Raw genomic sequence first — 72,089 nt, forward strand, 5'->3', positions numbered from 1 at the left:
TGCTTATCCTGCTCCTCTTGGTGGAGTTTTTGAGGATAAGGTATCTTGGCTTTATATTCCTCAACCTTAGTTGCTGTTGGTTTATTTCCTACAGAAGTGGTTGAAGAAGCCTTTTTAGATGGGTTGTCATCAGCACTTGTATGTGTCTGATCCCTCACTGGCAATTGAGTGCTAGAGTTAGAAGCTGGAGTGACGTTAGACGCCAGCTCCTCATCTGTTTCTGGCGTCTAAACGCCAGAACTGTGCTTCTTTTGGGTGTTCAACGCCAGATCCTTGCTTGTTTCTGGCGTTGAACGCCAGTCCTGAGCATGGTCTGGGCGTTCAGCGCCAGCCTTCCACCCAATTTCTGGCGTTTTAGCGCCAGAATTATTTTTCCCTGGGCTCTTACTATCCTTAGGTGGATTTTGGGTGGTTTGCTCATTTCTTGGCTTCTTGCTGCCTTGAGGTGGGGTATTTAATGTCTTCCCACTTCTTAATTGAAGTTCTTGGCATTCTTCTGTTATTTATTTTGACAGCTGCTGCTTTGTTTGCTTCAATTATTCTTCCATATTTATATTAGCCATCCTTGTCTCTTGTAGTCTATCCTTGAATTCGGCTAACTGCTTTTTTAGAAAGTCCAATTGCTGATTGAATTCAGCAGCTTATTTTACAAGACTGAGTTCAGCAGTTACTGTTTTAACCTCTTCTTTCATGGAAGGGTCACTGCTTAGGTACAGATGCTGATTTCTGGCAACTGTATCAATGAGCTCTTGAGCTTCTTCAATTGTCTTTCTCATGTGGATAGATCCACCAGCTGAGTAATCTATAGACATCTGAGCTCTTTCTGCAAGCCCATAGTAGAAGATGTCTAACTGAACCCACTCTGAAAACATTTCAGAGGGGCATTTTCATAGCATCTCTCTGTATCTCTCCCAGGCATCATAAAGAGATTCATTATCTCCTTGTTTAAAGCCTTGGATGTCCAGCCTTAGCTGTGTCATCCGTTTTGGAGGAAAGTATTGATTCAGGAATTTTTCTGTCAGCTGTTTCCATGTCCTTATGCTGGCCTTAGGTTGGTTATTTAACCACCTCTTAGCTTGGTCTTTTACAGCAAATGGAAACAGTAATAATCTGTAGACATCCTGATCTACTTCCTTATCATGTACTGTGTTAGCAATCTGTAAAAACTGTGCTAGAAACTCTGTAGGTTCTTCCTGTGGAAGACCGGAATACTGGCAACTCTGCTGCACCATGATAATGAGCTGAGGATTCAACTCAAAGCTACTGACTCCAATGGAGGGTATGCAGATACTGCTCCCATATGAAGCAGTAGAGGGGTTAGCATATGACCCCAGAGTCCTCCTGGACTATTCATTTCTGCTTAGGTCCATGATGGAGAAAGGGAGATGATGTAAAATAGAAGAAAAATATTTTTATTTATTTAATTATTTATTTATTTTGAAAACAAAATAAATTAAAATAAATAAAAATGGGTGAAGATTTTCGAAAAAAATGAGGAGAGAGAGAGTGGTTAGGAAATTTTGAAAAGGATATGATGATTTTTGAAAAAGGTTTTAAATTTTGAAATAAAAATCTGAATTTTAAAGGTAAATTTCGAAAATTTGCTTTAAAATAGAGAGAGAATATATTTTTGAATTTAAAGAGGAGAGAGAAAAACAACAAGATAGCACAAGATTTAAAATTTTTTTAGATCTAATGCTCTTTGTTTTCGAAAATTTTGGAGGGAAAACACCAAGGAACACCAAACTTAAAAATTTTAAGATCAAGACACAAGGAAAACTCAAGAACACTTTGAAGACTCACAAGAGCACAAGAACATGAAGAAAGAACACCAAACTTAAAATTTTTAGAAAATCAAACTAAAATTTTCGAAAAACAAAGAAAAATCAACAAGAAAACACCAAACTTAAAGTTTGGCACAAGATTTATTCAAAGAAAAATTATTTTTGAAAAAGATTTTAAAAATAGGATAGCCAATTACTAAGAACATAAGCACCACGCTCTAGCTAATTGAGCTATAAATTTAAAGTGTTTTAACAAGGTATAAATAATAAAAGACTCTAAACCAAAAAGAAAAATTTTTCCTAATCTAAGCAATAAAATAAACCGTCAGTTGTCCAAACTCAAACAATCCCCGGCAACGGCGCCAAAAACTTGGTGCACGAAATTGAAAATCACAGTTCTTCACAAATTCGCACAACTAACCAGCAAGTGCACTGGGTCGTCCAAGTAATACCTTACGTGAGTAAGGGTCGATCCCACGGAGATTGTTGGCTTGAAGCAATCTATGGTTATCTTGTAACTCTTAGTCAGGAAAACAATAAAATAATTCACTTATCAAATTTGATTGTAAGGAATAAAAGGGCAGAACACAAATTATACTTGTATGCAATGATGGAGAATATGTTGGAGTTTTGGAGATGCTTTGTCTTCTGAAATTCTGCTTTCCTCTATTTCTGATTCACGCACGCATGTCCTCCTATGGCAAGCTATGTGTTGGTGGATCACCGTTGTCAATGGCTACCATCTATCCTTCCAGTGAAAAGGGTCCAGGTGCGCTGTCACCGCACAGCTAATCATCTGCAGGTTCTCAATCGTACCAGAATAGGATTTACTATCCTTTTGCGTCTGTCACTACGCCCAGCACTCGCGAGTTTGAAGCTCGTCACAGTCATTCAATCCCTGAATCCTACTCGGAATACCACAGACAAGGTTTAGACTTTCCGGATTCTCTTGAATGCTACCATCAATCTAGCTTATACCACAAAGATTCCGATTAAGAGATCTAAGAGATATTCATTCATTCTACAGTGGAATGTAAGTGGTTGTCAGGCACGCGTTCGTGGAGGAATGATGATGATTGTCACATTCATCACATTCATATTGAAGTGCGAATGGATATTTTAGATAGGAACACACATGTTTGAATGGAAAATAGAAATACTTGCATTAGTTCATCGAGACACAGCATAGCTCCTCACCCCCAACAATGGAGTTTAGAGACTTATTCCGTCAAAAGGTACAAAGTTTAGATCTAAAATGTCATGAGATACAAAATAAATCTCTAAAATTTGTTTAAATACTAAACTAGTAACCTAGGTTTACAGAAAATGAGTAAACTATGATAGATGGTGCAGAAATCCACTTTTGGGGCCCACTTAGTGTGTGCTGGGGCTGAGACTTAAGCTTCTCACGTGCATGGGCTGTTTTGGGCATTCAACGCCAGGTTGTAACCTGTTTCTGGCGTTGAACTCCAACTTGTAACTTGTTTCTGGCGCTCGACGCCAGACTGCAACATGGAACTGGCGTTGAACGCCAGTTTATGTCGTCTATCCTTGAGCAAAGTATGGACTATTATATATTGCTGGAAAGCCCTGGATGTCTACTTTCCAACGAAATTGGAAGCGCGCCATTTGGACTTCTGTAGCTCCAGAAATTCCATTCCGAGTGCAGAGAGGTCAGAATCCAACAGCATCAGCAGTCCTTTTTCAGCCGAATCAGATTTTTGCTCAGCTCCCTCAATTTTAGCCAGAAAATACCTGGAATTATAGAAAAACACACAAGCTCATAGTGAAGTCCAGAAATATGAATTTTTCCTAGAAACTAATGAAAATAAACTAAAAACTAACCAAAACATACTAAAAACTATATGAAATTAACCCCAAAAAGCGTATAAAATATCCGCTCATCAGTAACCCCATAGGTTCAATACTAAGCGGGTAGTAAATTAGTCATACTAAATTTACTAATCAATGTTAGCGTCTAGCAACACTCCTCAACGACCCGATAGTATGAAGTAATCTATTTTTACTAAGAATCTCAGAAGAACAAAGTATAATGCCTTCCATCTTTCCAACTCTTGGTTAACCCTTAAAGTATGGTTTAATTGTCAAACTCTAACTTGTTATCATAATTATAATGAACTATGAATGACCTAAGAAACTCATTTCTTCATTCATTCAATCCCCTTGGTCAAGGTTTTATTCATCTCATTCATTATAATCATATAGCTCAAACTCTTTACCGAGAGTTGACGGATTCCTTATTGACTAATCATTAATTCTACAAATATTTAAATCATACCCAATATCCATTCAACTAGCACCCTAGGGTATTAGGTGTCCGGAATTAAATTATAATAAATACATTGTTAATTACTATGATAGTCGCATGTTAAAAGAAACTCTATTACCATGTTCATCTTGAGAATATCCTATTGACAAATATGCGGTAATTATAACCATTAGAATTTCTCAAAGTGAGTCAGTTCAATGGTCATATCTCTATATGCATCATCTATATATATAATTTAATAAAAGAGATCTATTAATCTTCATCCAATGAAGACCAATATATATATTGATCTTTCCAAATTATAATGTCTTTTTTAATAATCCTATGACCAAGAACAATTTAAACTAAATTATAAAAGATTCATCTCTCAATATTATGATCACTATCACAATGATAAGTCTCTAAATTTAATCAAGGACCTTATGTTGAGTTATGTATATAAATAATTTTATTTTGATGATGACAAATATTATTTTATTGGGTTAAACACCCAATTAGTTTTGATGGTCTTATTTAGTGCTGCAGGCCAAAATATAAACATAGCAGCAGCTCAACATGGAACAAAGAAACAGAATCTGCTACTATGGGTAATATTTACAAACGAAACCTAAATAAAAAATGACAAAGAAATCACATGGATTGAGAGGTAAGTAAAGAGAATCCAAGCCCTAAGTACATCACTGAAGCTGAAACCTTCCAAAGCACTCCACAAGTGTGCTTCGGTCAGAATCAAAAAGAGAGAGAGGGGGGCTTCTTCTTCTCCATTCATTCACTAGAGAAGAAAGAAAGAGAAAGGTTAAGCAAAAATCAAAGGTCCAATCACCTAAATCAAACCCATTTAAGCTAAGTCAGAAGTTAAAGGTGATTTATTTCCATTTGCATGCAATTTACTTTCTTCACTCCTTCTCCAACTCTCTGCAACTCTAATTTGGGATAAATGGAAAAAGTGATTTCTGATAATCATTACTGTGAATCAAAGGCCAAAATTGTTTCTTGGGGACAAGCTCTAGCTCAAGGGTTCAGATCGAGGTTTACCACTGAACAACTTTTTTATTGCTACCCTAAGATTTTTGGTCAAGCAAAAAGGCTCAGATTCAAAATTTCTAACTTAGGGATTAATTGGAAATTGTTAAATGATAAGTTGGTGAAGCACACAGCTCGATGAGCTGACTTAGAAGAAAGCAACTCAGCAACATTGAAAGAGGTACAAAAGAAATTTTTTCTTCTTTCTGAAGACAATGAGAGAGAACCAGATTTTGAGTTTGTTCTGAAAAGTTTCTCTGTGAAGAGTTCGTCACCTTTGGACAGTGTTTTCTAGTAAAAGAAGCATTTCGCCAAGATGAAGAACTTAATCAGAGTCAACTGAATCCGGTTCAACTTATAGCAATAGAGGTTGTTGAAGCATTAATCTTCTTCATGTTTCACATTTTGTATTTCATTTTTAATGTATATCTTTCTGTAATTTCTTGAGTGGAAAAAGGCAGAAATAGAGGAATCAAGAAAAAGCCTATGAGTGATAAAAGGCTGAGTGAAACACTTGAGAGAAAAGCCTAGAGTGATTTCAGATTTCTTTAGGTTGTTTCACGTGTCTTGTATCTTGTACCTGTGAGGTACCCCTTTCTAAGTTGGGTTAGCACTTAGAGTGAAGAGTTAAGTATTAGTATAACCAAGTCAAGTTAGTTGAGAACTTGAGAGAAAAGGATTGGGTGAATCCTATGAATTGGTGTATGTAATACTTTAACTGTAGTGGAAATTCCACCATTGTTGTGGTAAAGACTGGATGCAGGTTGCATTGCATAAGACAACTGAACCAGGATACATGCTTGTGTCATTCTTCTTCTCTTTTTCTAAGTTCAATTTTTTGTTATTTATGAGACAAAACGAAATTGTCTCGTAAAGTTTCTGCTGCACAGTTCAAACAGATTCTAAGTAAAAGTTTGTAATTAAAGGCTAAGGTCATTAAAGTAAAAGACGGCCATAGATTCAACCCCCCTTCTTTAAGCCTTCTACAACCTTCAACTCGTAATCAGAGACAAGGTCTCAAGAATCAAGCTTCACTGCTTGGAGCAAAGGTCCAATGGCAAACAACTTGGGCACAACCATAGTTGTCTACACTCTAACAGAAGGCCAGTCAATTAACAGGCCTTCCTTCTTCAACGGGGAGAACTATGCCAACTGGAAAGAGAGGATGCGGATCTTCATCCAATCCATTGATTACAACATATGGAAGATTGTTGTAAGCGGCCCCAAGATTCTAACAAAGACAAGTGCAGATGGAGTGGTGACTCCAAAAGAAGAAACTGAATGGAACGATGATGACAAGAAGAAAGTGGAGCTGAATGCTAAAGCCGTCAACCTACTTCACTGTGCTATCAGCTTTGAAGAGTACCGAAAGGTGTCTAGATGCAAGACAACCAAAGAAATCTGGAAAAAATTCTAGGTTACACACGAAGGCACTAAACAGGTCAAAGAAACAAGGATTGATATGCTGAGAAAAGAATACAAGATGTTTAACATGAAGGATAGAGAAAGTATTGATGAAGTGTTTGAGAGATTCTCAATCATAATCAACAACCTCGATGCTATGGGTACAACCTACTCAGAACAAATCCTAGTGAGAAAAATCCTTAGAAGTCTCACAAAGGAATGGGAAACAAAGGCCATTGTCCTAGCCGAAAGCAATAATCTAAGTCCCATAACATATGATGAGCTGAGAGAAAAACTCCTTGTCTATGAAACCATACACACAAACCAAGACTCAAAGAGAAAGGGAATAGCCCTTAAGTCAAGATTTGAATCAAAAGAAAGTGAGTCTAGTGACAGTTTTTTAGATGATGAACTTGTGTTTTTTGCTAGGAGACTTAGAAGACTAATGAGGAACAAAGGCAAGTACAAGGGCTCAAGCTCAAAGGAGTACAAGAAGGACATGAGCAAAGTAATTTGTCACAACTGCAAAGAGGCTGGGCATCTCAGGTACAACTGTCCGAAACTCAAAAAGGAGGATAAAGGAAAGAAAGAAAAGAAGAGAGTGCTCATGGCATCTTGGGAGGACCTTGAGAACGATTCGGATGAGGAAGAAGACTCTGAATGCGAAGCTCAAATCTGTTTTATGGCTGGTGAGGATCAACTTGATTATGTAAATTACTATGACCTGTCTATAGATGATTTACATGTTATCATAGATGATCTCACTCTGAATTCTGAAAATCTACCGAACAAATACAATAAATACAAATCTAAAAAAGAAATGTCGAAAGCTGAAAATGATTTCTTGAGAGAAAAGGTGAAGGAAACTGAATGTGCTTTGGATATTATTGAAGAAAATAGATTTCTGAAATATGAACTTGAGAAACTAAAAGGGAAGCACATTATGGATCTTTTTCAAGAGCTTATTGCTGAAAATGAGAGATTAAATGAAATGATTAGAAGATTGAATAGTGATTTAGCAAAATTTACTCAAATTTTTAGCAACTTGGACAAATTACTTGCAAATCAAAGACCATTGTTTGAAAAATTTGGTTTAGGATATGTAACAAAAGACAATGCAGTTTTTTATAGTTCTTCTACAAAATTCATGGCTTCTTCTTCAAAAACAAAATCTATCATCAACAAAACAAGTTTAGGACATGTTCCAACCTGTGAAGAGAAATTTGAAAATTCTTATTTTGATGAAACTGAATCATACTCAAGAACTGAACCTATATCGAACAAGTCGGGTCTGGGCTATGTTTCAAATAATAAGGCTGTTTTCAAAAATCCATCTTTTCACAATAGAACCTCATCTTCAAAAAGCCCATATGCTTTCAAAAATTCTAGTTTGAATGCTTTTGGAAAATGGAACCATAACAACAAAAATCACTTTGTCAAAAGAAATTATCATTTTCCAAAAATCAAAAAACCTCAACCTTTTAATCATTTTCAGCGTAAAAATCCAAATCAATTTCAGCAATATGTATCAGGAAATCATTGCGTTAATTGTAAGAAAATTGGTCACTCTTACTTACAATGTTTCATTGAAAAAAGAAAAGTAGAAAACCAAACTTACAATGTTGTTTGTGACTTTAATGCACTTGGGCAACTAAGGTGGATTAACTTCAAAGGATCCAAATTTATTTGGATACCTAAGGTTGATTGAAATCTTATGCAGATATGCCTAGCATCCAAGAAATAGAAATATATGTGGTACTTGGATAGTAGATGTTCTAGGCACATGACTGGAAGGTCAACCTTCTTTATCAAACTGAACAAGTATGATGGAGGTTTTGTGACCTTTGGAGATGATGGAAAAGGTAAAATTTTTGCTGTTAGAAAAGTAGGTAACAGTCACTCTACTTTCATTGATAATGTCTTTTTAGTTAATGGCTTGAGGCATAATCTTTTGAGTATAAGTCAATTGTGTGATTTGGACTATTTGGTGATATTCAAAAGATTGGAATGCTGTGTTGTGAGTGAAAAGACTAATGATGTATTGTTTATTGCTAAGCATTGTGATAATGTGTATGGACTTACACTTGATGAATTAAAGGTTCAAAATGTAGCTTGTTTTCATTCTAAAGAATCTGAAAAGTGGCTATGGCACAAGAGATTGGGCTATGCTAGCATGTTTCAAATAAACAAGCTTGTTAAGAAAGGATTAGTAAGAGGTCTTCCTTTAATAAAATTTGATAAAGATATCACTTGTGATGCTTGTCGAATGGAAAAACAAACAAAGAATTTATTTAAACCAAAGGAAGACATCTCTACTAAAAGACCACTTGAATTGCTACATATTTATTTATTTGGTCCAACAAGAACTCAAAGCTTAGGTGGTAAAAATTATGGTTTGGTAATTGTGGATGACTACACTAGATTTGGTTGGGTTTTATTTCTTGCACACAAAAATGAAGCCTTTTCGGCTTTTGAGATTTTTAGCAAGAAAATTTAAAATGAAAAGGATTTAAAGATTGCATCAATAAGAAGTGATCATGGAACTGAATTTAAAAAAAAATTATTTGAATCCTTTTGTGAGAAATTTGGAATATCACACAATTTTTCTTGTCCAAGAACATCTCAACAAAATGGTGTTATTGAAAGAAGAAGCAGAAGCATTCAAGAAATGACAAGAACTATGCTTTGTGAAAGTAATGTTCCAAAATTTCTTTGGGCTGAAGCGGTTAACACTGCTTGCCACATTTTGAATAGAACTATCATAAGGAAATTCTTGAACAAAACTCCTTATAAACTTTGGAAAGGTCACCCACCAAATTTAAATTACTTGCATATCTTTCGGATGCAAATGTTTTGTTCTAAATAACAAAGATAATCTAGGAAAATTTGATCTAAAAGCATATGAGTGTTTATTTGTAGGATACTCCACAACTAGTAAGCCATATAGAGTTTATCATCAAAATGCTAGAATTATTGAGGAGTCCATACATGTTACAGTTTGTGATTCTAATTTGGTTCAAAGTATTTTGGAAGATTGTGATAGAGTAAATTATGTTCAAAAGGATGATGAAAAAGCCCAAAATCATGAGAGTGAAAATTCTGAACAAAATGAATCAGAAACTACAACTGCAGAAAATCCTGCATGAGACAATTCTATTTTGTCTCATGAATCTGCTGAGAATCCTAAAACCACTAGTTCATTGAATCCCTCAGTGACCGAATCTACTTCTAAGTCCACAAGACCTCGTGAATGGAGATTCTTAAAGAATTATCCACAGGATTTTGTCATTGGAAATGTCTCATAAGGTGTAAAAACTCGTTCCTCCACTAGAAAAGCAAATGAAGAAACAAACATTGCTTTTCTCTCTCAACTGGAGCCTCAAAACATCAAGGAAGCTCTTGATGACCCCTCTTGGGTAAAGGCAATGGAGGAAGAGCTTCATGAATTTGAAAAGAACCAAGTTTGGACATTAGTTCCAAAGCCAAGTGATAAGAAAGTGACAGGCACCAAGTGGATATTCCAGAACAAGTTGGGTGAAGATGGAAGCATTGCTAGAAATAAAGCAATATTAGTGGCACAAGGATATGATCAAGAAGAAGGAATAGATTTTGATGAATCATTTGTCCCTGTTGCCCAAATGGAAGCCATAAGATTTCTTCTAGCCTATGCTACGCATTGTGGTTTAAATTGTATCAAATATATGTGAAATGTTCTTTTCTAAATGGTGTAATAGATAGAGAAGTGTATGTGGTACAGCCACCTGGTTTTGAAAATAAGGAATTTCCTAACCATGTTTTCAAACTTTCTAAAGCTCTCTATGGATTAAGACAAGCTCCTAGGGCTTGGTATGAGAGACATGGCTCTTTTCTTTTGAAAAATAATTTTCAAAGAGGAACCACAAATACTACTCTATTTATTAAGAATTCTAATGATTCTTTCATTTTAGTCCAAATTTATGTTGATGACATTATATTTGGATCAGCCAATGAGACCTTTTGTGCTGAATTTGGAAAACTCATCACAAGCGAATTTGACATGAGTATGATGGGTGAACTTAATTTTTTCCTTGGGCTTCAAATTAAGCAAACTGAAAATGGTACTTTTATTCATCAAGAGAAGTATGCCAAGGAACTAGTTAAGAAATTTGGTATGGAAAATGCCAAATCCATGGGAACTCCTATGCACCCTAATTCAAAATTAGAAAAGGATGGAACTGAGAAAGATGTAGATGAGACTAGGTATAGATGAATGATTGGATCTCTTATGTACCTAACTTTCTCTAGACTTGATATTGTGCAAAGTGTTGGAATGTGTTTAAGATTCTAATCAAAACCAAAAGAATCACATATTTCGGTAGTTAAAAGGATTATTAGATATGTTCATGGCACATCCAATTTTGGTTTATGGTATCCTAAGATTGATGTGTTTTCTGCGGTTGGTTATTGTGATGCAAACTTTGCTGGAGACAGAATGGATAGAAGGAGTACTTCAGGCATATGCTGTTTTCTTGGGAAGTCTTTTAATGTTGGTCAAGTAAGAAGTAGTCTACAGTGGCTTTGTTGACTGCAGAGGCTGAGTATATTGCTGCTTCTTCATGTTGTTCTCAGCTTATTTGGTTGAAAACACAACTTGCTGATTATAAATTAAATGCTAAAAATATTCCCTTGTTATGTGACAATATGAGTGCCATTAATATTTCCAAAAACTCTATTGTGCACTCTATAACTAAACATATTGAGGTGAGATTTCACTCAATAAGAGAACATGTTCAAAAAGGGAATATTAGCATTTAATTTGTTAAATCAGAAGATCAATTAGTAGATATTTTTACCAAACCTCTAGTTGAAGACAGATTTTGCAAGCTTAGAACTAATCTAGGGATTTTAAGTCATGATTCATTATTTGTACATTGCTGATGTGTTTGTTGAAGTTTTTGTCTCTCAAGATGTGATGAGACAATTCTGGACAAATGAAGAACCATCATTCTAAAAATTCAAATTTCTAGACTCTAATGCACGTGCTAAATCATCTCGACCAACCCTTAAATTCAGAATCTAAGTGGTTCAATATGTTTCCTTAAACTCAACCACCTCTAGGCCCAAATGAGTGTTACATTGTCCACATGTTAATTTTATTTTATCTTTTAGGAAAAAGGTTTCATTTTTTAAATTAATTTATTTTTTCTTTTAACTTGTAAATCATTTTTTAAATCATATTTTTGTGATGTCAAGTCTTTTCAAAGTCTAGTCATAGGTGATGCAGTTGCATGGTTTCAAGAAACCTTCTTCCTTGTGGCAGTTACCAAACCTCTCTCCTCATAAAGACTTCCACTAAACCCTCATTTCTTCCCCACTATCATTAGTGCTCATCTTCATTTGAAACCAGGGTTCAACCAAATGAGGAAGAAAACTATTCTTTAAAAGCCTCCTCGTGAAAAGGTTCTCAAGCTCCCAGCAAAAATGAAACCCTCTACACACTCTCAAGACCACACCTTTACACCTTTTCCTTCTCCAGCTACATCTCCTCCTCGCACAGATCCCATGGCTCGAACAAAGAACCCTTCGAGGTCTCCTCCTTCCTTCAAGCCAACCGCTCCACCCAGCGCTCCTTCCAAGCCCATCACCTCAAAAGGGAAGCGCCCTGCTGCTGAAGAACCAGCGTCTAAACCTACCAGACCTAAATCTAGGTCTTCTCCCTCTCGTTCTCAAAGAGGTAAAACTCAAATCCTTCTCAAATCTGTTAAAGAGCCTTCCATTGACCCTTTTGCACACAAATCACAATCCATGACCTCCCACTCAAACTACAATCCTCACCGTTTTCGATCTGCCATGAATAATGATTTTTATGAAGGTGTCATTACTCACCGTACCTTATGTCCCACCTTTTTGGTTGATTTACCAAATCTGAAAAAGAAAAATTTTGCATTTGCTGAAAATCTTGAATTTCTTGGCTGGAACCATATTTTTAAAATCAAAAAGCCAGTTTACCTTGTCTTAGTCAAGGAATTTTATGCAAATATGACTTATCATGTGGGCAGTGTTCATTCTTATGTAAAAGGCCGTGACATAGTTCTGAACAATGAAACCATCAGTGATTCCTTGAAATACACTGATGTTGGTGCTTGTGCATACACCTCGGGTAAGTGGGAAGAAGAGGTAGGTATCTCTTTTAATGATGCTCTGGCCTATGTATGTGAACATATTTCTTTTATTGATCGCATCACTCCAACTCACAAAGCCCTGGAATACACTCGTGCTCAGTTTCACCACATAGTGAACCATATCATCCTTTTTCAGAGTGTCTCATATCAAAGGGTGTCTTACACTGATACTCTAGTTTTGTATGATATTCTCACAAAAACAAAAATCTCTTTTGCATATTTAATGGTAAGGTATATGTTTGATAGTGTTAGAAGTTAGAAGGATAAAGCTCTTCCTTATGCCATGTTCTTAACATATATCTTTGAACATTTTGGTGTTGACCTGTCAAATAAGTCATATGAAAATAGACACTCATATCTAAAAGGAGGTGATTCAGTGAAACAGTAGAAAAAGTGAGCAACTCGAACTGAAAAGGTGGTTCTTGATGATGATGATGATGACTATAAACCTGAAGAATCCCCTCCTCCATCTGCCTTGGGTACTTGATGAGCGGATAATTTATACGCTTTTTGGCATTATTTTTACATAGTTTTTAGTATGATTTAGTTAGTTTTTAGTATATTTTTATTAGTTTTTAAATAAAAATCACATTTATGGACTTTACTATGAGTTTGTGTATTTTTCTGTGATTTCAGGTATTTTCTGGCTGAAATTGAGGGACTTGAGCAAAAATCTGATTTAGAGGGTGAAGAAGGACTGCAGATGCTGTTGGATTCTGACCTCCCTGCACTCAAAGTAGATTTTCTGGAGCTAAAGGAACCCAATTGGCGTGCTTTCAATTGCGTTGGAAAGTAGACATCTAGGGCTTTCCAGCAATATATAATAGTCTATATTTTGCCCGAGTTTTAATGACACAAACTGGCGTTCAAACGCCAACTCCCTGCCCTATTCTGGAGTTAAACGCCAGAAACAGGTTGCAAATCAGAGTTAAACGCCAGAAATAGGCTACAACCTGGCGTTTACCTCCAAAAAAGTCTCTACACATGAAAGCTCAATGCTCAGCCCAAGCACACACCAAGTGGGCCCGGAAGTGGATTTCTGCATCATTTACTTAATTCTGTAACCCTAGTAACCAGTTTAGTATAAATAGAACTTTTTACTATTGTACTAGGGGTCTTTTTCCCTATTTTTGAATTTATATGCCATTTGGGGAGGCTGGCCATTTGGCCATGCCTAGACCTTGTTCTTATGTATTTTCAACAGTAGAGTCTCTACACACCATAGATTAAGGTGTAGAGCTCTGCTGTTCCTCATGAATTAATGCAAAGTACTATTGTTTTTCTATTCAACTCAAGCCTATTTCTTCTCTAAGATATTCATTCGCACACAAGAACATGATGAATGTGATGATTATGTGATGCTCATCACCATTCTCACTTATGAACGCGTGTCTGACAAACACTTCCGTTCTACATGAAAGCAAGCTTGAATGCATATCTCTTAGCCTCCTGATTTACGATCAGAGTCTTCGTGGTATAGGCTAGAATTATTGGTGGCCATTCTTGAGATCCGAAAAGTCTAAACCTTGTCTGTGGTATTCTGAGTAGGATCTGGGAAGGGATGGCTGTGACGAGCTTCAAACTCGCGAGTGCTGGGCGTAGTGACAGATGCAAAAGGATCACTGGATCCTATTCCAGCATGATCGAGAATCGACAGATGATTAACCGTGCGGTGACAGCGCATTTGGACCATTTTCACTGAAAGGACGGGATGTAGCCATTGACAACGGTGATGCCCAACATACAGCTTGCCATGGAAAGGAGTATGAATGATTGGATGAAGACAGTAGGAAAGCAAAAGTTCAGAAAGAACAAAAGCATCCCCATACGCTTATCTGAAATTCTCACCAATGAATTGCGTAAATTTGCAAGATGACAATAGCTTGCTCCAAGCCGACAATCTTCGTGGGATCGACCCTTACTCACGTAAGGTTTATTACTTGGATGACCCAGTGCACTTGCTGGTTAGTTATGCGAAGTTGTGAAAAAGAACTAAGATTATGAACGTGCGTATTAAGTTTTTGGCGCCGTTACCAAGGAATGAACAATCACGATTTCGTGCACCAGTACTTCAGCCTCCACTGGACACAAAATTGTTCTGTATGAAGTTGTTAAGGATGTGGTACAAGAGTTTGTCTCTCAGTCAAACCATCTGATTGCTATGAGTAAAGAGCAAAGGAAACTAACCACCAAGCATGAAAACTTCCTCAAAAAATCCAGAGATAGAGTGGTAGTATTCTTGAAATTCATTGATAATCTCCAAGAAGATGACAATGCTGCCACTGATCCTGAAGAAGATGCTGGTTCTGAAGAGGATGGTTTGGATGCCTAAAATTATCTCATAGTGTTGCCGCCCTGTGTTTACTTTTGTCTCATAAAAAAAAGGTTGTCTTTTACTTTTGGACTTTCTTTTAATTATGTCTCGGATGACTGTAAACCGTTTAACAATTGTTGCTTTTAATCTCATATATTTAGATGTTTGAACTTTGCATTGATGGTTTTTTGCAGGTTTTAAGTTGCAGATTTGAATTTGATTAGATTTTCTCCCTTGATGACAAAAGGGGGAGTAGTAGGAGTAGTAGTAGTAGTAATAGTAATAGATTACATGTGTAGTGTTGTGCGTTGTGTGTTATGTATAAGGTGTATCTGTTGTATGTATCTCTATTTTACATGTGTGTTGCTCTATTTTGTTCAGATTCTGCCGTGTTTTGTTCTGCCATGTTTTGTTTGGTATTGGGCTGGATCTTATTTGCTGGTTGTATATAATCCCTTAGTTAAGTTGAATTGGGTGTAGTACATCATTGTGTTCTCTATAAGAATATGTAAACAGGAAAGAATAGAAGAGCACAAATCTAGGGAGAGCAACTCTTGAAAAGAAAAGGGGGAGCAACACAAAAGCAAGTGACATCACCTAAAGGGAGTTCCTTAACCTTATTCAAAATTAATCCCTTTGATCAATGTTCAAATTATGTTTGTCATCAAAGGGGAGATTGTTGAGTTATGTATATAACTAATTTTATTTTGATGATGACAAATATTATTTTATCAGGTTAAACACCCAATTAGTTTTGATGGTCTTATTCAGTGTTGCAGGCCAAAATAAAAATATAGCAGCAGCCTAACTTGGAACAAAGAAACAGAATCTACTATTGTGGGTAATATTTACAAACGAAGCTCAAATGAGAAATGACAAAGAAATCACATGGGTTAAGAGGTAAGTGAAGAGAATCCAAGCCCAAGGTACATCACTCAAGTTAAAGCCTTCCAAAGCACTCCACAAGTGTGCTTTGGTTAGAATCAGAAAGAGGGAGAGAGAGAGAGATATAGCTTCTTCTTCTCCATTCATTCATTAGAAAAGAAAGAAAGAGAAAGGTTAAGCAAAAAGCAAAAGTTCAATCACCCAAATCAAACCCATTTAAGCTAAGTGAAAAAGGCAGAAAGAGAGGAATCAAGAAAAAGCCTATGAGTGATAAAAGGCTGAGTAAAACACTTGAGAGAAAAGCCTAGAGTGATTTCAGATTTCTTTAGGTTGTTTCCTGTGTCTTGTATCTTGTACTTGTGAGGTGTCCCATTCTAAGTTGGATTAGCACTTAGAGTGAAGAGTTAGGTATTAGCATAACCAAGTCAAGTTAGTTGAGAACTTGAGAGAAAAGGATTTGGAGAATCCTATGAATTGGTATACATAATACTTTAACTATAGTGGAAATTCCACCACTGTTGTGGTGGGACTGGATGTAGGTTGCATTACACAAGGCAACTGAACCAGGATACATGCTTGTGTCATTCTTCTTCTCTTACTCTAAGTTCTGTTTTCTGTTATTTATAAGACAAAACGAAATTATCTTATAAAGTTTCTACTGCACAGTTCAAACAGATTCTAAGTAAAAGTTTGTAATTAAAGGCTAAGGTCGTCATTAAAGTAAAAAAAAGCCATATATAGATTCAACTCCCCTTTTTTAAACCTTCTACAACCTTTATCTTATTATATTAACATTTTAAGATAATAACAATAACAAATTATTTGACACATGATTGATTGGATTGTGGTCATACTATTTATTCTCAACAATCTCCCACTTACACGAGAGCCAATCATGATAAATTAGATCTTGGGTATACTATTATCTCAATAATTTTATCCGAATCGATATGCATAAATGTGTATTTCTTCTAAATCCTTAATTCCGTTTATTTCATATTTTAATTTTGTCTATGTTAAGATATGTTCAATTATGTTCTGTTCATACCTTAGTTTCTTCTCAAATTGACTATGATGTTCTGTGTGGATCTCAAAACAATCTCATCGTCTGAAGTATCTTAGATAGCGCTTCAAAGATAAATATATCATCATATTGTTTAAATAACTGTTTAAAATAATCATATCAGTTCTCAAACTTAAGATGTTATTTTCAAAATAAAATGTTATACAATCCCTTGCATTTGATGCTAACAAGTTGAAAGACTTTATATGCATCTATGGTTCTCTTGTTTTAGGAAAAAATTAGCTAGCACAATTCAATCCCCTTCTCATTCTAACTCTTTTACACCTTTAAAGATATCTCGATCATGATTTAAACATTTACCCAATAATCCATGATATTCACTCATTCAAACTTAAATAGTAGACAAGCTTTCAACTATTTAACTCATACGAACACCAACATTGGTGCAATGCTTCTCACAGCCAATTCAATTTTATACAATAAGACTAAGCACTTTGATTTAAAATTGCACTAACACTACAAGAGAAGCGCTCCTTAGCAGCGCCCAAATTCCACCGTCTCCCCAAACCGCTGCAGGTTGATGGAGGAGCTGCAGTTTTTGTAGTGGATTCTCTGTCCGTCAAAGACCGGACTCCATAGCTGCGGTTTTGTGCCTCAAACGCAGCAAATCTCATTAAGATCAAAGTGACAAAACAACCAAGAATTGGAGGAAGCCAGATCCAATTTCCCTCGTTTACGCGCGAACCCAAAAGGGGGCAAAGGCGCCAATCACCAGGTCCAAGACTTACTCCTGCGTTATACATTCCTTCCATCAGCTGCAGCCGCCACATCGTTCTGGGTCACAGATCTGTTGAAGCTGCTACATATCTCCTGCGTGCGAAAGGAGGGTGGATACGCATGTCCGTTGTTCGTTCCTCCGCCGTGCACATCCCGGTTTCGTCGTGAGGCTTCCCGACCGCCCTGGTGTCGTCATCCTCAACCTTCCTCAGTACCCTGTTGTGCCCCGCTCGACCACACCCTCTCCTCCCTTTCAGGTTCGCTCTCTTCCCCTTTTCTTGCTCTTCCAATTTCATGTGTTGGCCTGGTACCTTTGTTTGAATTGAATAATTTTGCTTGTTGATTGGATCTGTCTGTACCAAATTTGTTTATCCATCAGTTCCAAATTTGGTCCCTAATCTGGTTCGAACCCTAGTCCCAATTCACTCCCTGAGCTATTCCCAATTTAATTGTTCCCAATTCTTTGCTGAAAATATATGGATGATAACGGCTGCAATTTGAGGATGGATGTTAGGCTAGCTGTATAGTTTGATTTTCTACTCAAAACCACCCAAAGCCATGTGATTAGTTCCAATTATCCAAGAGCACTTACAGGTTTTCCTTCTGTTGTATGTCAATGGAGTAGGAAACCAACACAAAAATTTTTACTAGAAAATATACTAGCAAAAATAAAACAGAACAGAATAGCTATAAAACAGAGTTTGGTGTTCTCTTTTTTTTTCTCTGCTGATTGTATTTTCCGTCACATGAAACTGTTAGATACAACCATGATTGGGTTGAAAGAATTCTTAAAATGCATCAGATTTGCAATGAGCTATTTCTAAATGTTATCTAATATATAAGATCATGTGTGCTCTTTGTTAACATTTGTAGCAAAATTTCACCATGGCTAAGTTTATCTATGTAAGTGTGTTTTTAATTTAAGTAGTGTGACTCTGAATTGTGTCCACATAACTATAATTCTGAATTTGTTAACCATAACAGTGCAGGAATACTATAAATAAGTTTGGGGAATTGAGTCAAATCATATAAATAAGTTTGTTATTCTTCTTCTTCTTTATAGAGATTTATAGAGTTTGGAATTGAGTCAAGTGCTTTGATAGAGTTTTTTTCTATTTTTTTTGTTTCATTTTTTTAATTGTTTCCGGCGTGGGTTTATTTGTCCATTGACTATTTTTCATTTTCATTTTTCTCAATTCTCTGTAATATATAAGCCGATTCACTGTCTCTCAATTCCGTATCAAACTGTTGCTCAATTCACTCTCGGTTCATATGTAATGTAATTACTGAAATGAATGACATTGATATGTTATAAGTGCATTTGATTTTTTATACATTTGTTGTTTCAAATTTCACTTACATGATGCAACTTTGCTGAGAGAGTAAACTTGCAATTTGTAACTTGATATATATGCACCATAAGTGTAAAACCAAATTTCACAAATTTCTAATTATGTATTGCCACAAACAGAAATATCTTATTAGATGAAAAGAGTAGTAGTTCATGATAATTAATCTCATGTCAAACATAGTTAATGGTAAATATAACAAGTGTTGGCAGGAAGTGGAGATTGGAGAGTGAGAGAGAAAGAGAAAAGATTTAGATTTTATATTGCATCAAAGGAACACATAAATGTGGATTTTAGGCCATGGATTTTGCAAAGGGACCAAAATCATGTAATTGCCCCACATTTGGACTCCATTTGTCTTTAACTCAACCGTTAAACATACAAGTAAAGATTATTTGAGAGTATATAGCAGGCATATGCCAGTTGCTGTTCCATTAATGGCAGAGTAAATGAATTGCATACCCTCAAGGCCTCAACCAAGTTATTCTTGTGGGTGGGCCCTTTGCTTCCTCAACAAATAGTTCTATTTTTCTGCTTTTGAAGGACTTTGACTCCTAAATCCAACATAATAAAGATACTCCTTTTATAATCAACATTAGTAAGAGATCATGACAAAATCTCCACATCAATTATAATGACTTAATAGATTAGGACAAAATCTCCACATCAATTAGAATGAACAAATCTTTATAGCCTCTTAATTTTAAATTTGCAAGATTTTAATGATTTCTCACTATTTTACAACGGCTACATCTACACACTTGTTAAGTTTATATCTATGTACTTATACATCATTTTTGAAGGTGGAAATGTAAGTATGAGTATCAGGTGACGGTGTAAGACTGAAATTTGGATGAGAAAAGGATCCAACTGTCAGATAAAGCCTTTATTATCTTCTGACGAATGCACTTTGTTGCTTTTGAACTTACTGAACCTTAGAGAATGATACTACTTGAGACGACATTCATCTATAACTGCACTGCTTTTATCTTTCTACTTTCTATTGTTCATTTCCCTCACCTTTCTCGCGTGAAACCAACGTTATTCTTGAAATCATACACTTATTTTGAGATAGAGAGAAAGCTAGAAGAGTCGAAGGCTTAACACTTGTGTGATTTTTAACCTATTCTGAACCTGTGCATATTTAAATTCTTTATGTTACTATGTTCACAGTCAATTATGTCATTTTCTGGATTATCTGAATTTTCTCACAAATATTTCAGGTTTAGTTAATCATTAGTTCCAAATGTTTGTTACCATCTTCTTTTTCTCTTTTTCTAACTTAATTTTTAAACGCTTGTGAGATAATTTATGGTTCTATTTTCTTCGATGACATAGGATAAAATTAAAATCCTTGGAACAGGTTCTCCGACGAGCGGATATCTCGAGAATTTGATATAAATTATCTAGGGTGCGTCCTTGTACCTTCAACTGTCACAGGTACTTCATTTGTTATGAAGCAATGAGTCTTTCACAAAATCTTTTCGAGAATTTACCAAGTATTTTTTGTAATCTAAAGGCCTATAAATTAATGGCAGACCACTTCTTGGATCTATTTGTTATTTGACTTAAGTTGTTCTACCAACTTGGAACAGTAAAATGTAGGAGTGCTATGATGAAATCATGAAGCTAATTTGAACTTCCATTGGCATGCTTTCAAATTCCCCCTATATTTTCTCACAATTTTCTTATCTTTTGGTAAAATTTCGGCACTCAAATTATTGTTATTTGGTAGGAGCAGGTGTTTATATAAATCTTGTCTACACAGTTAAAAAAGTAATTATTTTTTACTACTAGCACATAAAAATAATTATTATTTTTATTGTACTTTTACTCATTGTAATTGGATGGGAAGAAAGCTCGGTGTGTCATTTTAGATAGAAGTGCATGATTCTTGTGTGAGCCCTTAAATCTTTTTATCAAGTACTAGGAAATAAGAATTTAATGTTCGTTTTAGAAATTTAGATATGACTGTTACGGATGCCACATAGATAATGCAGTAAATTATTCCATAGCCGATACTAGTTTTCAGATTGTTCGTTCATATTCACCTTAGCAAATTGCAAGCAGCACATTTATTTAATCATCCAGATAATAATAAAGGTGAATCGACTGTCATGATAATATACAATAACAATAATATTGTGGTTGTACGTATATAATAGTTAGTTTTCCATATTAGTGTTGCAAATTATTAGGTGTTATTTAATTGAAAAGTACACATCTAGTAAGTTATAATAATTAAATATATTTATAAGCTTGATGTGCATGTTACAACTAGTTAACTTAAGCCCTTTATCTAATAGTCATTTTTTATTTCTCTAACGGTAAAATTATTAAAATTCCTTTTCTTTTATAATGGATTGTATAGTTCTTCAATGCTTTTGTCTTAAGTATAATTTTAACTCTAACTATAACGCCTCTCTTTTTTTCTTTTTTTTTTTTGTAAGGTTTTATTTTCCATTTCAATATTTTGGCTTTGGGACTAGCATTTCTTTATTCCAGTAATTTTTTTTTAAGTGCAAAATTTTCCAATGAGTAAGCAACTTTCAATAAATTATCTTGTGTGATGTGTATTGTTTTGAAGGATAGTATCTGTATTTTTTGTTTTTTATTTTAAGAGTTATTGTCAGTATCTACTTTATACTCTGACTTTATTATTTGAATTTTCGGTGTTCTATTATATCATTGAAGTAGACATTGATAAGATTTGGATTTCAAAGCCACGAATTGGTCCAGAGTATAGGGACGATTTGAACAGATTCTTAGATTTCGCATTTGCCAATGCATCATCCGATAGGATGATACATTGTCAATGTTTGAAATGTGGTTTTCGCCTTCTCCCAACTAGGGAGGATGCGTATGATCATTTGATAATAAAACCTTTCCCCTCTACTTATACATTTTGGGTACATCACGGGGAGAGACGCATGGCAGAGAGCTCTATGGAAGGACAAGTAGTAGAACCCGATAGAAACCTCAATGACCTGATGCTTGACATAGTTCAGGAGGCGTTCAACTTCCCAGGAATGCACGGCGACGAAGACGATTCAATGAATGAACATGCTGGCGGGGATCGGGAGGAGTTGCCATACTTATCAAATGAAAGCACCGCAGAGGTCCGCAACTTGCATGACCTGCTCGAAGATGGAGCGCAGGAGCTATACCCGGGATGTTCAAGGTTCTCTAAGTTGTCTTTCTTGGTGAGGCTCTATCATATAAAATCCCTGTGCGGAGTGAGCGACAACTTCGGAATGATACTGGAGTTGCTGGCGGATGCCTTTGAGAATGCAAGGATTCCGAGCACTATACACAATGCCAAGAGGATCATAAGGAAGCTTGGTATCACATACAAAAAGATAGATGCATGTCCAAATGACTACATGTTATTCCAGGGCAGCGACGAAGAGTTGTCTAAATGCAAGCGATGTGGGACATCAAGATGGAAGCAAAAGACTAATAAGAACTCCAGAGTGAGGATCAACAGGGTTGTTAAGAAGAACAGAAAACTGCAAGCGGCGAAGACTCTTCACTACTTTCCCCTTATTCCACGATTGCAGCGGCTCTACATGTCTAGTAAGACAGCCACTGACATGTTGTGGCATAAGAGTGGGCATAGCTCTGACGGTATTTACCAGCATCCATGGGACGGCGATGCATGGAAGGCATTTGATAGAACCTATTCTGACTTCTCCAGTGATCCACGCAGTGTTCGCCTAGCCTTGGCTAGCGATGGCTTTAACCCTTATGGAAACACGAGCTTGAAGTACTCAATTTGGCTAGTGGTTCTTATTCCGTATAACCTGCCCCCTTGGATTTGCATGAAACCCACCTCTTTTGTCCTCTCCGTGATTATTCCTGGGCCTAAAATGCCTGGAAATGATATAGATGTCTACTTACAATCCTTGATCGATGAGTTGAAGCTGTTGTGGGTTGGTGTTGAAATGTACGATGCTTACACGAAAAAAACTTTCATGATGTATGCTGCGTTAATGTGGACAATCAGTGATTTTCCTGGTTTAGGCAACTTGTTCGGGTGGAACACGTACGGGGAGAGCTTGTCCTGCATGCAATTTAGATGCTGAGACTAACTGGCTCACACACAGTCAGAAATGGTGTTACATGGGCCATCGTCGCTTTCTGAATCCTGCCCACAGATATAGAAAGGACCGGGATAGATTTGATGGAAAGATAGAGGCTAGAGGTCCACCTATCAAACTCTCTGGTGGAGACATTGTGAGACAACTACAGGACGTGCATGTCCACCTTGGCAAGGTACAATCGGTTACTAGGAAAAGGACACGTGGACAGCAAACCGCCATACATGACGAGTCCCCTTGGAAGAAGAGGAGTATATTCTTTGATCTACCATACTGGAAAAACAATGGATTGCGTCACAATCTTGATGTGATGCACATAGAGAAGAATGTGTGCGACAACATAGTTTTCACCATAATGAACGAGAAAGGTAAATCTAAAGACCACCTTAAGGCAAGAAAAGACCTCCAATTGATGGGAATCAAGCATGATCTGTGGCCACGGAAAGATGGAAAGTACCCATCCGCCATCTTTACTATGACCAATCCACAGAAGGATGTCTTTTTAAGGACTATCAAGAATGTGGTCTTTCCAGATGGCTACTCTAGCAACATTTCCCGCTGTGTTGACCTACGACAGCGCAAGATGTCGGGCTTGAAAAGTCACGACTGTCACATTCTGATGGAGCATCTCCTGCCAATTGCGTTAAGGAATGCGTTGCCTGCCCCAGTGTCCTCTGTCTTGGCAGATTTATCGTCCTTTTTTCGCAGAATATGCAGTAAATCCATTGACCCTCAAAAACTTCCTCTGCTTCAAGATCATGTGGTCAATACTCTTTGTCGCATGGAGATGATTTTCCCCCCATCTTTCTTCACCGTCATGGTGCACTTGACGGTACATCTGGTCGAGGAAGTGCGACTTGGTGGCCCAGTTCAATATCGGTGGATGTACCCAATCGAAAGATACCTATGTCGTCTCAAGCAGTTCATGCGTAATAGGTCACAACCGGAGGGCTCTATCGCAGAGGGATACTTATCGGAGGAGATTCTCGTGTTCTACTCAAGATACCTCGATAACGTCGAGAGTAGGATCAATCGACCAATGCGTGTTGACGATCGACCATGTGAACCTAACCAGTGTGAAAGTGCATCCATGTTCCCGGGGGTAGGAAAGGTTGTTGGGGCTGCTTCATTTTACGCTCTCACACCAACTGAGAAATTTCAAGCTCACCGTCACGTCTTGGTCAATTCTCCGGCTATGGAAAAGTTCATAGAGTAAGTAAAGTTCATATGATGGTATACGAACATGACATACTCTAGATGGAGATTCTGACATGAAACTCTTGTTATCTCTCCAGTGATTTTAAGGCCATCAAAAAAAGGCAGTTGCGAAGCAGGACAAGGTCCCAGTCTCACATAGACAGCGTTGTGCACAGAGAATTTTCCGAGTGGTTCAAGCGTGAGGTAAAGCCTATTATGATCAATCCTGTTATCGATGGTATCCTATTTGTTCTATCCCAAACTGATGAAACGTGTGATTGTTACCTACCAGGTTCCCTTGGGAAGCATCAGGCATTCGAGCGAACTGCAGTGGCTTGCATGTAGCCCCAATGTTCAAGCTAGCCGCTTTACAGCTTACAATGTAAATGGATTTAGGTTTAGGACCCTGTCAAGAGAAGAAGGGCTGAAAACTCAGAATAGCGGGGTTCACGCCACTTCCGACACTAGAAGTTATGCAAGCAAGCGCGACAATAATATTGCGGTTGGTGGTGTCTCGTATTATGGGAAACTAGTGGACATCATTGAGCTGAATTACAGTGGTCAATTCACAGTCGTTTTGTTTAGATATATATGGGCAAATACCACACCTGGTAGAGGCATAAAACAAGATGTTTTGGGCCACACACTCGTCAATTTCTCTAATCCGATACATGTTGGTGATCGAGAGGATGACGAACCGTACATTCTTGCGTCAAAGGCTCGCCTTGTATACTATGTGGAAGATGAGGTTGATAAGGAATGGAGTGTAGTAGTCCTTGTAAAGCCAAGAGATTTATTTGATATGGGTGATATACATGAACACTGTGAGGTGGAACTTTCCCCCCAACCGAGTTTATCTGAGTGCGCTGAGTGTGAGGTGGAAGGATTGTCACTAATAAGGGAGGGCGATTTAGAAGAACCCACCAATGATGCCTTTGATACTCACGAAGAGGCTGTTGAGTCTTAGATGTGTTTGGCAATGAAGAAGACTAGAAATTGATTTGACTGTGTTATTATGATTATGTGAATTATATATGACTCTAGAATCTGCATGTTTATAATATTTTTGGTGCGGAACATTTGCTTATTATTATTATTATTATTATTAGTAGCTTTATTCTGGTGTGGTACATATACTCTGATTTAGCAGTTTCTTTGCTAGGTGTGCTATTCCAAAATTAGGTTTATTTTATATTTATACACTAGTACTAGTATATATCTTGCAATTTTCTGAATATGGTGCACTTGTACACTAGTCTACTAGAATTTGCTGCTGCACATGGAGGGAATGTCACAATTGCTGGTGGTTAATAATAGTTTTATTTTCTGATTGCCCGACTAATTGCTAGGAGTTATTAAGGATTTCAGAAATTTAGTGTGGTATCCTTTAATATAGAGCAGCCGGAGTTAACTGTTGATTGGCAGGAGTATGCGTGGTTATTTTGCTCACTTGTTTCATGATGGGGCTTATCAGGGAAATTGGTGGAGAGAGACTTCTTTCTTTGCGGCACTAGCATCTGGTTTTCCAAGGCAATGGTTCAGGCATCTCCGTTTTCCTCGCTGGAGCACGCAACATCATTTGCAAGGGACTTATGGTTCAACAAGTCGCCTATTCAGTCATGGCTGGATGTCTTCTCTGCACACCTGCACATAGATCAGGCTGCTAAGTTTGCGCCTGGGCCCATTATGTTGGTACGCTCTGATAAGTCGGACAATTGCTTGGTCCTCTTACCTTTTCAAATGGCAACACTAATTTGAGTGATGTTATTATCCTATAAATAAAGGACACTTTATAAGCTTGATACATCGTTTGAGTCTCTTAACACTGCAGGAGTTGGAGCAGTTCAAAAGAAAGTACCACAGGAAATTCGGCTTTGTGTTCATAACTAGTACAGACAAGAAGTTGTCGCACCAAATACTAGAGGAGGTGAAGGTAAGATAAACTATTTTCTACACATGCCTCAATTATATTAGCGTTTAAACTTATTGCGGAAGTCAAAAAGCCCAGCATCATACCTTTAAAAACAATTTAATATGGACTGATTCTTTGTAGTTGGCCAGCTGGTCCTAAGTAGTGATATATAGCTATGTTATTTGCTTTTGGTATATAACATACAAAAGCATCAGAATCCATCATGCATCTTTTTATTAGGAAAAAATTATGATACAAAAATATATCATGTTACGACCATTGTCCTAGTTTGCATGCAACGGATTTATATCAATACTCTTTTCGATACTAACTTCTGAGTGTTTTTTTCGGCAAGGCAACACAGATATTTTGGGTATGAGTAATAATTTAGATTCTTAATTTTACTTTTTATAGTTGTTAAATTAAAATCTCTTTAATTCTACAAATTTCTGTAAATGTCAATACTCAATATAACTTTAATACATATACACTCCTCTATATTTATATGATAATAGTATATTATTCATAGAAATTAATGGCATAAGTATTTATTTAATATATTTATTAGCAAGCACAAGTTAAGATAAGCATGAAGCCATATTGGCGTGGGATGGAAGCAAGAAATGGTGGGTTGACGAAACTTGAGTCAAGTTTCAAGAATGGAAAATCACCATCACTTTGGGATAATGACTTGTATTTCTTCTTAGTTATGTGTGAACATAGTGAGAAATGCTGGTCCAACCACAAGATTACATTTTTAAATTTTAAAAATATCATTATTTATTACCAGAGTTAATTAATTTATTTGGCAATCACATCAACATCAACATCTCTTGATTTAAATGTGCCCCACCACTCTAATTAAAGCTTCCTACTATAATTCATACGAAGGTTACATGAAAATACCGACATATATATATATATATATTGTAAAATTATTAGTAGCAATTAATTAATTAAGATGAGTAGTGATAAGAATAAAAAACAGCAGATTCACCTGGAAAAGGTGATTCTAGCAACCAATACTTAGAACAGTTGTTACCCATTTTCAACTTAATCATATTTATGTGTGTACTGTTAGACATTGCGCAGACACGTTACGAGAATCCTCTTTCTGTTGAAATTGATATTACATCTCGGGAGGAATTCATTCTTATAGAGAGAAAGCTTGCACGACTTTGGGACCGTAAGCTAGACAATAAACTGACATTGTTGCGTAGCCATGGTTGTTTTCTTATTTACTATTGGTAACATAATTATATTAATTGGCTCAATCTAACTTTTAGGTTTAATTCAAGAGAATGTTCAAGAGACTCTAGAAGAATCAGGGGAGGTAGTTCAAGACTCGATGGAGGAGGACGACGTTGTGAACGACGATAGTTCGGAAGAGGTTGTATCTACTGTTAATAATACTTCGAAGCTTACTTTTGACCTCAATATATTACCATAAGAGAATGGTGTATTTTGAGTCATGATGTATGGACTTGTTAGTTTGATCTTGTTAGATACACCTGATTTTTTTCAGTCTCTGAGTTGATCTGGTTCTTGAAAAATTAGTGTGTAAATGGTATACTCTGACTTAGATGATTTGTCTTTTTAATTGGTGTGAGCTTGGTGAGGTAGCAAGGAACATGTTCTAGTTTAAAATTACGTATAAATATATATCCTATTTAATTTTTGGTGACTTCAAATTATTTTGAGACAACATTCAATTGACAGCCAAGATTATTCCTTCGTTTATTTTTTATAAGACAGTGTAGCCGAATGCATGTTGATGACTACCCAGCAATGGAAATAAAAGTCTCTCTCAATATAAATTAAATGATTAATTAATGAAGGAGTCCACTTCAATGCACACAAGGTCATATATTTTCGTGTTTGGTAAAACTTAGACATTAAAGTAAAACGATAATAGTATTTTTTTTAACAAAATTAAAATAAAGCACAAAAATAAAGATAAAAATTAAAAAAATAAATAATTCTAAAAAAGGATACTGTCACATTTTAGGTATGAGAACAATGTTCTTATTTTATTATGTATATATTAATACCAAATAATAAAATGTTAATTTTTATGTACTCATTTTTTGTTACTTATTTTACTTATTTGTAGTTGTTTAATATTAGACTTTATACTTATTGAGTCATGTTTTTTTCTAGCAATCAAATGGTTATGAAGTCATTATTATGAAGTCATTTTTAGGTACTCATTGAATAAATTTATATTTATTTTGACCTATATTCATCAGAAAATTATTATTATTCCTATAGTCAAAAAATAGACTTCACTTGTTCTGTAATAAGTAAATTTTTAAATAATTTAAATTATAAAATAGGTCTCATCTTTTAATACATCCTAAAAATAAAAAATTAAAATTATTATTCATAATTTTGATTAATAGAATTAACATAAGTTATAATAATAAACCTTGAATAGAAAAAATTACCGTTTTTAAACTATTTTGCAAATAGAGCCATTTTTATAATCTCACAATTGAGAGTGAGCAATTTTGTTAAATTTCTTTGAGTACGTGACTAAGTATGTACTTTTAGATTATAAAAATTTGGGTAACATAGGAAAAAAAGAATGGGTGATACTTGAGATATTATTATATATTGTTATAGATACATAATTAAAATTTAAATACTATAATAAGTAAATTCAAAGACTATAATAAAAGTTAGTGTATTTTTTTGGTAGTACTCTTAACGTACACAATTTTAAAAGCATTTTTTTTACATAGATGTTAGTTTTTGTTTTACCTGAATTAAAAATATTCAATTTTAAATTCTATTATGAAGTAAAGCCAAATTTTTTAATTAAAAAATAAAAAAACAATTCATTTTAACGATTGTTTTTATTATTATTATTATTATTATTATTATTATTATTATTATTATTATTATAGCCCCCAATTAAATATATGATTTTTTGAATAAGTCTATTAATATTGTTATTTACTTAAATATATCATGGTTTTTTATTGTATATACATGACTTTTTTACACTGTTGAGTGAAGCCCGTTTATTATTACCACCCTCAGGAGAGAAAGGAACTCAGTCTTTCTATGTTCAAAATACATAACCCCGCCACTAACATAATCCTAATTTCTTTCACCACTAAGCCTCCCACGAGACGCACTTCCGCTCGTTACTATTGGACCGATTCTCTTCCTCTAAACAATCTTCGAATTTCATCAAGTTGGAGTAGCCATCGACGTCGCAAAGCCAGAATCCATCAGCGTCTTCCTGCCATGTCCACCGTCAAGCAGTTGCATCGTGAGAACCAACAGCGTCGATAATCTTTCTCCCGCTGCCGGTAAGCACAAATATTTGATCTAGTGTGGTTGCTAATTTGTCCATTGAGAATCGCATGTTTATTAACCCTTATTTATGGAATTTAAATTGTGTCGCCATGATCAAGTTCCTCCCTTTCTTTCTCATGATTTAGTTTTGAAAACAATAATTAAGAAAATCTTCTTCAAATGCAGTATTGTTGCCATACTGCACTTGTTTAACATATCTGGTATTCCAATAATTTAAGAATTAACTTTGCTTTGTCATATTTAGTGGTATTTTTTGTGATTTGCAATTTACTAACTATTTGAGATTAACAAGAAGGTTATCTTATTATAATATCTACAACTGTTGTGTGCTGATGAAAATTGTATTAACTGTAATTTATAATTTAGCAGTATATTTATGTAATAATTTCTGCTGGGAATTGTTATTTATCACAATCCTATTTCTCTCCTATTTCTTTAGTCAGTTCATAGCATTAACTGTGATGGTTGTAACTGAGCTAGGAGATTTGTCTATGGCTTTTCATTATCCAGAATTTTGAATTTACAAATTTTTATCCTCTTTATTTTAGTTGATTTTGTGTTGACTTTAACTATGAGAAAGGCAAAAAAAAAAGTGAACACCATTCTCCTTTTTGTCAAAACATTTACAAAGTCAATTCATATATAAATTTTCACTTTAATGTATGTAAAAAAAAAAGATAATTATAAACTGATAAGATATGTGAATATAGGTCAAGAAGAGGAGTTTATTTATACATTCGTATCTCAGGTTATGAAATAATGCACAAGAATAAGAAATTAATAGTGAGTATTTTAAATAATTGAAAGACTAAGCACGATATGTTTTTAGTTTATTTCAGAATAAGATTTCTTGGTCAATTGTAGAAGTCAGCGTTCATGACTTACATAGAGTACTTAAAATTGTTTTTACTTGATTTTATTTCGGGTAATGGGTTTATAGTGCTTATGCAACCAAGTAGTAATTCATGCATTTGAATGTATAATCGAATGTGAAAAGAAATATATAGTTGCGTATGATAATTTTATTATGTGCTGTTCTATATGTTTTATATATGTTTTGGTATATAAAATTCCATATTTGAACCGCATGCATTATTATTAATTTATATTGCACTTGTTTGGTCTATGAGAAAATTATACGCATGACAGAGATAACGAAAAGGCACGTTGCTTCCAATTAACTCATTTTAAGCCAATTGCTATTTCTTTTACGAGCTATATATATATATATATATTGATATACGTGTCTAAATATTTGGTTATAGTTAATGCTATTTGAATTTTTGTTTATTGTTTACATTTTGATAATAGTATTAAGTTATCTTTTTGGTGGTACCAAGTTTATTAAGATGCCTAGGATAGGTCGTTTCACGAAGAAATCAAAGGTAGACTCGTTATGTCAGCAAATGCAAACAGGATCTGCTGCGGCTTCATCCGTGTTCCAAGTGGATGGCTTAATTCCCCCCTCTAGTGGTACTGGTGCCGCCCCGACCTCATCTTTACGCTCCTTTCGACCACCCTGTACCGAACCACCGCCTGCTCCACAGCCTCCCACGAATGGTGCTCAACACTCGGAATCGCCTGATGAAGATTTAGACCCAGAGACAGATGAGGTAGATTCTTTTGAGCAACACGTTGACAACCTATTTGCTGCATCAGAGGCTCTAAAGCGCAAGAGACGCAAGACCACCGAATTTTGGGATGTTAAAACAATTGGTATATATAAATTTATCCCATGTATTTTTTTTATGAGTAATTTCTTTATGATTTCATTGCATATTGGCCACAGTGGTTACTCACACAGACTAACTATGATAAACAGAGTCTGATGGGACAATCAAGCAACTTCATTTAAGTGTGAGAGAGGCTATGAAGCCACCTAACGGTAGAAAGATCGTACTGAGGTTCAACGATAGACTGCAACCAGTTGGAAATGAAGCTTGTATACTAAGCGGCGTTGTCGGAATGCTAGGATCTGACTACACCAAATTCCCAATCTGCGAGAAGGATTGGAGAAAGGTTCGCTCTATGGACAAGATATATAATGAATGTGTAGAGGTAAATCGTTATATTTTTGTACAGTCCCAGAATCTTAATTCGACACCTACCAACAATTTAATTCTACTCTTGTAGGAATTATTCCATTTTGAAGAAGATAGTGGAGGAATTATCAAGCGTACAATATTAAAAATGCTAGCACTACAAGAAAAAGGCGCATTTGTAACAAAAAATATTGTTACAAAACGTCAAAATTTTGAAACAAAAGTTTTTTGTAACAAAAAAAGGGTCCATTGCAGTAAGTCCCGTTACAAAAAGTTTTTGTAACGAAAAATGGAACTGTTACAATTCAAAAGCATTTTTTGTAACAATTTTTTTTTATACAAAAAACCATAAGCCGTTACAAAAATGGTAACAATTTTTTATCTTGAAGGTATTTTTCATGACAATCAATTTTTTTCTATCAAAAAATTTTGTTACAAAATGTAACATGATTTTGTAACATATTTTTCTTTAGTTACGAAAGCAAATTAATTATTTTGTAACTACTTTTTTTATTACAAATTACATGCATAATTTACTAAATTATTTTTTAAATTAACTAATATATTAACAATGATAATAAGCAAGTTTACATGTATATAATATGCAAAAACATACATAAGTCAAACAAGATCTTTTTAGCTAAAATTGTCTTGAAACAAAATAACATTAGCTAGTGAGTACATTGATTAGTTCAACCAAAACATAAAAGTTCTAACATACAAAGTTCAACCAAAACATAAAAGTTCTAACATAGATTAGTGTCTCTATGCATCAAAACATTGTTGAGCCCTCAAAGTAGCATATGGTCACCATTTCAGCACTCCTGTAAATAAGAAAAACCGAAACAAAGAAGTTAGAAACAAGATATAACACTAATTATAATTTTTCCACTAAGTTTTATCCAAACTAATTATAATTTTTTCACTAAGTTTTATCCAAAATGTTTAGAAAAATTTCGGCAGAACCTCCCCTAAAATTTGGATATTTCCACCGTCCACGGTTCCAACAAACACAACCAATTCGCAACTTATGTCTCAGCCATACCTAACCAAATTTATCAAACCAAATAATAGGACATTTGTCATTTTTCAACCATGACACAAGTAAAATGTGATAGATAGATCCATATACAAATTAAAGTATACTAATATAAAATGGGAATCATCTACAAAAATGTATTAAAGCCATAAGCAACTTTAGGAGTACCTTTAGGGTCTAGTTTGTTTCATTGTCAAAGCGCGCCGTGAGAGAGTTCACAACAGCTTGTTGAGCTTCCAATTGAGCTTTCATTTGAGCTAATTCTTCCTCTTGCCGTGTTCGTTGCTCTTCAAGTTTTCCTTTGAGCATATCTATTTCCTTTGTTAGCTCCTCATGGTCTTGCATTGCCTCTTGAAGTTGTGCTTGAATCCTTAATTTAGAGTTTGTAGCCTTTATGCCATAACTTGCACCACTTTTGTCACCTCTCACAAGTAGAAAAGCTTCATTTGGAGTGAGAGGATTTTCCAAATCATAGGATTCATCGAGCATAGAGCTAATATCATCCTACACAATCCAATTTGTGATTTGAAAATGGAGATAAAATTTAACTTCCATGCAGTTGAAAGAGGAAAAGGTTAGTAATGTTACATCAATTTGTTTAGCTTTTTCATTGACCCATTCTCCATTACTCTTTTGATGAGTAATTTGCCACAATTCTTGAATGTCAGGCTCGACACCGGTTCTAGGATGGCGCTGCAAATTTTTTGGAAGTTTAAAATATAGCATGTAGTTAAGTGCAAACGTGACATAGCAGAAAATATAAGACCAAATTAAACAGTTTAAGACTATTTACCCGATCACGTCTAACAACTTGAAATGTCCTTCGACCAACAATATGTGGTACAACGTGATGCTTTCTATTATCTTTGTTTCTTAAACTTTTTTTTCCTATAGAAGACCAAACTCACAAAAGACAAAAGGAGGTAAGGTATAATTATTTGCATTGACCTAAAATAGCAAAATAACATAAGAACACCTCAATGGTTGTCACAATGAAAAATTCAAACCTGAAAAGAAGGACTTCCAAAGTAGGATACCAAATTCTCCCATGTCTCCGGTAGAACATTGTTTGGTGGATTTTGAAGGCGCTCCTCATCAGTTTGATACAACTCATAGAGCTCACGCAATCTTGAGCGCCAACTTTGATAACATATGTTAGCCTTAGCTAAAATTATATTGCGCATTACCTGCGTATCTGCTATATCAAACTTTTCCTACATATGATTTGTCAAAATTAGTTAGCAGAAATAAACCCTATAATATACATAATAGCAGAAAATATAAATATGTATTACCAAAACAATGTCACATATTTTTTGCTTGACATCATCTCCAACTTGGCTCCATTTCTCTACATCCAAAGGAGTATTTTGTCTTGTAATAATACCCACTCCAGATGCAAACAGATCAGCATGGATGCCATTAGGAGCTAAGTTCTCCATAGAGATTGGCAATTCCAATTTCCCATTTGTCTTTGTTTTGATAACCCTATTTGCTGCAATCCCACGCGAAGGTCCCCTTTTACCAATACGCCTATCAACAGGGGCAGTGGGTGGTGCAGAAGTAGGGTTTGCCTGGGCTGGGACAGGGGCTGCTGGGGCTGGGGCAGGGGCTGCTGGGGCTGGGGCAGGGGCTGCAGGGGCTGCCGGGGCTGGGACAGGGGCTGCAGGGGCTGTAGGGGCTGGGGTTGGGGCAGGGGCATGGGCTGCCGGGGCTGGGGCAAGTGCTCGTGGTTTATAACCAGATGCAGCAGGCCTTGTCAATCTCCGTGATGCCATTATGTTACGCAATCTACAATAAAGTTAACAGAGATAAAATTAAAAAAATGAAATAATAAAATATCTACATCATTTAATATACAATTACACAAAGGAAAGTACATCAATAAAAGTTGGACATGATTCAAAATATATTATACTTTTCAAAAAAGTTAAACAAGTGGAACATAGAGTGAATAACTTAGCAAATGCAAATATGATGTGAGAGCGTAAAGTCTAACTACTTTAAAGTCAATCACCATCCTATACAAAAAGTGGATAAGGTCAATCATCCTCCTATACAAAAAATAGATAATTTAGCAATTGCAAAGATCTTGTAATCCCCAAAATAAAAATACTAAGAAGTCAATCACTATCATTTGAATCTTCTTCTTCTTCTTCTTCTTCTTCTTCTTCTTCTTCTTCTTCTTCTTCTTCTTCTTCTTCTTCTTCTTCTTCTTCTCCTTCTTTTTCTTCCATAGACTTAGGGACGTCCACACTTGATCCCTCTATGTCACCTCTACCCAATTTCATCAAAAAATTGATATCACCCGAATATGGTACTTGATTAAAGCTTCCCATTTTAGCTTGTTGGTATGCCTCTTCTTGCATGATATCTTGCTCGGGCACATCATATGTATTGCGAGGCTTTACTCGGACCACAGTACACCAATTAGGCCTTTTAATTGCCTTTACATAGTATACTTGCTCAGCTTGACATGCTAAAATGAAAGGCTCATCCTTATATCTAACATATGTGACATCCACATTTATGAATCCATACTCATCTTTACAATATCCCCTACTTTGATTTCGGCCTATTGGAGGAACATCAAACCACTCACACTTAAATAAGATCACTTTATGTTTTCCGACATAATCTAACTCAATAATATCAGTCAACACGCCATAATAATCCACACCCCCAGTCAATTCATTCTCCCTTCACAACTACTCCACTATTTTGAGTCTTCAAAGATGCTTCATGGGTTTTGCTTCAAAATGTAAAACCGTTGACAGCACATGTGTTGTAGAAATGTGCACGACGATCAGGACCTCTTGCTAGAGAAAGCAGTTGATTATTCACCCGTGCACTCCCTACTTTGTGTGGATCTGAAATCTACATTAACGAATTGCAATTAAAACTAAATACTACCAAGAGACTCTTCAATTCTACAATTATCAAAGTTTACTCATTTACCTTCCTTTCAAACCATTTCACAAATTGATCCTTATGCCTTTTCTGCAGATTTCTTGAATTTTCTCTTGTTAAAACTGCCATATGTTCATCAACCCATGGTTGAACTTCTTCACAATTCTTCAGCACATAGAATTGAGCTTCTCTATGCTCTAAGATACTAAGTTCCTTGTATGCCCCTTTACAACTAAACTGGCAAAGTACTTTGAACACAGCTATGCCTCGCATAGGTTCATTCTCGTCAGGGTCAGAATTCTTAGAATTTTCATCCAAATATCTCCCCACAAGGGTCATTGCTTCTTCAGAGATATAACCCTCAGATATTGACCCCTCAGGACGTGCTTTGTTTCCCACATAACTCTTTAATGTGCGCAAATATCTAAAATTGAATTTTTAAGGAATGTTAGAAACCTACATATACAATACTATAAGGCAAATTCTAAGTTGTTGTTAATTCTAAAGGGCTAACCTCTCAACAGAGTACATCCAGCGATATTGAACAGGTCCGGCTAACTTAGCTTCATGCGCAAGATGAACGGTTAGGTGAACCATCACATCAAAAAAAGCCGGAGGAAAAACGGTCTCTAATTTACAAAGTGTGATTGCAATCTGGGTTTCAAGTTTGTCTAGAACGTCCACCTTCAATTCTTTAGAACAAAGCTCTCCAAAGTAAATACTTAGATGTATCAATGGTTCACAAACTTCTTTGGGTAAAAGCTCACGAATTGCAAGTGGTAGCAGCCGTTCTATTAGGACATGGCAATCATGGCTCTTCAAGCCATAAATTTTGCAATCTTCAACGTGCACACACCTTCCAATATTTGATGAATACGAATCAGGAAACTTGAGTTCTTTCAAGAACTGACAAAGAAGTTGCCTTTCATTCTCCTTCCTAGTCTTTGACAAAGTATATTTGCTATCGGCATCACAAACTTGTTGCCCACTCTACGAGGATGGAGGTCTCTCTTGATACCCATAAGTTGAAGATCAAGTCGTGCATTAAGATTGTCCTTTATCTTTCCATCTATATTTAATAGTGTACCCAGTATATTATCGAACACGTTCTTCTCTATATGCATTACATCTAAATTATGACGTAACAATAATGTCTTCCAATAAGGCAACTCAAAAAAAATGCTTTTCTTTTTCCAATTTCCAGCCACCTTGTCATGCTCAGACTTCTTTCTCTTTTTAGTATTGTTCCCAAACTCCGTTTGTTCAAAAGTCCTGAATTCTTCTACGACATCATAACCAGAAAGTGGCTTAGGTGCTTCGCCAAGTTCTCTGGTATTGTCGAAAGAACTCTTATTTCTTCGCCACGGATGATCATGCAGCAAATAGCGGCGATGACCCATATAGCAATGCTTGTGTCCATGTTTCAGCCTCTTAGAACTAGTCTCTGTGGCAACACGCACATGCTAGTGCACCTTTAGTGCTCCAACCGGATAACATAGCATAGGATGGATAATCATTTATTGTCCATAAAACTGCAGCAGACAACTTAAAGTTCCGTCTCTGAACCACATCAAATGTTTCAACACCCCCTTCCCACAATTCTTTCAACTCTTCAATTAACGGTTCTAAGTATACATCAATAGAATTGCCAGGGGATTTAGGGCCTGGAATAAGTAGAGATAACATCCAATTTGAATGTTTCAAAGCCATCCAAGGAGGATAGTTATATGGAATGAGAACAACTGGCCAAGTACTATAGGAAATGTTCATATTGCCGAACGGATTGAATCCATCACTAGCAACTCCAAGCCTGATATTTCTAGCATCACGTGCAAACCATTCGTGCTCCTCATCGAATGTCTTCCACGCCATCGAATCTGCTGGGTGTTTTAGGACTCCATCGTCAAGTCGTTTCTCTTTGTGCCACCTTATTTCTCGCGCTGTTTCTTCACACATGAAGATCCTTTGAAGCCTAGGTTTTAACGAAAAGTATCTTAGTATCTTCTGGGGTACCTTCTTCCGAAGGTTATCCTTTTCATTCCCCTTCCCCTTCATCCATCTAGATTGCTTACACTTTGGACATTCATCAAGATCAGCATATTCTTGTCCCCGAAACAAAATGCAATCATTCACACAAGCATCTATCTTCTCGTAATCTAATCCCAAATCTTGAATCACTTTTTGAGCATCATAAAATGAAGTTGGACAAGAATTTTCCTTTTGAAAATATGCTTTTTAGAAAGAGCAACAAAGCATCAACTGAATTGTTGCTCCATCCATAGCGACATTTCATTTGAAACAACTTGATAATGAAAGATAACCTTGATATCCCACTGTCCGGATACAGGCTTTGCTCATAATCCCTCATTAGCCTCTGGAACCTCTTTGCCCCCTGATGAGGTTCTTCTTCTATATTTTCATCTATGTTGGTAGCAAAATCTCTCGGCGTCTCCCCTAGTGTTTCTCCTCTAAAGATGTTATACAACATCTCATAAGTGGCAGAATCATTCTCCCTTTCACAATCAATTTCATTTAGATCAGACACATCTATAGTGGATGTATCTTGAAGTATCTCACCATGATGCACCCATGTTTTATAAGAGGTCACTATCCCCCATTGGCGCACATGATGATGAACTTCATTTCTAAATTTGAACATAAAATTGTTGCATTTGGGACAAGGACAACGTATTTGATTTTTCACACCGGGTTGAGAGAAGGCAATATCCAAAAATAATTCATCGAGGCACTTTCTAAACTCAGGAGTACGCCTATCAAAATTAACTCAATATTTCTGGTAATTGACCATTGGACTAATTTCTGCAGGAGACGAGAATGGATAGAAGGATGTAAAGAGTGAAAAGAAAGAGAGCAGCATGACATAACATAGCATCACCGGGACTATCACTTTCAAAATCACCAAAAAAAGTGCAAAAAATAGAACCAAAATAATAAAACCCAGAAATAAAAAATCGAACAAAAATATCAACTCTTCCAATAACCTAAAAATTAGATAATCAACCATGTTACACACCAATACTTTCAACCACAACAACATCAGCATAATCAACCAACAATATTTTCAACCACAATATCAGCAGAATCAAGGTTCAATATTTCAGCTAAGATTATCAGATAACAGCATATTTAACAATACTCAAATAAACTGAAGTTACCTTTAGCAGAAACGTAATCGGACCAGACCAAACCAGCAGGAGAAGAAGGACACCCGAATCAGACCAGCAGAGGCAAAGGACAATGCCAGATGAGCAGAACAGCATAAACTATCCTAATTCAATGCAATGTAAAATACACAACATTATTAACAAAATTTAATCCATATCTCTATGTTACTAAGGATCAAATAGTTACCTACTTTACTCAATTCACAAACACAAAAGTAAAAAAAAAAAACAGAATCGAACAGAGTTAAAAGAAAGCAAAAGCTAATAACACTAATATAGTCCAACAGATATAAAACTAATATCTTCAGTCACAACATCAGCAGAATCAAGGTTCAATACTACATTAAACTGGACTTACCTTCAGCAGAGGAGACGATCGGAGCAGACCGGCAGCAGACCAACAAAGCACGGCAGAACCAGATGAAATTAAAGACTGCAACACAACACCAGAAGGAGACCCTTTTATTAAATCTTCATCATTTCACTATCAAACTAGAAGACAAACAAATTAGTGCTAATAAAAGCTTCTTCTGCTTTATTATGTAACTCAGGTTTTCCAACTATAGTAGACAAGCCTCAACAAAGGAAAAAGAACAAACAGAACAACATATTAAATCATCTACTTTTACATATAGATACAGTTAGGAATTAGCATCAATTTTTCTCTTCTAAACCTACAATAAAACAGCAACAATGAAGTCCACAAAATTAGTGTACAATAACTACATATAAGAAAAAAAATCACCTCTACAGTGAAGAATGTCAGCAGCAGAACCACACTCAGCGACGAGTTGGGGCCGTTCCACCGTCGAAGATGCAGGCCACAGGCGAGGACAGCTGACAGCACGATCAGAGCTTTGGCACGAGCAGAGCTTCGGCACGGACAGAGCACAGCCAGCAGAGGAGTCACCCAACAAGACGACCACAGAAACGGAGGTAGCAGATACAGAAGAGGCACGACGCAGAGGTAGAGAAGGCAGAACGCAGGGGAGCCTAGACGGCCAGGACGACACGGACGGAGGTGAGCAGCGGCGCAGACGAAGCAGATTTGAGGAGCGACGGGAGGACCACGACGCCGCCTGAGACGTCTCCCAGGGGCTAGGCCGGCGACTCTTCCTCCGACAGTAGCTCCATTTTCCCTCGTAGATAGGGTTTGGACGGCGCGATGGGTTGAGAGTGGCTGGGTGTGATGAGGCTTCGAGTGAGGTGGGGGAATGGAGGAACTTAGGGTTTTTTTACTTTTTACATTCACTATAGATATTACCTCTTGGGTTTTTACACTGCATTTTGTTTTTTAATTTTTTTTGGAATATTTTTAATTACTGTTATTTATAGTTATAAATTAATAAAAAAAATTTTACATTTCACAAATTATTTTTAAGTTATCTTAAAATTCTGATTATTAAAAATTATATACTAATTTTATAAAGGCATATAAATTAATATTTACATCATTTAAAAATTAATGAATATGTAAAAAATAATATAAAAAATATATTTTAAAAGAATTATATAAACAATTTTTTTAATTTCTGAAACAAAATACAATTATTTTAAAAAAATATATAGACAATTTTTTAATTCTTAAAATTTTTAACATTTTGAAAAAAAATTATAAATTATACATATATTTTGTGACACAAAAAAAACTTGTTACAAACAATGTTGAATTTGGTGACAAATTAATTTTTTGTTACAAAATAATTTGAGTTTTTCAGACAAAAAAATATTTTGTTACAAAATATTTGAATTTTTTGAAACAAAAAACTATTTTGTTACAAAATACTACGAATTTTTGCAACTATTTCACTTTTTGTTACAAAATATTATAATATTTTGTAACAACACAATACGGTGTTACGAAAACTACCATAATTTGTAACAAAATAAAATGGATTGTTACAAAATATCTGGATGTTTTGTAACAATTTGTAATATTGTTACAAAACATATTTTTTTTGTAACAATTTTAAATTTGTACAAAATTTTTGTTACAAATGTTTCATTTTCTTTTAGTGTAGGAAGGGCTTGGAAGGACACAAGGAACCATTTGTGTCATTATTTTTACAAAGAAGATCTGACCCTTGAACAAAATATTAAAGGTCGTCCACCGGAAATTACTGCGGATCATTGGAGATGGTTCCTTGATTATCGCAACAGTGAAGAAACAAAGGTAATTTATTTTTATTTCATATTTTAAAAATTCTATTTATGTCAAATTGAGTTAGTTAGAAATAGTGTCTAGTAGCTCTTATGTTTGATGGCATAACAGGAGAAGTGTAGGAAAAATGCTGAGAATCGATCAAAGCAGTTATACACTCATACTGGTGAATCGAAAAGCTTGGCAAGGCTCGAAGAAGAAGAGGTAATTTAGGATTCACTTACTCTTTAAACCTTCTCTATGTAGACCTATTCACTATTTAAGTTATATTGTTGCAGTCGGAACGACAGGGGCGTCCAGTTAGTAGGGGGAGTTGTTTGTAGTCTTAACGCACAAACGATCTAATGGATCCTATCTCCATGATGCAGCTCGGACTATTGGTGTAAGTAATGTGTTGAGAATTGCTATGTTGTTTCTCATGGGTTTGGTTTGTTAAAGTTGTGTTCAAAGTTTGTTTAGTTAGCAATTAGCTAATAAATGCTTCTGTTCACTTATCTAACTGTGTAAGAAAGAATTGTGGAGATTGAGCAACATGATGAATCATCTAGACTGTTGTCTCAGAATGATTCACTTGCTCAAGCTCTTGGAAAGGAGCACCCAGGTAGAGTGCGTGGCATGGGAATCAGACCGACTACTAGCCAAGTGTTCGGTACGAATTCATCTCAATCGAGCATTGGAACGCAAAGGGAGGAGACCCAAAGGGTGTTGCTTGAACTGCAAGCAGAGCTGGTAGCTGAGAAATTAAAAAGGAAGGCAATAGAGGATGAAGTAGCAGCTGAGAAGACGAGAAGGCAGGCAATGGAGAGTGCTCTGATGTGTCTAGTTCGAGGGTAAGGTGGGGAGCTGCCACCAAACGTGGCTGCATGGATGAATTCATTGGAGGGACAGAGTAGAGAGTAGATCTAAGGATTTGACATTTATTCTTTAAGTTAAATATACACTTTTTTATTGTTGATTATGCAACTCTTAGTAAGGAATACACTTTATTGGTATTTGGATTAATATTAATTTTATCAGTTTTAATTTTTATTCGTTCACCCATCAATTTATTCATTCAGTTACAAAATAATTCAGTTTTCTAATATCAGAAAAAATTCAAAAAATAAAAAATTAATTCTGTAATTAAAGGAGCGTTGATTGCTGGTGCAAAATACAGTCATTTTGCGGCCATTTAGACGGAACAATAGTGGCGGTTATCAAATGGCCGAAGATAAATTTAAATTTTTGGGAAAATCGGATAGAGGCGGTTTGGAACCGCCGCAGAATACATTTATAAAAACATAACGGTCAATAGAACAGCAGCGGTTCAAAACCGCCAGAAAATGCATTCGAATTTTCTGTTGGCCAAACCGTCGCTAAATCAATCGACGCCAATCAAGTGATTTTTCAGTGATTGTGCCAGCGGTTCAACAAAACCGCTGCAAAACCAAATGTCCACGCCCTATACAACAACGGTTTTTGAACCGCTGGTAATTCGTTTCACGGCGGTTTAAGCCGCTAGTCCTCCTGAAAACCGCTGCTAAGAGGCGGATCTCTTGTAGTGTACTCAATCCAAAAAAAAAAAGAATGAATAAAAGACAACGACTAAATTACACACATTTTAACTAAATCCTTTTTTACACCAAATTATGACAAATTTAAAGCCAGACTTAGGATCCTTCCTAAGACTTTGTTTGATGGGAGAGAAGTGGAAAAAATAAAATGAAAAAAAGAAAAATTATAAAACTCGCTTTATAAATTATACATAAAAATTTGTAATTTCTCTTCTCTCTTTTTTATCTTTTTTATTTCTCTCCAATCAAACAAAGCTTAAATGAACTATAGGTTTGAGAGAGTATTAAGAAGAATAATAATTTAGGTTACATACATAACTTAGGTAATGAATAACTAAGTCTAATACCAATTCTGTTTTAATCAATAATTGTATTAACCGCTGTTCTATCAGGTAAGTTGTTTTTTTATGCTTCATTAATCTTGATAATAGGCTTAAATGTTTATTACTTTTAAATATGTACATTTGAACAATTATAGTGATCATAATAAAAGTAATATTCATAATTCATTTTCCTCTTGAATTTTGCAGAATCTGTTCTCCATTTCTTTTTTCTACTTTTTTCCTTGATCTTTGGTATCTTACAGGTTATTACCTCCCTTGCATTATCATTTTATTAAATTTAGGATGAGTTAAGTCATGGGTTTATTTTAAATTTAAGAAAATAAAATACTAAATAGATCCATAGCAATATATAAAAGGATAATGTGAAAAATGAAATTGGACTAAAAGTAAAAATTGTTTTTTTTTAATAAAAAACAGTAAAAAGAAATAAACATATTATATACAATGCATAATGCTCTAAAAATTAGCTACAATCTTTACTTTTTACCCAATTTCATTCTTCCCCAAAAAACTTCCCAATATAAAAAGGAGACAGCAATCTTTATTCCTTGACCATGTCGGTCAACATATTTGTGACAAAGATCTCATTGAAAAAGGTTAGTGTGATGCGATAAAAGTATTGTTATTATACTAATCAGCACTGCATTGTCGTGATTGGTCTTTCCTTATTATGCTTTAAAACTTGTTAGTTGTTTATATCTTCTTTTCCATCAACACTTTATATCTAGATGTCTTACATTATTATCTTAACAACGTTTATATATATCAATAAGCTAAGTAATATAAAACTTTAAATAATTTCGTATAAAATTATTTTACACAATAATATCGTCCTATATATCGTCAAATGGGGAAAAAATTTAATACACAGTACAACATAATTTAATTTTTAAATAGAATCAAGGATCATAACCTTATACTTGCTGGCCCCTTCAAGTATGTGCCAAAAATAATTTAATTTGGAGAAATTTCTCTTTTGCACTGATTTCTTGATCAAGTAGTTAGTGTAGAAAGTGAATTTTTCATTTTGAGTAATATTAAGGAATTAACTTTTTTTTTAGCTAATATCACCCAACTTTTTTAAAATTAATTTGTTGATCTTAAATTTTAAAATCTAAATTATAAATATTTAATCATAAATTATAAATTACAAATATAAACTCTAAATTTAGTTAACATTGACTAAAATTAGTTATTTATGTTTTTATTTTTTTTAAAGGAAATAATTAGAATAAAAAAGAAAAAGAGATCCACTACAACGCATGAAATTGGACACAAACATTTCGTGATTGGAAGACACATATAATAATGTTTTCGAAGCATTGTCTTCACATAGCTTCATTCCACTGTAACATTGCACGTAAAAGATAACAAGTGTGTCTGTGTGCTAGCCAGTAGTGCTCTCCTTGCTAGCATTATTAATTTTCCAACCTAATTCAACTTCACCTGAGAACCCGACAAATTGCGGAAGCGAAACAAAGGTATATCAAAACCATGCACACACATTTAAGGTGGCTTTTTAAGAACCTCATTGACCCCATCATCATCATCATTATTAAAACCATGTTGGCGAGTGCTACATGCTACATATGTTTATTCCCTAGTGGAATCTAGCATACCCTACTCCTCAAATGTCTATAACCCCAAAGTGAGAAAAAGATCATTTAAAAAGGGAAAGTAAAAACAAAGAAACACTCTCACACTAAAATGTATTTAATGTCTATATCTATCTATATATATACTATGCTTATCACTGTGAATATATAAATTTTATAGATATGCTTCACATATTAATAAAGTAGTAGTTATTAGTTTCTCGTGCTATCTTTTAATCTGACTGCTAAAGAATTAATCCGTTCTGGATCAGAGTTCTGTTTAATAGTTTGTTAATGGCCAATAAATTACTACATACATAAAATAGAATTTGAATTATCAACACTTATTTAAACTGATTAATGAACTAATTACTAGATTAATCTAAAGTCAATTTTAGTTAACATGATAGTAAGCTGGCAAATAAATTTGGTATGAAACCCACTAAAAATATATTTTTGTTGAGTTTAAATTTGAGATATTTCTTCTAATTAAGTTTTGGATATGTTTTTATTTTTAAAAATTTTAAATGTTTTCTTTTATTGGTGATAATGTTGATTATGCAATATTAGCTCCCAAGATTTTCTTTTAATAACAGAAACAATCATTTTTACATTTATTATTTGAATGCTCATTATATTTTAAAATAAATTATTTAATTAAATGGCAACATACATAAATTCTTTTACAGTTTTAATAAATGAAAATATAACAAAACAAATTATATGGAAGCGATCCTCATCATATAATTATTGCCTTCTCAGACTCATGCTTTGTTAGATCCCAACATTTGTTATTTGGAAGGACTCGTTACCACTTGCTCTCTCTTTAACTCAATTTGTAGTAAAAGGGTTCTTCGACCTTTATCTTTTTCTTTTCTTTTTCCTTTTCCTCCTTGGTAACATAAATTTCTTAAACTCGGGAAATAAATTAAATTTTCCAATATCATCCTTATGAAATTAAAGAAACTAATTTATATGGAAATAGACCGTTCCAAGTTGGTCACTGAAATATGTTGTTGGACCTAGCTATATGTGTATGTAACATAGATGATGAATTTAGGAGACAAAAACGTCGTGATGATTGGTTGGTGATCACTGATTAGATCCCCATTTCTCTTCAATTATGCTCCACTTTTCCTCAAACACTCCCTATTCCCCTGCCACTTCGGAACTATTCATCAACTTGTGCTGCTGGCGTCACCAAGGGCATTTTTGCCATTTTCACACGCTACTCTGCTTGAATGCTAAAGATGAAACAAGAAATAAATGTTCACAATAATTTTTGAAAAATTATGCGTAAAATAACTTAGTTTCTTCAAGATGCAAACTAGAATTAATGAAGTTGATTTTTATTTAATTTTCTCTTTACGTTAATTACTAATGTATCATCTTATTAAATAGGTCATATAACACGTTAGAATATGATATGTGACAAATTTTAATTATATTAAAAATTATTTAATTACAATTATAAAAAGCTAACAAAAAAATTAATTTGATTGACCTGTGTACCTTTTAAGGGAAAAAAAATTAAGATATCGAATATTTATGATATCAAATTGACTTATGTAATGTGTTTCATAGATTATATGTATTTTTCTGTTTTTGTTTTTGCATCAATTAAATGTTAGGTAATAAAGTAAAAAGAATTTTTTTTAAGAAAAAAAAATTAAAATTCCATTTGGACCTCTATGCATTTTACGAAAGAACGATCCGACTTTTTACAATTAGAAAACAATAAACCGACTCTTAACGTTAATTTTCGTCACTCAACTAGGCTTCTCTGTCAACTTTGTTAATGGTAAAAGTTTACGTGGTTCTTGTTCTTTAGAAATTGACGTGTCGCCTAACTATTAGATTGAGAGAAATGACCCCCTTACCAAAATTTTTAACTGAGACAAATAGCCCCTCACGTACGAAAGCAACATTATTTCTTCTTCTTTTATTCTTTTTCTTTCTCTTCTTATTTGTGAATGAAAATATTTGCCAATTATTGACTATTGTTATGTTTGTTCTTCATAACAGACCATGCAATAAGAATGAGATTAAGATTATTATTTTAGTTTTAGTTTCAAGCGTCATTATCACCCATCTTTCTTTGCGTGTATTATCCCTTACTAATATTAGAACCTAAAGCTTTATATACTCATGCATAGTTAACATCATGAGGAGTTTAATGTCCATAAAATTTATTTTCTCTATCTGCTAAATAAAAATGTGTATCAACATTATTAATTCATGGTAGAATCAAAAGTACTGTTATATATGTTGATTAGGATTGATCGATCACCAAAGAATATATAAAAACTAACATTTCTTCTTTTCTTTTTTCAATGCTATGGTTCATTTGGATACTCTCATTCTGTAGTAGCAACCACTAATGCTAATGTAGTAATACTGTTCATAGTTTGTTAAACTAGGAAGACTATGAACAAATTTATTCGTTGATCGTCTTACTAATCATGTAAGAAAGTGAAATATTAAACGAGATAGTTAATCATAAAATTAGAATAGCTAATCGTGAAAGGACAAATCGTTTTTTTCTTTAAATGAATATATAGAGGCTGTGATGATGAGATTTTACCAAAAAGAAATTCACGTTGAAAGTTATCTGAGTCTTTATTTACAAGATAGTAACTAATTAAATGTTACTATTATAAAATTAAAGAGTGGTACATATATTTAAGATGAATTGAAATTAAACTCTAGAGTATATATCCGATAACATTTCATTTGGCTATAGATAGTGTACGGCCTCTGTAGGGTTTCCTTGTGGCATTCGATCTTCGGTTTCTTATTATTATAAGGTTTTATGGCGGTATTGTTAATGGTGGGACATGAAACAAGCATGGTAACGTGACACAAGCAAATACATTGGACAATGCGTGCTATACATGTTTGATTTGAGAGCATAAAGTAAGCCAAAGGAAATCTAGTGAATATATATAACACGTTACATGCCTAGCTATATAACATGTATATATAATTGTTTTCTCATCATTGGGATACACCATACATGTGTATGATAAGTATAGATAAATTATGTACACATATAGAGATCTTGTAAAGTAACAATTTATATACACTACCGCAACAAAAATTATTTTTAATAACAAATTTTCAGTAACAATAACATAATAGTTATTATATATTTTATTTATATATTTTATGTTTACTAAAATTTTGTTATCGATAATTATATAATTATTATTAAAACCTGTTACCGACAAAAATATAAAATAATTAATATTTAATTATCAATAAATATACTAATGATTATTTTTGTTACTTTTTAAAATAATATAAATAATCATTAAAAATAATTTTTCTAATAGTAATAATATAGGTTTTACCGCGTACTGTCACACATACATAGTATACCCATTTCGATAATTTGAATCGTACGTATTATAGCCGACAAAATCTCCCATGAAGTTGCAAAAGTACGACATCTCATGTTAGAGATGGATAATGTTAGGTAGACAAAAAGAAATATGCAAAATTTGTATTATTTAGTATTAATTAATTATCATAACAATTAATGAATACTAAATAAGACAAGTTATGACTGTTTTTTATTGATTTTCTTTTGTTACCAAACATTTTCGATTGAATAAGCATAGGAAGCTAATGGTCTAAGCATACAATGTGTACAATAGAAGTTTAGCAAGTATTAGAGATATGACCATTAGTGTTATATTGTTAGGTTACGCTTTTGGGATGAGTGGTTTTATGATATGGTATTAGAGTTTTAGATTCGAAAGGTCAAGAGTTTGATTCTTGGTAAACCCTAAAATCGTTTTATGACATGAGATGTTTATTATCCCTGGTATATTGTACGCTTAGGTCATTGCTTCTACTCTTTCCAATTAGAGATATACACTTAAAAGTATTTTATTTTATTTTTTTATTATGTTTTGCCTGTGATCTATTCATTTTTTAGACTATCACAATTATTACTGCAATCATCGCAAAGTCCGCAAAGTTAACAAATAAAAATATTGCGATCACAATTGCAATTATTATTTGGGTTAGACTGTAATTGTAAATCAGACTAAATTGTCAAAATAACTTTTGAGATTCACGACATGCATGGCTTTAGTTTTTGAGATTTTAATTGCACTATTATCGTTTTTGAGATTGAACTTCAGATACTAGAGTGGTTCTTCAATCCTTTTTCAATAATAACTCAACAAAAAAAAATGATAAATAAACTAACACTTTCTTGTCTTGCTGAATAATAATGAAGCTACGTTGTTTGCTTTTGACACTCAATCAAACCAAAAAAATCCAATTTAGGTGCATGTGCATTACATGTCCACAACTATCAAAAAGGACATCGTTTTTATTTTGATTTGGTACCAGAAATAAACGAATGCCATTTTATCATTGTCCAGTTACTTAATTACTGCCAAATAGAAATCAAATTAAAAAACTATTATTGTATTATAGTGATCAGAATTTAATTTCAAAACCGACAATAATGCAATTAGAATCTCAAAAACTAAATAAATGAACCGTCTGAATCTCAGAAACGGTTTGGGAATGCTAATTAATGATATGAAGAGGTTCTTCATGAGACGAACTTGGCCCCGCGTGAATGGAGAGTCCTATCATTATCTCTTTTTTTTTTTAAACTTTAATTTTTATTTTTCTCCCTTTAATTTGTTAGAGATACTGCACTAGTCTTGCATGGACAAAGGGTAGTGACCACTCAAATCATTGCACTTTCCATTTGTTCTTGTGGAAATTCTGCTCAAGATCATGGACTTAACGTGTCTATTTTATGTGGCCCTGCTGATGACACAATCTTAATATGGATATTATCATCACTTTATTGTGTGTGTGTGTGTGTGTTTTTTTTTTCTGTTTCAATTTGTTGGGGACTTGAATGATCAATTTAGGAGGTAACTATTAGTTTCTTTTAAAATAAGATTGGAAAAGGTAATTATTTATAATGTGCGATTGGACTAGTTTATTTTTAGCACTTTAAAGCAATTTATAACTAGAAAATTCTTGAGACTATTTTCTTTTTTAGAAGGGGGATAGATGGAGGTGGGAATGATGACTATGAAACTCCCAAACGTAAGTAATACTTTTTCCTCCATTCATATCTTTAATCTTTTATATGGTTTACACTGTCGTATTAGTGCTTATTTCTATAAATTTATAATCAACAAGAGAAATCATATACTATTAGTTGAGATTTATATATGTCCGATTTGTTAATATAAAAATTAGTTTGGGTGGTGTTGTAATTATTAATTAATTATATTGACAGTTGGTCTATTTTTTAATGGAAAGAATACTATTATTCAGAAACTTTATAAAATTTGAATCTCTAATTCTGATTACACAATAAAATAAAGACATTTTGATTCTATCTAGTTTGATGATTTAAGAATAATTGAAAATTTTAAATTAAATAAAAAATTTTATTAGTAATGACTGGTTATTTATAAAATATCTAACACTATTCACTAGCAAAAAATAAGAAAACACGGATGGTACCAGTATTTTTTTTTTGTCCTTTTTTTTTCTTTTTGTGAATCGAAAAGACAAGAGCTCAATCAGTAAATCATGGCAATAAGGGTCACTCTCCTACTTGCAATACCCGTCGGGTGTTTAAAAAAAAAAAAAAAAAAAACAGAAGGTACTAGTATGAGTATATAGGAGAATTATGGTACGCCTAATTATATATATGAAAAAGTATATATTTAGTATTAAATAGTGATGATTAATTAAGATGGCTTTTTCATGAATTTTTCACACGAGACAAATTAAAGCATTTTTAGTAGTCCTTTTCTTCACCCGAGACTTATGAACTATTAAAAGCTATATCTAATGCGGAAAATAATTATGAAAAAGTTTTGGAAGCTAATACTCTTTCGGTAAACAAATCAGCTAATAATTGAATATTAAAAAATTCAAAATTAAAAATAATAAAAATATTTAAAATTTAAATAAAAAGTATATTTGAATATGAAAGAAAGTAAAATAATTAAGGGGTATAGAATTAAGATTTAGAATTTAAAATTTAAAATTTAAAATTTAAAAATTTAGAGTTTAAAATTTAGTTTTAGAATTTAAAAATTAACATTTAGAGTTTAGGATTTAACATTTAAGATTATTAACGTCATGTGACTAGTAGAGAGTGTCCAGCAGCCAACGGCGGCTAGCGGTGAACAAGTGGTGGTGGTTGGTTGCTGATGGTGGGTGGATGAAATTGTGATATTAGAAGGGAGAAGAAGAAATTAAATAAGAAACAATAGAAGAATAATTTAAAAAAAAAAAAAACCATGAATATATAATTGAATTTGTTGGTTTATTGACTATTGTATGTTGGTTGTTTTTTTGTTGGGTCCCTATTTGGGTTGAATAGTTATACTCATGCTTTAGAAAATTTGTTTAGTTGAATTTTATAAATATTGAAAGGGATTCAATAATATATATGTGCCTCATCTTAGTTAACAGCAATTTATTTCATGATGATAGTATAAATTATAATATATTTCTGCATGCATAACTGCATTTATCTTTATTATTAGATACTTGCTTCGGAAATATGGTTAAATAAATTAAAGTAAAGAATAATTTTTCAAAATAAAAGGTTATGTCCATAAAAAATTAAAGAAGAGATTTTGTTTGGCCTCTCTGTCTACCTTATGGTGAAAAAGGAACGAGATTCCCTTTTGTAGCACTACAGGAGTATATAACTTAATTATGGAGCCTTTATTTGTTTCTTTTTTTTTTTTTTGGGTGACCCTTTATTCGGTTTGATATAGTGAAAGTATTTTTCATTTTGGTACGTACCAATTTCTTTCCACAGGTGCCTTTTTTAGGAATGATCTAAGTAGCACAAAGGGAAAAAATAAAACTCTAATTATTATTTATATAACTTTTCATTTTTTTTATCACTTGAATCACCCTAATGGATTCTTTCTCCATGTTTTGGACTTTAATATGAGGGGAAGAAAAAAAGGTAGAAAGAAAAGGAATATAGAAAGGGAAAATGAGAAAAACTAAAGTGGTCGGTAAGTATTAGAGCACTATACATACATAATGAATTGAAGTTCCTGAATTTTGAGATTCATGGAGCAATAACATACAAAAGCTTTTTTTGCTTTTCCATATACAAAACTGTGAAAATTAGTAAAGCTAATTTTAGAAAATATATAAATAAAATGAGAAGTAATAAATAATCTTAGTTTATAATCTTAGAATTTTAGTGGTTGAAAAAGAGAAGAATTATATACTTCTAATTGACGGATGGTTCATATTGAAGAGACTCACCTATAAATTGAGTTTTTCTTTAATTCATTTCAATCAAGTCATTCAAAGAGAATAACATAATATTTCTTTGAGTAGTTTTCTTCTATATATATAGAGAGAAGTGTGTTCTCCTTTTCTCAAGAGAGAGTGTTTTGTAGTCTCCTTGTGATAGAGAGAAGTTGTAATTCTCAAAGAAAGTTATTCAATTGTTTCCATATTTTATACAAATTTCTAATTTTTCATCTCTATATTTTGCTGTGTCATTTGTCTGGTACCTAACAGTGGTTTAGGGATGCAAATTCACCGAGACAAAAAGGATAGGAAGATTTGGCTATCGCAAAAGAATTATTTGAAGAAGATCTTGCAATGCTTCAACATGCAAGAATGCAAGCCAATTTCAACCCCACTTCCTATTAATTTTAAATTATCCTCAAGTATGTGCCCTAGTAGTGAAGCAGAGAGGATGGAAATGTCTCGAGTACCGTATGCATCAGCAGTGGGAAGCCTTATGTATGCCATGATCTGTACAAGACCAGATATCGCTCAAACAGTTGCGGTGGTAAGTCGATTCATGGCAGATCCGGGTAAAGAGCATTGGAATGTTGTTAAGAGGATCTTGAGATATATCAAAGGGACCTCGAATATTGCATTATGTTTTGGAGGATCGGAATTCATTGTCAATGGATATGTCGACTCAGATTTTGCAGATGATCTTGATAAACGAAAATCTACTACAGGCTATGTGTTTACACTTGTAGGAGGAGCTGTGAGCTGGCTATCTAAATTACAGACTATTGTAGCTTTATCTACTACAGAAGCTGAATATATGGCAGCTACACAAGCATGCAAGGAAGCTATTTGGATCCAAAGGTTGATAGAAGAACTCGGGCACAAACAACAGAAGATTTCTGTATATTGTGATAGTCAGAGTGCCTTGCACATTGCAAGGAATCCTGCCTTTCATTCAAGAACAAAACACATTGGAGTACAATATCACTTTGTTCCGGAAGTAGTAGAAGAAGGAAGTGTTGATATGCAGAAGATTCACACTAAAGATAACCTAGCAGATGCCATGACAAAACCAATCAACACAGAAAAGTTTGAATGGTGTAGATCCTCATACGGCCTATGGAATACATGAGCAACATGAATTGAAAATTTATCAAAATTAGCTTTAAGTGGGAGATTGTGAAAATTAGTAAAGCTAATTTTAGAAAATATATAAATAAATAATAACTAAATAAAATGAGAGGTAATAAACAATCTTAGTTTATAACCTTAGAATTTTAGTGGTTGAAAAAGAGAAGAATTATATACCTCTAATTGACGGATGGTTTATATTGAAGAGACTCACCTATAAATTGAGTTTTTCTTTAATTCATTTCAATCAAGTCATCCAAAGAGAATAACATAATATTTCTTTGAGTAGTTTTCTTCTATATATAGAGAGAGAAGTGTGTTCTCCTTTTGTCAAGAGAGAGTGTTATTGTAGTCTCCTTGTGATAGAGAGAAGTTGTATTTCTCAAAGAAAATTATTCAATTATTTCCATATTTTATACAAATTTCTAATTTTTCATCTTTATATTTTGTTGTTTCATTTGTCGGTACCTAACAAAAACTACAAAAGCGCGTTTAATTTGCATATATATAAGAAATTAACTTATTCTATGGATTAACGAAATAATAAATTCTTCTTGATCAACATTTCTCAAGTTGCATTTCTATATTCAGGGAGGGATCCATAAATTTAATGTGGAGGGTTGGAATTTTAGATACATTTTTTAATTATCTTTTTTTATTATATTTTTTATTATATAAAAAATAATTTAATTATAATATATAATTATTGAATTAGATTTTTAAAATATCTATCAATATTTAAAAAATCTTATAAATTTCTTTTCATAATTTTATTTTTAACATGATAGTTTTATAAAAGAGACACAACAATATTAGTACACTATAAAATTATAAGATAACAGAATATTTATAATGTGTTTAGTTAAAAAATTATCATACATCTTATTAATTAAAATTAGTTCTTTTAAAAATTAAAAAAATTAAAAACAAATTATTAATTATCTGAAATATAGAGTATTTTTATAAAATACAAGATGTAAATTTTAAAATAAAATGATAGTTCGTTGAAATAATAAGTTATGATAAAAAAATTAAAATATTTTTTTAATAATATAAATTTAGAGAAAAATAAATATTTTTTACAAGAAACAAATATCTAAAGTACACAATATAATTATTAAAATATAATTATAAAAGTCATTATTAATATTGTATAATAATACAAATATTAAATATTTTAATATTATTAAAAAAAATTTTAAAAATGAATATCAAGATGAATATGTAAAATCTAATTTGAAAAGTACAAAAATTTAAATTTATAATATTAAATTGATTAAATAAAAAATATTAGTGAACTAAATATAATTGAAATATAACTAAAATGTATAATATTTTTCTTTTTCTTAAATACATGTCTCATATATATGTATAATACTTTAAAATTTTAGGGGTTGAGGTCACTATTTCTCTCTTATATCCGAGTTCCTAGCTATATTTGGTGTCATTTATATTTTAGGGATTTCTATTATCTGAGATACGAATTGGGGTAATTAAGAGTAATTATATAAAGACATTAGCTAAAGTACAAAGGATTTGCCAAAAAAATCATTACAAAAGATTGTCTAAAAAATTTAGATATAAAAGTGGAATGAGTGATATATTTTAACATTGTAATTTTTGGTATTTTTTAAGATTATAGAATAAATCAAACCCTCCAATTTGTGTTTAAAAAATTAAAAAAATTTAGAGTACACAAATCGGATCCTCCGATTTATGTTTAAAAAATTAAAAAAATTTAAAGTACACAAATCAGATCTATTTTTTAAATTTTTTAAACTCTGATTTGTGTATTCTAAAAATTGGACGGTTCAATTTTTGTACCTTTTAAAAATCGAACGGTCTGATTTTTACAAATTAAATGATCTTACATTTTAAAAAAAATACCACAATAATTCACAATTCAAAAAAATATCATTATTATTAATCTAATATTAAAAATAAAAATATGCAAAAGATTAGAATAGATGAAAAAAAAAGTATAAATACAAAAGACAGACAAAGAGAAAAAAAAAAGAGAGTAAATTCTGTTAGAAAAAAAAAAAGGACGAAGAGTAAGAAGATTGCGAAAATGGATTTTATTAGCATATCTTACTTATAACTAGTTAAGTATATATATATATATATATGAATGTATTCATTTTAAAACGGATGAAATTTGTTTTCGAATAATACTAAATTTATTATATAAGAATAATATTATGTGATCAATGAAATTTTTAGACAAACATTAAATAATAAATTTAAAATTATAAATTTGAACAGTATAAAAATAAAGTATTAATCCAATGTGTTAGTTACTATTAATAAGAATTATTCATACCCTGACCCAATGATAAGGTCCAGGTCCAAACGGAAGGCCCAATCCAAAGGATTGAGCCTCGCCCTACACCGACCTCCTCCCTACAAAGTCGGTTCTTACCACGACTTACCCTAAAGAAGTCGGGGACGAGGATTAGCTGTCAGATAAACACTCATTTAAATGAGTAACTGCCCCTAAAATCTCTCTACCCACTTCCAGGTGCCATATCCCAACTTTCCTAAGATAAAGGGACGGTTATCCACCTTAAATGGCGGAACTACTCCAACGGTGGTTATGGGTTCACCACTATAAATACACTGGCACTCCTCGGGTATCTCAAAAACCCAATACTCTCTAGACCTGTTTTGCTCCCTTTGCTGACTTTGGCATCGGAGTGTCTTTGCAGGTACCACCCCCCATTTTCTCACACCAAAGTCGGACGGGGGCCTTGGATCATCAATCCACTTGGATACTTCCTCATTCAGACGATTGGGCCAGCCAAACTAATCCAACCCAATAATCTCCGGTTACCCAACGTAACATTGGCGCCATTGCCGGGGACCCAAGAGATCAGCCAGTAATGGCGGATGTATCCCCTGAAGATGGTCATGTGGCGTCGGATTCCGAACAAGGGAATCTGGATACCGGAAACAACGACGCAAACCTGACCCTCCACCAGGAAACCAACGACCAACACAGGGAAGGAACCTCCGGATTTAAAAATCCGAAGACAAATTCCTCGGAGGGGCGTGAATCAGGAAAAGATGGACAACCCCACGCAACTGAACTAATGGGGCTAGTCCATGTCCACCAAAGTCGCTTGGAACAGCTGGAACAGGAATGGGAGCGACAAAGGGAGATAGAAAAGCACCTAAGAGAGGAGATGGATCGACGAAAAGAGTTAGAGAAAAAACTCTTAAAGTTAGAATCCTCCCTTAAAGGTCGGAACTCCCGTGACGATCGAGAAGAGTCGCCCCAGGAGGGGAGGACCCTTTTAGTGAGGACATAATAAGGGCAAAAGTTCCAAGAAACTTTAAAAGCCCCGATATGGACCTCTATGACGGAACCACAGATCCAAAGCATCATTTAAGCAATTTTAAAAGTCGGATGTATCTGGCTGATGCTTCTGACGCGACGCGCTGCAAAGCTTTTCCGACTACCTTATCGAAAGCAGCGATGAAGTGGTTCGATAGCCTCCCTCCAAGGTCGGTCACCAGCTTCGAGGACCTCTCGAGGAAGTTTCTAATGAGGTTTTCCATTCAGAAAGATAAAGTAAAGCATGCACCAAGCCTCCTGGGAATAAAGCAGGAGGTCGGAGAACCTCTACGAGATTATATGGAAAGGTTCAACAAAACATGCTTAGAGATTCAAGACCTGCCCACTGAGGCAGTTATCATGGGGCTGGTCAACGGACTTAGAGAAGGTCTCTTCTCATAGTCCATATCAAAAAGACACCCCACCTCCTTAAGTGATGGGCAGGAACGAGCTGAAAAGTACATCAACATGGAGGAAAATGCCAGACTGAGAGAGTCGAGTTGGCGACCTGGGCACCTTCCCTCGATAAAAGAGAGAGAGAGGGAGCCCAAGAAGAAAGAAGACCTCGGTCCCGACAGATCCAGGAAATATCACTCTTATACTCCTCTAAAGGTTTCCATAGGGGACGTATACAGAGAGATCTGCAATACCGAAAGGCTGCCACCTCCCAGGCCCATTAAAAATAAAAAAAGGGGGAGTCGCAGCGACTACTGCGAGTACCATAAAATATATGGTCACTCAACAAACGACTGTTACGACCTTAAAAATGTGATAGAAAAGTTGGCCAGAGAAGGCCGACTTGACAGATATCTCATAGAAAGGTCGGACAATCATGGGAAGAGAAAGCGAGATGACACAGATAGAAGAGACCCACCACCGCAGACTCCGGAGAGACATATACATATGATCTCAGGCGGATTCGCGGGAGGGGGACTCACCAAGTCCTCTCGGAAAAGACACCTCAAGCGAGTCTACCAGGTCGGAAATGAATCATCCGACCTCCCTACCATCTCATTTACAAAGAAAGATGGGCAAGGAGTAATCCCTGGACACGACGATCTAGTGGTGATAACCATGATCCTAGCTGGTGCACGAAATTATGATCTCTGGTAATGGCTCCAAAAACTTGGTGCTCTAATCTCAATTCATAAATTGTCACAACTTCCATACAACTAACCAGCAAGTGCACTGGGTCGTCCAAGTAATAAACCTTACGTGAGTAAGGGTCGATCCCACGGAGATTGTTGGTATGAAGCAAGCTATGGTCACCTTGTAAATCTCAGTCAGGCGGATATAAAATAGTTATGGAGTTTTCGAAAATAAGTAATAGAAGAAGGATAGAAACACTTATGTAATTCATTGGTGAGAATTTCAGATAAGCATATAGAGATGCTTTCGTTCCTCTGAACCTCTGCTTTCCTGCCGCCTTCATCCAATCAGTCTTACTCTTTTCCATGGCTGGCTTTATGCAAGGGCATCACCGTTGTCAGTGGCTACATCCCCTCCTCTTGTGAAAATGGTCCAAGATGCCCTGTCACTGCACGGCTAATCATCTGAGGTTCCCGATCATGCTGGAATAGGATTCACCCTCCTTTTGCGTCTGTCACTACGCCCAGCACTCGCGAGTTTGAAGCTCGTCACAGTCATTCAATCATTGAATCCTACTCGGAATACCACAGACAAGGTTTAGACTTTCCGGATTCTCTTGAATGCCGCCATCAATCTAGCTTACACCACGAAGATTCTGATTAAGAGATCTAAGAGATACTCATTCAATCTAAGGTAGAACGGAAGTGGTTGTCAGGCACGCGTTCATAAGGAATGATGATGATTGTCACGTTCATCACATTCAGGTTGAAGTGCGAATGAATATCTTAGAAGCGAAATAAGATGAATTGAATAGAAAAACAGTGGTACTTTGCATTAATCTTTGAGGAACAGCAGAGCTCCACACCTTAATCTATGGAGTGTAGAAACTCTACCGTTGAAAATACATAAGTGAAGAAGGTTCAGGAATGGCCGAGAGGCCAGCCCTCAAACGTGATCTAAGATAGCATACAACTGATCAAAGATATCTAATACAATAGTAAAAAGTCCTATTTATAATAAACTAGCTACTAGGGTTTACAAAAGTAAGTAATTGATGCATAAATCCACTTCCGGGGCCCACTTGGTGTGTGCTTGGGCTGAGCTTGAAGTCTACACGTGCAGAGGCTCTTTTTGGAGTTGAACGCCAGCTTTTGTGCCAGTTTGGGCGTTGAACTCCACTTTGCAACTTGTTTCTGGCGCTGGACGCCAGAATTGGGCAGAGAGCTGGCGTTGAACGACAGTTTGCGTCGTCTAAACTTACGCAAAGTATGGACTATTATATATTGCGGGAAAGCCCTGGATGTCTACTTTCCAATTCAATTGGAAGCGCTCCATTTTGAGTTCTGTAGCTCCAGAAAATCCCTTTTGAGTGCAGGGAGGTCAGAATCCAACAGCATCAGCAGTCCTTCTTCAGCCTCTGAATCTGATTTTTGCTCAAGTCCCTCAATTTCAGCCAGAAAATACCTGAAATCACAGAAAAACACACAAACTCATAGTAAAGTCCAGAAATGTGAATTTAACATAAAAACTAATGAAAGCATCCCTAAAAGTAACTAGATTCCACTAAAAACATACTAAAAACAATGCCTGAAAGCGTATAAATTATCCGCTCATCACAACACCAAACTTAAATTGTTGCTTGTCCCCAAGTAACTGAAAATCAACTAGGATAAAAAGAAGAGAATATACTATAAATTCCAAACTATCAATGAAACATAGCTCCAATCAAATGAGCGGGACTTATAGCTTCTTGCCTCTTGAATAGTTCTGGCATCTCACTTTATCCATTGAGGTTCAGAATGATGATTCTTGAACACAGCTATTTTATGAGTCTTGACCGTGGCCCTAAGCACTTTGTTTTCCAGTATTACCACCGGATACATAAATGCCACAGACACATAATTGGGTGAACCTTTTCAGATTGTGACTCAGCTTTGCTAAAGTCCCCAATTAGAGGTGTCCAGGGTTCTTAAGCACACTCTTTTTTTGCTTTGGACCTTGACTTTAACCGCTCAGTCTCAAGTTTTCACTTGACACCTACACGCCACAAGCACATGGTTAGGGACAGCTTGGTTTAGCCGCTTAGGCCAAAATTTTATTCCTTTTGGCCCTCCTATCCACTGATGCTCAAAGCCTTGGGATCCTTTTTATTTGCCCTTGCCTTTTGGTTTTAAGGGTTATTGGCTTTTTGCTCTTGCCTCTTGGTTTTAAGAGCTTTTGGCTTTTTCTGCTTGCTTTTTCTTTTTCTAATTTTTTTCGCCTATATTTTTTTTTCTATTTTTTTTTCTGCAAGCTTTGTTCTTTGCTGCTTTTTCTTGCTTCAAGAATCACTTTTATGATTTTTCAGATTATCAAATAACATGTCTCCTTGTCATCATTCTTTCAAGAGCCAACATATTTAACATTCTTAAACAACAACTTCAAAAGACATATGCATTGTTCAAGCATACATTCAGAAGACAAGAAGCATTGTCACCACATCAATATAATTAAACTAAGTTCAAGGATAAATTCGAAACTCATATACTTCTTGTTCTTTTGAATTAAAACATTTTTTATTTAAGAGAGGTGATGGATTCATAGGACATTCATAACTTTAAGGCAATGTTACTAAATAATAATGATCATGTAATGAAGACACAAACATAGATGAGCACTTAACATAGAGAAAACGAAAACAGAGAATGTAAGAACAAGGAATGAGTCCACCTTAGTGACGGTGGCGTTTCCTTCTTGAGGAACCAATGATGTCCTTGAGCTCTTCTATGTCTCTTCCTTGTCTTTGTTGCTCCTCCCTCATTGCCTTTTGATCTTCTCTAATTTCATGAAGAATAATGGAGTGCTCTTGATGTTCCACCCTTAATTGTCCCATGTTGGAACTTAATTCTCCTAGGGAGGTGTTGATTTGCTCCCAAAAGTTCTGTGGAGGGAAGTGCATCCCATGAGGAATCTCAGGGATTTCTTGATGATGAGCTTCTCTATGCTCTCTTGATTGCTCCATCTTTTTCTAAGTGATGGGCTTGTCCTCTTCAATGAGGATATCTCCCTCTATGTCAATCCCAGCCGAATTGCATAGGTGGCAAATGAGGTGGGGAAAGACTAACCTTGCCATAGTGGAGGACTTGTCAGCCTCCTTGTAGAGTTCTTGAGGTATAATCTCATGAACTTCCACCTCTTCTCCAATCATGATGCTATGGATCATGATGGCCCGATCTATAGTAACTTCAGACCGGTTGCTAGTGGGAATGATTGAGCATTGAATGAACTCCAACCATCCTCTAGCTACAGGCTTAAGGTCCAATCTTCTCAGTTGAACCGGTTTGCCTTTTGAGTCAATCTTCCATTGAGCTCCTTCTACACATATGTCCATGAGGACTTGGTCCAACCTTTGATCAAAGTTGACTCTCTTTGTGTAGGGGCGTGCGTTCTCTTCCATGTTTGGCAAGTTGAACGCCAACCTCACATTTTCCGGACTAAAATCTAAGTATTTCCCCCGAACCATTGTAACATAGTTCTTTGGATCCGGGTTCTTACTTTGATCATGGTTCTTGGTGATCCATGCATTGGCATAGAACTCTTGAACCATTAGGATGCCGACTTGTTGGATGGGATTTGTTAGAACTTCCCAACCTCTTCTTTGAATTTCATGTCGGATCTCCGGATACTCATTTCTCTTGAGCTTGAAAGGGACCTCAGGGATCACCTTCTTCTTGGCCACAACATCATAGAAGTGGTCTTGATGGGCTTTGGAGATGAACCTTTCCATCTCCCATGACTCAGAGGTGGAAGCTTTTGTCTTCCCTTTCCCTTTTCTAGAGGATTCTCCGGTCTTAGGTGCCATCAATGGTAATGGAAAAACAAAAAGCTTATGCTTTTACCACATCAAACTTAGAATATTGCTCGCCCTCGAGCAAGAGAAGAAAGAATAGATGAAGAAGAAGAAGAAAATATAGAGGAGAGGGAGAAGGGGTTGTGTTTCGGCCAAGAGGGGAGAAAGGGTTGTGTTGTGTGAAATTGATGAAGAATGGAGGGCTATATATAGGGAAGGGATGGGGGGGTAAGTTTCGGCCATATAGGGTGGGTTTGGGTGGGAAATTGATTTTGAATTTTGAAGGTAGGTGGAGTTTATGAGGTAGGTTTATGGGGAAGAGTGGATGGATGTGAGTGGTGAAGAGGTGATGCGGAAGAGAGATTGAGGTGATTGGTGAAGGGTTTTGGGGAAGAGTGTTTATGGGATTGTGTGAAAGAGGGGTGAGAAGAAGTGAGTGGAGGTAGGTGGGGATCCTGTGGGGTCCACAGATCCTGAGGTGTTCAAGGATTTACAACCTTGCACCAAATTAGGCATGTAAAATGTCTTTGCACACAACTCTGGGCGTTCAGCGCCAGGTTGGTGCCCATTTTGGGCGTTCAACGCCCATTTGTTGCCATTTCTGGCGTTGAACGCCAGAACCATGCTTGTTCTGGGCGTTCAGTGCCAGCTCCTCTCCAGGGTGCAATTCTGGCGTTCAGCGCCCAGATGATGCCCATTTTGGGCGTTCAGCGCCCAGATACTGCCCATTTTGGGCGTTCAGCGCCAGAACCATGCTCTGTTCTGGCGTTGAACGCCAGGCAGGTGCTTCCTCCAGGGTGTGATTTTTCTTCTGCTATTTTTGATTCTGTTTCTAAATTTTTCGTTTATTTTGTGACTCCACATGATCATGAACCTAAGAAAACATGAAAAACAGAAATAAAATTAGATAAATAAACATTGGGTTGCCTCCCAACAAGCGCTTCTTTAATGTCAATAGCTTGACAGTGGGCTCTCATGGAGCCTCACAGATGTGCAGAGCTTTGTTGAGACCTCCCAACACCAAACTTAGAGTTTGGATATGGGGGTTTGACACCAAACTTAGAGTTTGGTTGTGGCCTCCCAACACTAAACTTAGAGTTTGACTGTGGGGGCTTTGTTTGACTCTGCTTTGAGAGAAGCTTTTTATGCTTCCTCTCCATGGATACAGAGAGAGATCCTTGAGTTGTAAACACAAGTTTATCCTCATTTAATTGAAGGATCAATTCTCCTCTGTCCACATCAATCACAGCTCTTGCTATGGCTAGGAAAGGTCTTCCTAGGATGATGGATTCATCCTCTTCCTTTCCAGTATCCAGGACTATGAAATCAGTAGGGATGTAAAGGCCTTCAACCTTCACTAACACGTCCTCTACTTGTCTATAACCTGTTTTCTTGAATTGTCTGCCATCTCTAATGAGATTTTAGCAGCTTGCACCCCATATATTCCCCGTTTCTCTATTACAGAGAGGGGCATGAGGTTTATCCCTGAACCTAGGTCACACAGAGCCTTAAAGATCATGGTGCCTATGGTACAAGGTATTATGAACTTTCCAGAATCCTGTCTCTTCTGAGGCAATGTTAGTTGATCCAGATCACTTAGTTCATTGGTGAACAAGGGAAGTTCATCTTCCCAAGTCTCAATACCAAATAATTTGGCATTTAGCTTCATGATTGCACCAAGGAACTTGGCAGCTTGCTCTTCAGTAACATCCTCATTCTCTTCAGAAGAGGAATACTCATCAGAGCTCATAAATGGCATAAGGAGGTTCAATGGAATCTCTATGGTCTCTAGATGAGTCTCAGATTCCTTAGGTTCCTCAGAGGGAAGCTCCTTATTGATCACTGGACGTCCCAGGAGGTCTTCCTCCTTGGGATTCACGTCCTCTCCTTCCCTTACAGGTTCGGCCATGGTGCTTATGTCAATGGCCTTGCACTCTCCTTTTGGATTCTCTTCTGTATTGCTTGGGAGAGTACTAGGAGGGATTTCAGTGATCCTTTTACTCAGCTGGCCCACTTGTGCTTCCAAATTTCTAATGGAAGACCTTGTTTCATTCATGAAACTCACAGTGGCCTTAGATAGGTCAGAGACTAAATTTGCTAAGCTAGATAGATTCTGCTCAGAATTCTCTGTTTGTTGCTGAGTGGATGATGGAAAAGGCTTGCTATTGCTAAACTTGTTTCTTCCACCATTATTAAAGCCTTGTTGAGGCTTTTGATCATTCCATGAGAGATTTGGGTGATTTTTCCATGATGGATTATATGTGTTTCCATAAGGTTCACCCATATAATTTACCTCTGCTATTGCAGGATTCTCAGGATCATAAGCTTCTTCTTCAGAAGATGCCTCTTGAGTACTGTTGGATGCAGCTTGCATTCCATTCAGACTCTGAGAAATCATATTGACTTGCTGAGTCAATATTTTGTTCTGAGCCAATATGGCATTCAGAGTATCAATTTCAAGAACTCCCTTCTTCATAGGCGTCCCATTACTCACAGGATTCCTTTCAGAAGTGTACATAAACTGGTTATTAGCAACCATGTCAATGAGTTCTTGAGCTTCTGCAGGCATTTTTTTTAGGTGAATGGATCCACCTGTAGAAGTATCCAATGACATCTTTGATAGCTCAGATAAACCATCATAGAATATGTCCATGATGGTCCATTCTGAAAGCATGTCAGAAGGACACTTTTTGGTCAGCTGCTTGTATCTTTCCCAAGCTTCATAGAGGGATTCACCTTCTTTTTGTCTGAAGGTTTGAACGTCCACTCTAAGCTTGCTCAGCTTTTGAGGAGGTAAGAGCTTGGCTAAGAAAGCCGTGACCAGCTTATCCCAAGAGTTTAGACTATCTCTGGGTTGAGAATCCAACCACACTCTAGCTCTGTCTCTTACAGCAAAAGGGAAAAGCGTGAGCCTGTAGATTTCAGGATCTACTCCATTAGTCTTAACAGTATCACATATCTGCAAGAATTCAGTTAAGAACTGAAAAGGATCTTCAGATGGAAGTCCATGGAACTTGCAGTTCTGCTGCATCAGAGAAACTGGCTGAGGTTTCAGCTCAAAGTTGTTTGCTCTGATGGCAGGAATGGAGATGCTTCTTCCATGTAAATTGGGATTAGGTGCAGTAAAGTCACCAAGCATTCTCCTTGCATTATTGTTGTTGGGTTCGGCTGCCATCTCCTTTACTTGTTCAAAATTTTCAATAAGGTTGTCTCTGGATTGTTGTAATTTAGCTTCTCTTAGTTTTCTCTTCAGAGTCCTTTCAGGTTCTGGATCAGCTTCAACAAGAATGCCTTTTTTTTGTCCCTGCTCATAAGAAAGAGAAGAGAACAAGAAAAGAAGAGGAATCCTCTATGTCACAGTAAAGAGGTTCTTTATTGTTAGTAAAAGAAGAAAAGAAGAAAAAAATTCGAACACAGATAGAAGAGGAGGTTCGAATTTGGTGAGTGATGTGAGGAAGAGATTTTAGTAGATGAATAAATAAATAGAATAAGATGAGAGAGGGAGAGGATTTTCGAAAATCATTTTTGGAAAAGGTTAGTAATTTTTTTTTAAAAGTTTAAGATCAAAAGTTAAAATAATTAATTAATTAAAAAGAATTTTTGAAAAAGAGGGAGATATTTTCGAAAATTAGAGAGAGAGAGAGTTAGTTAGGTGGTTTTGAAAAAGATAAGAAACAAACAAAAAGTTAGTTAGTTAGTTGAAACAAATTTTGAAAAGATAAGAAGTTAAGAAGTTAGAAAAGATATTTTGAAATCAAATTTTTGAAAAAGATAAGACAAAAAGATATTTTTGAAATTAGTTTTTGAAAAAGATTTGATTTTTAAAATCACAATTAATGACTTGATTCACAAGAAATCACAAGATATGATTCTAGAACTTAAAGTTTGAATCTTTCTTAACAAGTAAGTAACAAACTTGAAATTTTTGAATCAAAACATTAATTGATGATGTTATTTTCGAGAATATGATGTAAAATTAAGAAAAATATTTTTGAAAAATATTTTTGAAATTTTCGAAAATAACTAAAAAAATTGAAAAAAGATTTGATTTTTGAAAAAGATTTTGAAAAAGATAAGATTTTTTTTTATTTGAAAATTTGATTTGACTCATAAAAACAACTAGATTTTAAAAATTTTTGAAAAAGTCAAATCTAATTTTCGAAATTTTAAGAGAGAGAATGGGAAAGATTTTTTTTTATTTTTGAATTTTTATGATGAGAGAGAAAAACAAGAAAAATGATGCAATGCATGAAAGTTATGGATCAAAATAATGAATGCATGCAAGAATGCTATGAATGTCAAGATGAACACCAAGAACACTATGAAGATCATGATGAACATCAAGAACACATTTTTGAAAAATTTTTAATGCAAAGAAAAATATGCAAGACACCCAACTTAGAAATCTTTAATGCTTAGGCACTAAAAATTCAAGAATGTATATGAAAAACAAGAAAAGACACAAAACATGCAAATGCAAAGATCAAACAAGAAGACTTACCAAGAACAACTTGAAGATCATGAAGAACACTATGAATGCATGAATTTTCGAAAAAATGCAAGATGCACATGCAATTGACACCAAACTTATAACATGACTCAAGACTCAAACAAGAAACACAAAATATTTTTTTATTTTTATGATTTTATAATTTTTTTGTATTTTATTTTAATTTTTTTTTCGAAAATCATTTTGAAAAAGAAAAATAAGGATTCCAAAATTTTTAATATGAATTCCAGGAATCTTATGCTCTTTAGTCTAAAGCTCCAATCAAAGGGTCAGGCATGGCTTAATAGCCAGCCAAGCTTTAGTATGTAACTCAGACATGACACGCCTAACATGCCCTACAGTCGTGGCTTTACAGCCAACCAGGCTTCAACATACTTTATGAAACACTAGAATTCATTCTTAAAAATTCTGAAGAAAAATATATTTTTGAAAACATTTTTATTTTTTAAGATTTTTTTTTCGAAAACAAAGGAGAAATTTTTTTGAAAAATTTTTGAAAGCTAAACAAAAAGAAAATTACCTAATCTGAGCAACAAGATGAACCGTCAGTTGTCCATACTCGAACAATCCCCGGCAACGGCGCCAAAAACTTGGTGCACGAAATTGTGATCTCTGGTAATGGCTCCAAAAACTTGGTGCTCTAATCTCAATTCATAAATTGTCACAACTTCGATACAACTAACCAGCAAGTGCACTGGGTCGTCCAAGTAATAAACCTTACGTGAGTAAGGGTTGATCCCACGGAGATTGTTGGTATGAAGCAAGCTATGGTCACCTTGTAAATCTCAGTCAGGCGGATATAAAATAGTTATGGAGTTTTCGAAAATAAGTAATAGAAGAAGGATAGAAACATTTATGTAATTCATTGGTGAGAATTTTAGATAAGCGTATAGAGATGCTTTCGTTCCTCTGAACCTCTGCTTTCCTGCCGCCTTCATCCAATCAGTCTTACTCCTTTTCATGGCTGGCTTTATGCAAGGGCATCACCGTTGTCAGTGGCTACATCCCCTCCTCTTGTGAAAATGGTCCAAGATGCCCTGTCACGGCACGGCTAATCATCTGAGGTTCCCGATCATGCTGGAATAGGATTCACCCTCCTTTTGCATCTGTCACTACGCCCAGCACTCGCGAGTTTGAAGCTCGTCACAGTCATTCAATCATTGAATCCTACTCGGAATACCACAGACAAGGTTTAGACTTTCCGGATTCTCTTGAATGCCGCCATCAATCTTGCTTACACCACGAAGATTCTGATTAAGAGATCTAAGAGATACTCATTCAATCTAAGGTAGAACGGAAGTGGTTGTCAGGCACGCGTTCATAAGGAATGATGATGATTGTCACGTTCATCACATTCAGGTTGAAGTGTGAATGAATATCTTAGAAGCGAAATAAGATGAATTGAATAGAAAAACAGTGGTACTTTGCATTAATCATTGAGGAACAGCAGAGCTCCACACCTTAATCTATGGAGTGTAGAAACTCTACCGTTGAAAATACATAAGTGAAGAAGGTTCAGGCATGGCCGAGAGGCCAGCCCTCAAACGTGATCTAAGATAGCATACAACTGATCAAAGATATCTAATACAATAGTAAAAAGTCCTATTTATAATAAACTAGCTACTAGGGTTTACAGAAGTAAGTAATTGATGCATAAATCCACTTCCGGGGCCCACTTGGTGTGTGCTTGGGCTGAGCTTGAAGTCTACACGTGCAGAGGCTCTTTCTGGAGTTGAACGCCAGCTTTTGTACCAGTTTGGGCGTTGAACTCCACTTTGCAACTTGTTTCTGGCGCTGGACGCCAGAATTGGCCAGAGAGCTGGCGTTAAACGCCAGTTTGCGTCGTCTAAACTTGGGCAAAGTATGGACTATTATATATTGCTGGAAAGCCCTGGATGTCTAATTTCCAATGCAATTAAAAGCGCGCCATTTTGAGTTTTGTAGCTCCAGAAAATCCATTTTGAGTGCAAGGAGGTCAGAATCCAACAGCATCAGCAGTCCTTCTTCAGCCTCTGAATCTGATTTTTGCTCAAGTCCCTCAATTTCAGCCAGAAAATACCTGAAATCACAGAAAAACACACAAACTCATAGTAAAGTCCAGAAATGTGAATTTAACATAAAAACTAATGAAAACATCCCTAAAAGTAACTAGATTCCACTAAAAACATACTAAAAACAATGCCTGAAAGCGTATAAATTATCCACTCATCACTAGCCAACGCCCATCTCCATAGAACCCTAGTAGATCAAGGAAGTTCGGCAGACATCCTTTTCAAGCCTGCGTTTGACAAACTAGGGTTGGGTGAAAAGGAGTTAAGAGCCTACCCCGACACCTTGTACGGGCTAGGCGACACGCCAATAAAACCACTGGGATTTCTACCCCTCCACACTACCTTCGGAAAGGGGGAAAAATCCAAAACTCTGAGCATAGACTTTATAGTCATTGACGTAGGGTCAGCATATAATGCCCTAATCGGCAGAGCTACCCTAAATCGACTCGGAGCGGTGGTGTCTACCCCCATCTCTGCATGAAATTTCCGACACCTGCGGGAATCGCAACGGTACGGGGAGACCAGAAATTGGCAAGAAAATGCTACAATGAAAGCCTGAACCTGAGGAAAAAAGGCAAAGAGGTTCACACTATAGAGCTCGGTGGTGCAAGGGCCAAAGAAGAGCTGCGACCACAGCCAGGAGGAAAAACTGAGGAAATACAGGTCGGCAAAGAGGAAGGGAGGAATACCAACATATGAGCCAACCTGGGGGAAATCCTAAAGCAAGGGTTGACTAAGCTTCTAAGAGACAATTCTGACCTCTTTTCCTGGAAAGCTTCCGACATGCCTGGGATAGACTCCGAGCTCATGTCCCACAAGCTCTCGGTATATCCGAGGTCGCGACCTGTACAACAGAGAAAGCGCAAGCTCGGCCCGGAACGAGCCCTAGCGGTGGAAGAGCAAGTACAGGCACTCCTAGAAGCCGGCTTCATCAGAGAAGTCAAATATCCAACATGGCTAGCAAATGTAGTGCTAGTCAAGAAGCAAAATAGCAAATGGAGAATGTGTGTCGACTACACTGACTTAAATAAGGCATGTCCCAAGGACCCTTATCCACTCCCAAGTATTGATACCCTAGTAGACTCTAGCTCGGGATATCGATACTTGTCGTTCATGGATGCCTACCCGGGATATAACCAAATCCTGATGTATGAGCCAGACCAGGAGAAAACATCATTCATCACGCCCAGAGCTAATTTTTGCTACGTGGTCATGCCATTTGGATTAAAAAATGCAGGGGCCACATATCAAAGGCTGATGAACAAGGTGTTTGCTTCTCACCTGGGGAGCTTAATGGAAGTCTACGTCGACGACATACTAGTAAAAACCAAGGAAGAAGTCAACCTTTTGTCAGACCTCTCGCAAGTCTTCGACACCCTAAGGTTACACGGGATGAGGCTAAATCCCGCAAAGTGCACCTTCGCGGTGGAGGCTGGAAAATTCCTAGGTTTTATCCTAACACAGAGAGGGATTGAAGTAAATCCCGATAAGTGTAAAACTGTCCTGAAAATGAAGAGCCCGACTTGCTTAAGAGAGGTTCAACAATTGAATGGCTGACTTTCAGCCCTCTCCAGGTTCTTGGCAGGATCAGCACTCAAATCCCTTCCACTGTTTTCTTTATTAAGAAAGGGATGCCAGTTCAAATGGACTCCAGAATGCGAAGAAGTGTTCCAGGAGTTCAAAAGGTTCTTGAGCCAACCACCAATCCTAACCCGACCTCTAGTCGGGGAAGATCTCGTCCTATATTTGTCCGTAGCAGACAAAGCTGTCGCATCAGCCCTGATAAGGGAGGACGAGGTTGGACAGCATCCAGTTTACTTCATCAGCAAAGTTCTCCAGGGTCCCGAGCTGAGGTATCACAAACTGGAGAAGTTTGCCTACTCCTTAGTAATAGCCTCACGAAGGCTACGGCCTTACTTTCAAGCACATACAATAAGAGTCCGAACGAACCAACTCATGAAGCAAATCCTCCAGAAGATGGATGTTGCAGGAAGAATGTTTCAATGGGCAATAGAGCTCTCCGAGTTCGACTTGAAGTATGAAACTCGGACAGCAATCAAAGCCCAATGCCTCACCGACTTCATAGCAGAGTACGCAGGAGACCAAGAGGAAAAGCCAACTACATGGGAACTCTATGTAGATGGATCCTCAAATAAGGCAGGAAGCGGCGCAGGCATAATACTGGTGGATGAAAGGAGAACTCAAATAAAGGTATCCCTCAAATTTGAATTCCCAGCTTCAAATAATCATGCAGAATATGAAGCCCTGATTGCAGGATTGAAACTGCCAGAAGAAGTCGGTGCAACGAAAGTGATGATATACAGTGACTCTCAAGTGGTGACCTCCCAGATAAATGGAGAGTATCAGGCCAAAGATCCAAACATGAAGAGATACCTGGAAAAAACTCTGGAGTACCTCGGGCACTTTGCGGAAATCGAGGTTAAGCATATAATTCAGGATCTCAACAGCAGAGCAGACGCCCTCTCCAAGTTAGCAAGTACTAAGCCAGGAGGGAATAATAGAAGCCTGATCCAGGAAACTCTCCAAGAGCCCTCTGTAGTGAAAGCAGAGGGCAAACAAGATGTCCTTGAGGTATCTGGGCTAAACCTCGGATGGATGAATCCTTTGGTCGAATACCTAAAATTCGACATCCTCTCCAAGGAGGAAAAAGAGGCTAAGAAAGTCCGGAGGAAAGCACAATATTATACTCTGGTGAAAAATATCCTTTATAAAAGAGGAATATCAACGCCATTGTTGAAGCGCGTACCGACCTCAAGGACCACTGAAGTGCTAGAGGAGGTCCATAATGGGATCTGCGGAAACCATCTCGGAGCCAGGTCGCTAGCCAGGAAAGTAATCCGAGCTGGATTCTACTGGCCGACCTTGCGGAAAGATGCCACAGAGTTTGTGAAAAAATGCCAACCTTGCCAAATGCATACAAATTTCCACGTGGCTCCCCCTGAGGAGCTCATTAGTATAACTTCTCCATGGCCCTTCGCAAAATGGGGAATGGATTTGTTAGGTCCTTTTCCCCAGGCGTCAGGACAAGTCAAATACTTGATCGTGGGAATAGATTACTTCACAAAGTGGATAGAAGCAGAACCATTGGCCACCATCACAGCCTAAAGAAGTCGGAGGTTCCTCTACAAAAATATCATCAAAAGGTATGGAATACCTTATTCCATTAATACAGACAACGGAACCTAGTTCACCGACTCTACCTTCAGAAGCCTAGTAGCCAGTATGAAAATCAAACACCAGTTCACCTCGGTGGAACATCCACAAGCCAATGGACAAGCCGAGGCAGCCAACAAAGTCATACTGGCAGGGCTAAAGAAAATACTACAAGAAGCAAAGGGAGCCTGGACAGAAGAGCTCCCACAAGTGTTATGGGCTTATCGGACGACGCCACAATCTGCCACTGGGGAAACACCCTTCCGACTTGTCTATGGCGTAGAAGCTATGATACCAGTGGAAATCAGTGAACAAAGCCCAAGGGTGATTCTCCACGATGAAATCGGGAACATACAGGGGCACAAAGTGGAGCTTGAATTGCTCCCCGAAGTCCGAGAACAAGCCCAGATAAGAGAAGCAGCATTGAAACAAAGGATGACTACCAGGTATAACAAAAAAGTCATTCGAAGGAGTTTCACCCCAAACGACTTGGTCTTGATCAGAAACGACATTGGAGTCAACAAATCGGGGGAAGAAAAGCTCGCTGCCAATTGGAAAGGATCCTACAAAGTTAGCGAGGTCTTAGGAAAAGGTTACTATAAGGTGACCGATCTAAGCGGCACCGAGTTACCAAGATCGTGGCATGCTTGTAATATGAAAAGGTACTATAGTTAAAAGCGAACTCTACTCCCTGATGTACTCTTTTTCCAACTTCATGATTTTTTCCCAAAAGTCAAAGGGTTTTTTCTGAAGAAGGGTTTTTAATGAGGCATCATAGTAGAGGCTAAGGGGGAATAGATTATTAAAAACCTTTAGTAGCAGTAAAATACCTTCCCAAATAAATAAAAGATCTTTTACAATATCTCTTATAAATTCCTTCTCGTTTATTTTTCTTTCTACGAAACGCGCCGACTTAAGCTCGACAAAGCGTGAAAATCCCATGAACCGACCTAGATGGTCGTCAGGATAAAACGACGAGGTACAAGTCGGTGTAAAGAGGTTATAAAAGTTGATGGTAAGAGACTCGGAAACATACCGACTCATAAGTCGGAGTGAAAATCTGAGTAGAAAGGAAAACGCATCGCAAAAATAACCTAAGTCATAGAAACTCAATAAATCACAAAGTTGAGTATAAGGAATAGCAAAAAGAGATCGAAAAGCCTACTAAAAAGCATAAATACTGTCCTAAGTCCTTAAAGCGAAAAGGCTCAGGAGGACAGACAAGCCAAAGAATAGGTTTTCAAAAAAGGTCGAAGAAATTCTCTAAAGTATCAAGATCAGAAAAGCATGCACACAAAAGGCCGGGCCCCC

General features: G+C 35.7%; 2 protein-coding genes across 2 annotated transcripts; both read left to right on the plus strand.

Moving 5' to 3' along the window:
• Positions 1-21,941: 21,941 nt before the first annotated feature.
• Positions 21,942-23,096, plus strand: LOC148562288 (uncharacterized). Its single transcript, XM_088490852.1, has one exon. It carries the CDS (start codon positions 21,942-21,944, stop codon positions 23,094-23,096), a length of 1,155 nt encoding a protein of 384 aa, XP_088346978.1.
• Positions 23,097-25,841: 2,745 nt separating this feature from the next.
• Positions 25,842-27,670, plus strand: LOC148562289 (uncharacterized). The gene is made up of 3 exons (XM_088490853.1): positions 25,842-26,000; positions 27,313-27,406; positions 27,507-27,670. The coding sequence occupies exons 1-3, from the start codon at positions 25,842-25,844 to the stop codon at positions 27,668-27,670; spliced, it is 417 nt and encodes a 138-aa protein (XP_088346979.1).
• Positions 27,671-72,089: the final 44,419 nt, after the last annotated feature.

This window comes from Arachis ipaensis, chromosome B6 (genome assembly GCF_059453495.1).
Source record: "Arachis ipaensis isolate K30076 ecotype BB chromosome B6, ASM5945349v1, whole genome shotgun sequence".
Classification (NCBI taxonomy): Eukaryota; Viridiplantae; Streptophyta; class Magnoliopsida; order Fabales; family Fabaceae; genus Arachis; species Arachis ipaensis.

What these genes read in the sequence shown, in the direction of transcription:
- LOC148562289 (XM_088490853.1), top strand. Translation starts at nt 25,842, where the DNA reads ATGGTTCAGGCATCTCCGTTTTCCTCGCTGGAGCACGCAACATCATTT. An exon ending in CGCCTGGGCCCATTATGTTG is followed by an intron (nt 26,001 to 27,312) that starts GTACGCTCTGAT and finishes GACATTGCGCAG; the next exon opens with ACACGTTACGAGAATCCTCT. An exon ending in GCTTGCACGACTTTGGGACC is followed by an intron (nt 27,407 to 27,506) that starts GTAAGCTAGACA and finishes TCTAACTTTTAG; the next exon opens with GTTTAATTCAAGAGAATGTT.
- LOC148562288 (XM_088490852.1), top strand. Translation starts at nt 21,942, where the DNA reads ATGGCAGAGAGCTCTATGGAAGGACAAGTAGTAGAACCCGATAGAAAC.